Raw genomic sequence first — 72,089 nt, 5'->3', positions numbered from 1 at the left:
TGTGTGTGCGTCAAGTTCATTTAAATTCAGCAGTGGGAGGGGAAACGCATGACAGGGCCACCCACCTTCTCTGTTGCTTGATGGGCCCTCTGCATGACAGATAACTGAGACATGAAATGCATCTGAATAATGTAAGCCAGCTCTGGCCTCCATCTCTCAGTCATACCCACACACACGCATAGATGCACAGATGCACACACACACGCACGCGCGCACACACCCATTGTCAAACCCGCAGATGCTGAGGAGAGGAGGATGGATACATCCTATCACAGGTTCTAAAGCCTTTTCAATAGAATCAGGATATCCAGCACTCTAAATATATCAACTGCTTCTTGTTTGGGGCTGGCTCATGGATTTAACATTACATTACAATAGGGATCACCCATTCACTGGTCGCGTTCCAAATGGCACCCTGTTCTCTATATAGTGCATTACGCCCTATGGTCCCTGGTCAAAAGTAGTGCACTATATAGGGAATAGGGTGCCATTTGGAACGTATCTACTCTCTCTAGCTACAGTGCCTTCAGAAAGTATTTTTAAAAACCTTTACTTATTCCGCATTTTGTTGTGTTGATGCCAGAATTCAAAATAGATTCAACAGATTTCCTCACCAATCTACACACAATACACCATAATGAAGTGAAAACATGTTTTTAGAAATGTAAGCAAATTTGTTGAAAATGAAATACAGAAATATCTAATTTACATAAGTATTCACACCCGAGTCAATACTTTGTAGAAGCACCTTTGGCAGCGATATAACTGAGTGTATTTCTGGGTAAGTCTCTAAGAGCTTTCCACACCTGGATTATTCAACATATACCCATTATTATTTTCAAAATTCTTCAAGCTCTGTCAAATTGGTTGTTGATCATTGCTAGACAACAATTTTCAGGTCTTGCCATAGATTTTAAAGTAGATTTAAGTCAAAACTGTAACTCGGCTAATCGGGAATATGCACCGTCTTCTTGATAAGCAACTCCAGTGAAGATTTGGCATTGTGTTTTAGGTTATTGTCCTGCTGAAAGGTGAATTAATCTCCCAGTGTCTGGTGGAAAGCAGATTGAACCAGGTTTTCCTGTAGGATTTTGCCTGTTTTTAGCTCCATTCCGTTTCTTTTGTATCCTGAAAAACTCCCCAGTCCTTAATGATTAAAAGCGTACAAGCAGACCCATAACATGATGCAGCCACCACTATGCTTGAAAATATGGAAAGTGGTGCTATGTAACTCAGATTCAGAGTGTTTAATAGTCACATGTACAGGGTTGCAGGTGTGATTGCAGGGTACAGTGGAAATCTTAGGCTCCGAGCTCCAACATGCAGGACTAAGTTAAATATAATAATGAAAATTATAATAAATAAAAACAACAACAATAGCAATAAAAGGTTGCTTTTGCAAATACGGGCACTTTTGGATGTTAAATGTTTTGGAAAATGAAAACCTCTTGAAACTGCTTTTTATCTATCTGAATATTTTCTTCACTCTATCTGGAAACAAGATCTAATAGTGGCTGAGACCATACTATTTAAGAATATAAAAGATTTTTATCGATTTCCCCAAATAGCGGAAATGTCATTACCACCACGTCATAAAATTAGCTATTTTAGTTGAAAAGGAAATTACAGAAATTGTGCTTAAGGTATTTGATATGTATTCATCATTGTCATGTCTAAATGTCCATATGTGCCTTGATGATACTCAGAAACATGTATTTTTCTGAAACATGTATTCAAAATCGTAATATTTTACATTACTTTAGAAATTATCTTAAGAACAGGCATATATGGTTCACATATGGGAAAAAATCATCAATATCAATTGTAATTTAATACACCTTTGCCTCAGAAATATGTACCGTGATGGTAATGACTTAGCGTTGTGGTTAATGACTTAGTGTTGCGGTAATGACTTAGTGTGATGGTAATGACAGCGTTGTGGTAATGACTTAGCGTTGTGGTAATGACTAAGTGTTGTTGTAATGGCTTAGCGTTGCAGTAATGAATTAGCATTGTGGTAATGACTTAGCATTGCGGTAATGACTTAGCGTTGCGGTAATGGCTTAGCATTGCGGTAATGAATTAGCTTTGCGGTAATGACTTAGCATTGTGGTAATGACTTGGCGTGGTGGTAATGACTTTGCGTTGTGGTAATGACAGTGTGGTGGAAATCACATTTCATATAAAACAACTGATTAAAAATACCATTAAACATTTTAATGTCACAGTTGTACATGTTTAATTGTATCGAAGATATAGAACAGACCATTCGTTCCAATTCATCCCAAAGGTGTTCGATGGAGTTGAAGTCAGGGCTCTGTGCAGGCCAGTCAAGTTCTTCCACACCGATCTCAACAAATGTTTCTGTATGGACCTCGCTTTCTGCACGGGGGCATTGTCATGCTGAAACTGGAAAGGGCCTACCCCAAAACTGTTGCCACAAAGTTGGAAACACAGAATCATCTAGAATGTCATTGTATGCTGTAACGTTAAGATTTCACTTCACTGGAACTAAGGGGCCTAGCCCAAACCATGAAAAACAGCCCAGGAACATCCACCAAACTTTACAGTTGGCATTCTGCATTGGGGCAGTTAGCGTTCTCCTGGCATCTCCAAACCCAGATTCATCGAACACCTTTGGGATGAATTGGAACAAATGGTCTGTTCTATATCTTCGATAAAATTAGACATGTACAACTATGACATTAAAATGTTTAATGGTATTTTTAATGGTATTATGTATGCACATATGACTGTAAGTCGCTTTGGATAAAAGCGTCTGCTAAATGGCACATTATAAATGGTATATTATTCGTCCGTCGGACTGCCAGATGGTGAAGCGTGATTCATCACTCCAGAGAACGCGTTTCCACTGCTCCAGAGTCCAATGATGGCTAGCTTTACACCACTGCAGTCAACGCTTGGCATTGTGCATGGTGATCTTATGCTTGTGTGCGGCTGCTCGGCCATGGAAACCCATTTCATGAAGCTCCAGACGAACAGTTATTTTGTTGACGTTGCTTCCAGAGGCAGTTGGAACTCGGTAGTGAGTGTTACAACGTAGGACAGACGATTATTAGGCACTACGCGCTGCAGCACTCAGCGGTTCCGTTCTGCGAGCTTGTGTGGCCTACCACTTCGCGGATGAGCCGTTGTTGCTCCTAGACGTTTCCACTTCACAATAACAGCACTTACAGTTGACCGGGGCAGCTCTAGCAGGGCAGAAATTTGATGAACTGACTTGTTGGAAAAGTTGGCATCCTATGACGGTACCACGTTGAAGGTCACTGAGCTCTTCAGTATGGATCATTCTACTGCCAATGTTTGTCTATGGAGATTGCATGGCTGTGTGCTCGATTTTATACACCTTTCAGCAACGGGTGTGGCTGAACTAGCCAAATCCACTCATTTGATCCACTAATTTGAAGGGGTGTCCACATACTTTTGTATATATAGTGTATGTCCTTGTCCTCTCCTTGGTTGATTTAGGGGGCATCTTATAGAAACATTTAAAATAAATAATTAAAGTCAGTAATAACCATAGTAAGTCACATAAATAGACATCAAAATTACTCAATCATCATAACATAATACAACATGTAATGGTCTTATTTAGCAAATAAGTGTTCAATTTCAACTTAACCATGATCATCTATATCATTTGTTTGTCTTTCCGGGTCTTAAGGTCAGTAAAAATGTATGAATTAATACATTTAGTCTTTACCACCACATTCTGTCCTTACCATCACAGTTCAGTATGTGGTGGTAATGACGTGTGCTGGGATGACATTTTTACAGTATTTGGTCATAAACAGCAGGGATTCTCCTCCTGAGTGGCGCAGTGGTCTAAGGCACTGCATCGCAGTGCTAACTGTGCCACTAGAGATCCTGGTTCGAATCCAGGCTCTGTCGCAGCCGGCCGCGACCAGGAGACTCATGGGCGGCGCACAATTGGCCCAGCGTCGTCCAGGGTAGGGGAGGGAATGGCCGGCAGGGATGTAGCTCAGTTGATAGAGCATGGCGTTTGCAACGCCAGGGTTGTGGGTTCAATTCCCACGGGGGGCCAGTATAAAAAAATATGTATTCACTAACTGTAAGTCGCTCTGGATAAGAGCGTCTGCTAAATGACTTAAATGTAAATGATTCTAGCATGCTAACTCCATTTGAACAGCTAGCATACACTGTATCCTAAATACACATAATTAAAACATAATTTCAAAAATCTAACATAATTTGATGAAATTATAGCCTATTTGGTAATGACGTACTGTACAATAAAAATATTATCTTCTCGAGTCATATTTACCTTTTTTTTCTATAATTTCATGGCATCAATATTGGAATTCCCCTCCATGACATCGCTCCACTGTCACTATTCATATCCACGGTTACCAAGTACAGAACATTTTGTAATTTGCTTGTCGGGGTGGTAATGACACAGTACTTTGAGACGACTGTATTTTGTGTAAAAAAAAAGTATCAAATGGCTTATGCACATCTAATATGTATATAGGTTCAATTCATTTCACTCTTTTTTTAAACAGGTGCATTAAATATTTTGTAATTATCAAGTTTTTTGTAAGTGTAATACATAGAAGAATGTCAAAAGTCCGGGTGTGAGACAGGACAAAAACAGTGCAAAACAGTGAAATCCAGACATGAAATGCTTTAGAAAATAAAAAAATAAAAACATATTGAAAGCTAAAAAATATATATATTTTAGTCTCTACTTAATGAATGTAAAAAAAATATATATCTAACCCTGAGACACAAAAAGGCCCGTATTAGCAAAATCACCCATAAATAGCACTATGTTCATCATAACAACTGTAGCAGTGATAATACATAAATGTAATGTGTTGTGTTGGATTTGCCCCAAACATAACACTTTGTATTCAGGACAAAAAGTGAATTGCTTTGCCACAACAGGATTCATGTTTTGGAATATTTTTATTCTATACAGGCTTCCTTCTTTTCACTCTGTCAATTAGGTTAGTACAGTGCCTCGCAAGAGTATTCATCCCCCTTGGCGTTTTTCCTATTTTGTTGCATTACAACCTGTAATTGAAATTGATTTTTATTTGGATTTCATGTAATGGACATACACAAAATAGTCAAAATTTGTGAAGTGAAAAAAAAGAATAACTGGTTTAAAGAAATTCAACAAAATAAATAACGGAAAAGTGGTGCGTGCGTATGGTGGTGCGTGCCTTTGCTATGAAGCCCTAAATAAGATCTGGTGCAACCAATTACCTTCAGAAGTCACTCAGTTAGTTAAATAAAGTCCACCTGTGTGCAATCTAAGTGTCACATGATCTGTCACATGATCTCAGTATATATACACCTGTTCTGAAAGGCCCCAGAGTCTGCAACACCACTAAGCAAGGGGCATCACCAAGCAAGCGGCACCATGAAGACCAAGGAACTCTCCAAACAGGTCAGGGACAAAGTTGTGGAGAAGTACAGATCAGGGTTGGGTTATAAGAAAATATCAGAAACTTTGAACATCCCACGGAGCACCATTAAATCCATTATTAAAAAATGGAAAGAATATGGCACCACAACAAACCTGCCAAGAGAGGGCCGCCCACCAAAACTCATGGACCAGGCAAGGAGGGCATTAATCAGAAAGGCAACAAAGAGACCAAAGATAACCCTGAAGGAGCTGCAAAGCTCCACAGCGGAGATTGGATTATCTGTCCATAGGACCACTTTAAGCCGTACACTCCACAGAGCTGGGCTTTACAGAAGAGTGGCCAGAAAAAAGCCATTGCTTAAAGAAAAAAATGAGCAAACATGTTTGGTGTTCGCCAAAACTGGGAAACTGGTCATAATTGAAGGAATGATGGATGGAGCTACATACAGGGAAATTCTTGAGGGAAACGCACGACCCACGTGGAGTTCCAGGTCTCCGGCAGCCTCTGGAACTGCAGTTCTGCGGCCAACAAGGCAGAGTTCATCTCAGCCTATGCTACCCTCCAGTCCCTCGACTTCTTGGCACTGACGGAAACATGGATTACCACTGAAAACACTACTACTCCTATTGCTCTCTCCTCGTCTGACCATGTGTTCTCGCATACCCCGAGAGCATCTGGTCAGCGGGGTGGTGGCACAGGAATCCTCATCTCTCCCAAGTGGACATTCTCTCTTTTTCCCCTGACCCATCTGTCTATCTCCTCACTTGAATTCCATGCTGTCACAGTCACTAGCCCATTCAAGCTTAACATCCTTGTCATTTATCGCCCTCCAGGTTCCCTTGGAGAGTTCATCAATGAGCTTGACGCCTTGATAAGTTCCTTTCCTGAGGATGGCTCACCCCTCACAGTTCTGGGTGACTTTAACCTCCCTACGTCTACCTTTGACTCATTTCTCTCTGCCTCCTTCTCTAGGAAGCTCTTTGCCACCTTCTCCTCCCTTGGCTCTGTCATATCCTCACATGGCCTCTCCTATCATTGCTACGCAGATGACACACAACTAATCTTCTCCTTTCCCCCTTCTGATAACCAGGTGGCGAATCGCATCTCTGCATGTCTGGCAGACATATCAGTGTGGATGACGGATCACCACCTCAAGCTGAACCTTGGCAAGACAGAGCTGCTCTTCCTCCCGGGGAAGGACTGCCCGTTCCATGATCTCGCCATCACGGTTGACGACTCCGTTGTGTCCTCCTCCCAGAGTGCAAAGAGCCTTGGTGTGACCCTGGACAACACCCTGTCGTTCTCTGCTAACATCAAGGTGGTGACCCGATCCTGTAGGTTCATGCTCTACAACATTCGGAGAGTACGACCCTGCCTTACACAAGAAGCGGCACAGGTCCTAATCCAGGCACTTGTCATCTCCCGTCTGGATTACTGCAACTCGCTGTTGGCTGGGCTCCCTGCCTGTGCCATTAAACCCCTACAACTCATCCAGAATGCCGCAGCCTGTCTGGTGTTCAACCTTCCCAAGTTCTCTCACGTCACCCCGCTCCTCCGCACACTCCACTGGCTTCCAGTTGAAGCTCGCATCTGCTATAAGACCTTGCCTATGGAGCTGTGAGGGGAACGGCACCTCCATACCTTCAGGCTCTCATCAGTCCCTACACCCAAACGAGGGCATTGTGTTCATCCACCTCTGGCCAGCTGGCCCCCCTACCTCTGCGGAAGCACAGTTCCCGCTCAGCCCAGTCAAAACTTTTCGCTGCTCTGTCACCCCAATGGTGGAACAAGCTCCCTCACGACGCCAGGAGAGCGGAGTCACTCACCACCTTCCGGAGACACTTGAAACCCCACCTCTTTAAGGAATACCTGGGATAGGATAAAGTAATCCTTCTACCCCCCCTTACCCCACCCCAAAGAGAAAAATTAATAAAAATAAGAAAAATAAATATAAAAAATAAAATAATAATAATAACATTGTAAAGTGGTTATCCCACTGGCTATAAGGTGAATGCACCAATTTGTATGTCGCTCTGTCAGGGTTGAGTGTAGAGGTAGCGTAGAATCACACGCAGGACACACAGAGGTATCGAACAGACGTCTTTAGTGAAGTCCAAAGAACAAGTCAACCACGGCAACAGTTAACAGGCGAACTTTACGCACAATGGTAAAGTACAAATAAAGGCGCACAAAGTGCGGGACTCTCTCTAACAAAAATATATAGAGAGAACAGAACAACGAACTAACACAACAAGTGACATCGAACAATTACACACAACACCTGACCAAACTCAAGAGAACTAAATAGGACGCATAATGAACACTAACAAGGAACAGGTGTAACAAAACAGACAAAACCAATCAAACATAGAAACATAGAACGGTGGCAGCTAGTACTCCGGAGACGACGACCGCCAAAGCCTGCCCGAACAAGGAGAAGGAGCAGCCTCGGCCGAAACCGTGACACGCTCTGGATAAGAGCATCTGCTAAATGACGTAAATGGAAATGGAAAATGGAAACCTATTTCAGTCTTCCAGAGATTTGAGACTGGGATGGAGGTTCACCTTCCAGCAGGAGAATGACCCTAATCATACTGCTAAAGCAACACTTGAGTGGTTTAAGGGGAAACATTTAAATGTCTTGGAATGGCCTAGTCAAAGCCCAGACCTCAATCCAATTGAGAATCTGTGGTATGACTTAAAGATTGCTGCACACCAGCAGAACCCTTCCAACTTGAAGGAGCTGGAGCAGTTCTGCCTTGAAGAATGGGTAAAAATCCCAGTGGCTAAATGTGCCAAGCTTATAGAGACATACCCCAAGAGACTTGCAGCTGTAATTGCTGCAAAAGGTGGCTCTACAAAGTATTGACTTTGGGGGGGGGTGAATAGTTATGCATGCTCAAGTGTTCAGTTTTTGTGTCTTATTTCTTGTTTGTTTCACAATAAAAAATATTTTGCAGCTTCAAAATGGAAGGCATATTGTGTAAATGAAATGATACAACCCCCCCCAAAATCCATTTTAATTCCAGGTTGTAAGGCAAAAAAATAGTAAAAATGCCAAGGGGGGTGAATACCACTGTATTGTGGAGTAACTATAATGTTGTTGATCCATCCTCAGTTTTCTCCTATCACAGCCATTAAACTCTGTAACTGTTATAAAGTCACCATTGTCCTCATGGTGAAATCCCTGAGCTGGTTTCTTCCTCTCCAGCAACTGAGTCAGGAAGGACGCCAGTATCTTTGTAGTGACTGGGTGTATTGATACACTATCCAAACTGTAATTAATAACTTCACCATGTTCAAAGGAATATTCAATGTCATCTACAAATAGGTGCACTTCTTTGCGAGGCATTGGAAAACCTCCCTGGTCTTTGTGGTTAAATCTGAGTTTGAAATTCACTGCTCGACTGAGAGACCTTACAGATAATTGTATGTGTTGAGTACAGAGATGAGGTAGTCCTTCAAAAATCATGTTAACCTCTATTATTGCACACAAAGTCCATGCAACTTATTATGTGACTTGTTAAGCAAATATTTACTCCTGAACTTATTTATGCTTGCCATAACAAAGGGGTTGAATACTTATTGACTCAAGACATTTCAGCATTTCATTTTTAATGAATTTGTTAAAATAAAAAATAAAAAACATAATTCCACTTTGACATTACAGGGTATTGTGTGCAGGCTAGTGACAAAAATCTCAATTTAATCTATTTTAAATTCAAGCTGTAACACAACAAAATGTCGAAAAAGTCAAGATGTGTGAATACTTTCTGAAGGCACTGTACGTGACATTCAGCTCATGACGTGACAAACGTCTAGCTTAGCTGAACTGTCAACGTCTCTCTGGACTCGGCAGATCCACTCAAACCTCTCCCTCGCATTCATCTAAATGAACACTGTGACAATATATCAGAACACTCAGGGTGAAATATGATAAATGCCTCGCCCCAACCCATCCAGAACGTGCTGTCTGTCCCTGTATTAATGGTGATGGTAGTGAGCCAAAGGGAAGTCACATGTTTCCTGCGTATGGAAACAAGGAGACACTGAAGAGGATGATCAGAGAACACAAAGGTGACCTAGAAGGTTTGAAAGAGAAGAAACACACACAGAGGGATGGTCAGACGGACGGACGGACGGACGGACGGACGGACGGACGCACACACACACACACACAAACACACACGCAAATACAAATTGGAGTCAAGAGTGAATTTTAACATAAGAGTCAAACAAATTGAAGGACATGGACATGAATTAGGACATAAAAGATCAGGGAGAATCTAAGATGACCTTGAGACATCAGATACTGTTTGCTGTCTGGCAACAGATTCCTGCATTCTCTCACTCCGCTTCTCTATCACTACTTCTTTCACTCTTTCTATCACTGATTCTATCTACGACTTATCCTGTATCATAGTATCACTCAAGAGTCTCTCTGGACCATGGTTTTAAAATGTATCATAGTATCACTCAAGAGTCTCTCTGGACCATGGTTTTAAAATGTATCATAGTATCACTCAAGAGTCTCTCTGGACCAGGTTTTAAAATGTATCATAGTATCACTCAAGAGTCTCTCTGGACCAGGTTTTAAATGTATCATAGTATCACTCAAGAGTTTCTCTGGACCAGGTTTTAAAATGTATCATAGTATCACTCAAGAGTTTCTCTGGACCATGGTTTTAAAATGTATCATAGTATCACTCAAGAGTTTCTCTGGACCAGGTTTTAAAATGTATCATAGTATCACTCAAGTGTTTCTCTGGACCAGATTTTAAAATGTATTATAGTATCACTCAAGAGTCTCTCTGGACCAGGTTTTAAATGTATCATAGTATCACTCAAGAGTTTCTCTGGACCAGGTTTTAAATGTATCATAGTATCACTCAAGAGTTTCTCTGGACCAGGTTTTAAATGTATCATAGTAATTGTTATGAAGTCTACTGTATCCCTGGGCTCTTTCAAGACAAGGTTGAAACAACAGATTATTTTTGTTTTGAAAAGCTATGACTGTCTAACTAGAATGACCGTTTCTTCCTGCAAAGCTTTTTAGCAGTAATACAATATCATTAAATAGGAAGACACAAAAGGAATATGAAATCTGTGATTAACAGACCTAACCACGGGAGAAAGGAGGGAGAGATAGCATATGGACTGAGTTCCAAATGGCACCCTATTCCCTAAATAGTGCACTACTTTTTACCAGGACCCATAGAACCCACAGGGCTCTGGTCAAAAGAAGAGCACTTTGTAGAGAATAGGATGCCATTTGAGATGCAGACATATAGTGGGATCCTTTGTTTTCCATTTAAACAGAATTAATTAAGGTTTTTAAATATTGAACTGCCTTTATAATTAGAACGGCTGGCAGACTCTTTGAAGTGAGGAGATAAAAGTTATGGGGTCATGCCGGCCCATATTATGTTGCTAACAAATCCCAACCGAGTTGCAGGGTGAATGTTGGAGGATTTTACACAGTGTTTATAAGATGTTTGAGCAATGTACTTTAGCTACAATTCTCTTTAAATAATGGTAATAAATTGAGGGTGAATGTTTGGATGATTTTACACAGTGTTTATAAGAAGTTTAAACAATGAACATGTAGCCTAACGCAAGTATAATCCTCTTTAAATAATGGTACATTTGGATACTAATATGGACATTCATCCACACTGACATGGGATGAATTGGCTTATAGTTGGAGAACAACAGCTGGGTGGCCTAGATTGTAATGTATTCCATATCTGTAGACTCCAATACAAACTCTAAGTCTGATTCAGCCCAAACATCCTATGAATAAAGAATGGAATATTTTTAGAATGTTTATGCTGCTATGGGCAAAACCAAAACATCAAACTCACTCAGTTCCTTGCTGATACAGCGTCATAATAATCATATTCCACATTTGCCAGTTGCTTCTTTGCAAGGTACAAAAGCAAGTGACAGAGGCTACATAGGGCCACTGTCCTCTTTCAGGACAAGGTGGCTCTTTCCTAATTCATCTTTCCTCGATTGCTTGCGTCCTTTCCTCGCCTTCTTCTCAAACAGCATTTAAGGAGAAGATCCTGTGTGTGTGTGTGTGTGTGTGTAAATGTGCGTGTGTATCCGTGTGTTTGTGCGTGCCTGTGTGTGTGTGTGTGTGTGTGTGTGTGCGTGCAAGCTTGCATGTGGGTTTGTGCGCGTGTGTGTGTGTGTTGCTCCTTCCGCAGCCTCAGTCTATGCTAATCATGTGTAAGCCTGTGGCCGTATGGGAGGCAGAACAGAACTCCCAGATGACTCAGGTGTACGGTGGTGATGAGAGTCACAGTAGAGAGATGAAGACTGTTGCTGCCTCTGATGCTGCTGCTACTGCAGTCACCATGACGTCACCAGAGCTGGGGAAAGGCTATTAATAGAACGATAGGAGATCCAAAACAAGGTTCCATATAGAAATAGAAAAATGTCTTGAGTGTTGCATAATTACACAGAAAATAGGGAACAGACGAGACAACATTTTCGGTGAAGAACTTGTTTTAGTTCATTAGTTAACTTCCATCAAAGCAGATTGTTGGACCTATATTTAGCTACCTGTTGAAACTCCATGTTGAGACTAGTATGTGCGATTGTGCAGTTTGCCTTACAATCTATTGCACATACAAGTTAATGTTGTTGAATTAAGGAACTCATTTTGAAATAAGATGCTACTGTCCAAGGCATGTACTGGCACATCAAGCTGCCTCACGTTACAGAAACAGGAGAGGACACTCTACTGGCCCCAGTCCATGTCCTTAATGCTGAGCGCCAAACAGAGAGGCACCGGGTCCCATTTATGAGTCTTTGGTATGACTCTAATGGGGATTAAACCCCAAACCGTTCAATCTCAGGGCGGATACTCTAACCAAAAGGCCACTGAGTTGTAACGGTTCTAATAATGATGTAATTTCATCCAGTTTTGCCTGCTGGGATAGTGGTTCTACAATAAGCTATGGTTTACCATGTTTATATCTAGTAAAAACTCCCATATGAATATTTCATTACACAGTGGTGTTTTTAGTGGCAGAGTGTTGCCATAAATGTCAGTATAGAAGCAGGTGAGAAAAGGACTGTCAAAATCAGTTGCCTCAGATGGACAGACAGGGCGGCCCTCTCATCATTTCCATCTGCCTACACATTGTGATTCATAATTCATTGACTGATATCAAAAGGAACGAAACAGAGTGTCCTAACCAGCCAAGCAGCGCCAAGGCTAAGAATAACGTGTAAAAAAAGGTTGATTAGGTCATTCATTAGTTACTAGATGTTACTATGTGTACTTAAATGGTAGTTATTTGGGGATAATTGGTAGTTAATGGTGATCAACTAGAATGTCACATTTTCCCCAAACTCTACTGCCCACTTTAATTTCTTTAATCAGATTTTGTTAATTCAATCCCAACCAATATCTTTAGCAGGAGAGTTTCCTGAACTAACTTTGTGTTTTAAGGTGGCATTTATTATGTGTTGTTATTCATCTATGACCGTGTTGGGACTGGTGATTGGTAAAGGTATATGTTTTTATTTGTAGCTAGTCATTTCTTATTTAACATCACACGTGTCAGGTCTGGCAGGTCCAAGCACAACAGCTCACAATACAACGAATCAGACAAACTCAAACTCCGTTTAAAAGGACTCCAATGTCTCCTTAGCACAAAGGTACTAAGCAACCCCAGGTCACCCTGAAGAAGGAGCTGAGCAACCCCAGGTCACCCTGAAGAAGGAGCTGAGCAACCCCAGGTCACCCTGAAGAAGGAGCTGCGTTGCCGAGACGTTGGTTAGGGCGTTGCCGAGACGTTGGTTAGGCGTACCCATTAAATTGTTGGGAGCATATTTAGAGTGTGCAACTTTGTTTATTTTTATATAGTTTACCCTCCCGTTAGTCAGCACCTAAACCATTTTTTGGGGTACGCGTCAGCTTGTGCTTTTTAATTTGCAGTTCAAAATAGTTCTTTGCAGTTCTCTAATGGGACAAAGGGACTGCACTCTAAGGAGTTGCTAGACAGGTCAAAGTGAGATGTGCTTTTGAAACAAAATGTCTATAAGTAACGCAGTAAACCAATTAAAATAATTTTATTCCTCCCAGCTAACACATCTTTCTATCTGTGTTCTATCTGTGTTGTGAAGCATTCTTTTGAGAAGTACTTGCTTGTTACCCTAAAAATATTATAAATATTTTGAATAGTATTTGAATCCAGGTCTGGCTGTTGGAGGCTGATTCATCCATAGCGTGTTGAATGTTTGAACGTTTACTCTCGGCATAGTGAAGAAGCAAGCCGACGCTGACATCAGCGGATGGGTGGGGATTTGCTTCCCTAGCTGGTACTAGCTGTTGAATAATTAAATGGGTTCGGCAAAGCTTGGCTCGCTCTCTTTCAGAAGGAAGACGAAGACAGGAGATATTCTGACAGTCTTCTGCTGCTTGACAGGCTTCACGGCTTCGCCCTACCCCAGAACGTGAGGGGCCTCCTGAACAGAGGCAGAAGTGTCTCAAATGGCACCCTATTCCGTATAATACACTACTTTTGACCAGAGCCCACATAGTAATCTGGTCAAAGGTAGTTCACTATGCAGGTAATAGGGTGCCATTTGGATGCAGCCAAAGAAAGCTCTTGCTTTGTACATTAAGGACAAAAACAGAAACTGTCTGGAGCAAAATAGTGATGCCATATGGGACACAGACGTAGTCCTTGCCTCCATGTATTTCTCCGTTCCTCTCCTCTATTCTCTCCATCCCCTGCAGCGATGCTGTGGTGAAAGAGCCAGACGCCAATGAGCTGTAATTCATTAACCCCTCTCATCCACACTGTACCGCTGTGCCAGAGAATATGTCATAGCCAATGTAGCTCAAAGAAAAGGCACTAGCTAGCGTCCAAACAGCCCTCAAGCCATGCAAATGATAGCAAGGTGTAAGATAACATCCTGTAGTACTGCTGGCAAGGAGGTTGGCTTGTTGGGAGGCTGGCTGGCTGGCTGGGAGGCTGGCTGGCTGGGAGGCTGGCTGGCTGGGATGCTGGCTGGCTGGGAGGCTGGGAGGATGGCTGGCTGGTTGGGAGGCTGGCTGGCTGGGAGGCTGGTTGGCTGGTTGGGAGGCTGGCTGGCTGGTTGGGAGGCTGACTGGCTGGGAGGCTGGCTGGCTGGGAGGCTGGAAGGCTGGCTGACTGGTTGGGAGGATGGCTGGCTGGCTGGGAGGCTGGCTGGCTGGCTGGGAGGCTGGCTATCTGGCTGGGAGGCTGGCTGGATGGGAGGGTGGCTGGGAGGCTGGGAGGCTGGCTGGCTGGTTGGCTGGCTGGCTGGCTGGGAGGCTGGCTGGCTGGGAGGCTGGGAGGCTGGCTGGCTGGCTGGGAGGCTGGATGGGAGGCTGGCTGTCTGGCTGGGAGGCTGGCTGGCTGGGAGGCTGGCTGGCTAGGAGGCTGGCTGGTTGGGAGGCTGGCTGTGAGGCTGGCTGGCTGGGAGGCTGGCTGGTTGGCTGGGAGGCTGGCTGGCTGGCTGGGAGGCTGGCTGGCTGGCTGGGAGGCTGGCTAGCTGGCTGGGATGCTGGCTGGCTGGATGGGAGGCTGGCTGGCTGGCTGGCTGGCTGGCTGGCTGGCTGGTTGGCTGGCTGGCTGGCTGGGAGGCTGGCTGGCTGGCTGGATGGGAGGCTGGCTGGGAGGCTGGCTGGCTGGCTGGATGGGAGGCTGGCTGGCTGGCTGGGAGTCTGGCTGACTGGGAGGCTGGCTGGGAGGCTGGCTGGGAGGCTGGCTGGCTGGGAGGCTAGCTGGCTGGCTGGGAGGCTGGCTGGGAGGCTGGGAGGCTGGCTGGCTGGCTGGCTGGCTGGCTGGCTGGCTGGCTGGTTGGCTGGCTGGTTGGCTGGCTGGCTAGCTGGCTGGGAGGCTGGCTGGCTGGATGGGAGGCTGGCTGGGAGGCTGGGAGGCTGGCTGGCTGGCTGGTTGGGAGGCTGGCTGGGGGGCTGGCTGGCTGGCTGGGAGGCTGGCTGGCTGGGAGGTTGGCTGGGAGGCTGGCTGGCTGGATAGGAGGCTGGATGGGAGGCTGGCTGGGAGGCTGGCTGGCTTGGAGGCTAGCTGGCTTGAAGGCTGGCTGGCTGGCTGGAGGCTGGCTGGCTGGGAAGCTGGGTGGCTGGAGGCTGGCTGGCTGGGAGGCTGGCTGGGAGGCTGGCTGGGAGGCTGGCTGGCGGTACAATGTAATGGTAAATGTAGGGTGACATGCACCTTAAGGACTTCTACAGTGAGGGGTAGTGTGTGTGGGGGGGAGTCTGTGTGTGAGTGTGTGTGAGTGTGTGAGTGTGTGTGTGTGTGTGTGTGTGTGTGTGTGTGTGTGTGTGTGTGTGTGTGTGTGTGTGTGTGTGTGTGTGTGTGTGTGTGTGTGTGTGTGTGTGTGTGTGTGTGTGTGTGTGTGTGTGTGTGTGTGAGTGTGAGTGTGTGTGGATAGAGTCTTAGTATAACAGGGTCCAGTGAGGCATGTACAGTTTAGAATGACCAGCTGTGATAAGCTTTGACATGAGGGTGAGCAACCGTTGATTAAATCATTGATTTGGTGCCTCCCTGCAACTCACACACACACTGAAACAGAGACCCTGAAACTCTGACCTCCAGGCCATATTATAATAACAACACCATTCTACCCAGCAAGGAAATAAATAATTAAAATAACTTGGTTCATCCTGTTTGTCATTTGTCAGTGAGGTCAAAGGTGGGATGATGTCGTGTCCACGTTGACCTCAGGGGGCTGTTTCAATTGCCAGCTCACAGGCTAAGGCTAATGCCATAAATTATACAGACAAACTGGTGGTGATGGAAACTCACTGTTCAGTACTCAGGCGGTCAACCTTTAACACTTTGAGATGATTCATGCGGTTGACGATCAGTAAAACAAAAACACAGTCTGGTTGAGTAAGGAAGTGAACAGTCATTGGGACCTCTCTTCTGAAAATGAGGCTAGAACAGAACAGAAGGAACAACATTTGGAAGACTAGCTTCACCCCTCCTCTTTAATTCCATCCAGTGTGTGTGTGTGTGTGTGTGTGTGTGTGTGTGTGTGTGTGTGTGTGTTTTTGTGTGCTTGTGCTTGTGTGTGTGTGTGTGTGCATGAATGTGTGTGTTAACTCACCCTGCCAAATGGCAGTGCTTCCTCTCACTCTCCCTGCTCTAGTCTGCTCTATTCGTTCCCCTTCCCCTTGTCACCATCACACAAGAAAGCTGCAATTATTGCACTTCACTAACTGTTGTGACAACACCACAACAGCCAAGCTCTCCCTTCCTCCACTCCCTCCTTCTTTCTCGCTCTCTTTCTCTCCTGGGGGTGAGTGAAGATGGTCAAAGTTTCTTAAAGGAGGAGCACAGTGCTTTGACTTGAGGGCCAACTGTGTCCCACAGCAGGTGAGAACTCCTTGAGGGCCAACTGAGTCCCACAGCAGGTGAGAACTCCTTCCTGTGGTAATCACCTGCTACATGGCAGCTTTGGCATCACTGAGTGAGAGAACACGGGTACGAGGGTACAGCGGGCCACAGCGGGCACAAACCCTCTAGGGCACTTCAGCTGTCACTCATACGATAAACGGCCCCAAATGTGGGCCAACTCATTAAACATCAACGTGGTGGGAAAAAAAGAGTTCCAGAGTTTCCTCCCAAAGATTCAAATTCTAGTTCCAAATTTTAGTCATCTGGGTCCTTGTTAATGTTGGCTTTCAAAATAATTTTTAATCAACAACTATTAGTCAAGGAGGTAGGATGGTGGTGTACTTAATTGCGTACTAAACGAGATCAGTTAAGATGGAATGAAATCAACATTGTGGTAATTAGTCTTTACTTATTCTACAAATGTTTTCATACTGTACTTCCTGAAGTCTTACTCATAAATCCTTCCTTATGTAATGAATACTCAGGGAGAAAAAGGTGTAGATTCACGCGCAGAGTGTGGCAGGTGTTTATTACGTCTTCACAGAAGGCAGGAATCGTGGTCACAGGCAGGCAATGGTCATACACAGGTAGGTAAACATGCAGGTGAAACAAAACTAGGACTGAAGGCTAAAACTGGTTCTCACAAACGAGCTAGGAAAAGGCTTAGAGTATACCTCACAAAGCACAAAAAAGAAAGAACTGAACTAAATAAGGAGCTGATGAGACCAGGTGAGTAACTAACACAGGTGAAATCAATTAACAAAAATGAAAGACAGGGCTACGTTCAAGAACACAAAGAAACAGGGCTACGTTCAAGAACACAAAGAAACAGCGCCACGTTCAAGAGCACAAAGAAACAGCGCCACGTTCAAGAGCACAAAGAAACAGCGCCACGTTCAAGAACACAAGGTGAACTAAGAAAATAAATACAGAACCTTACAGTCTACTATGACAAGGATGGTGGTGTTACCAGAGGATTCCGGAAGGTATGTGATGAAGTCAACAGCTATGTGGGACCAGGGTCTGTGAGGGATTGGCAAAGGTTGAAGCTTACCGGAAGGGAGATGACGAGGGCTTTTGGTTTGGGCACACTGGACAGGAGAGTACGTAATCCTTGAAGTCAGATGCCAGTTAGGACCACCAGAACTTACGGGCTAGAAGTTCGGTGGTTCGTGTAATGCCTGGATGTCCTGACCCCAAGGACGTGTGACACCATTGCATCAGTTGGGGTCTAACAGCTGCTGGTACGTAACTCTTCCCAGCTGGTGTCTCAGGAGGAGTCGAGTCTGAGGTTAGGGCTTCTTGTATGGCAGAGTGAACCTCCCACTGTACCAGTCCCATAATGCAAGAGGAAGGAAGAATGGGTGTAGGGTCTGAGTTACTGGTCGGAAGGTCAAACTGGCGGGAGAGAGCATCAGCTTTTACGTTTTTCTTTCCAGGGATGTAAGTAACATGAAAATGGAAGCGTGTGAAGAAGAGTGCCCAGCGGGCTTGTCTGGAGTTTAACGTCTTGGCCCCTCTGATATATTCTAGATTACAATGATCTGTTAGGACGAGAAAGGGATGTTGTGCGCCCTCCAACCAGTGGCGCCACTCCTCGACTGCCAGCTTGATGGCAAGGAGTTCTCTGTTCCCCACATCGTAATTCCTCTCAGCGGGGGATAACTTCCTTGAGAAGAAGGCACAAAGATGTGATTTTGGAGGTGTTCCCACCCGCTGAGAGAGTATGGCTCCTACTCCTACTTCGGAGGCATCCACCTCCAGGGTGAAAGGAAGGGTCGGATCAGGTTGGCGAAGGACAGGAACTGAGGTGAAGAGGCGTTTCAAGGTGTTGAAAGCAGTCAGTGCGGTATCAGTCCATTGAAGGGTCCGGGTCTTTTGGCTGGTAAGGCCAGTGAGGGGAGCGGCAGTAGAACTGAAGTTCCGAATGAACCGGCGATAGAAGTTGGAGAACCCAATGAAACGTTGGTTCCTTCACAGGGGTGGGTTTGGGCCAGCTACTGATGGCGGTGACTTTGTTCTCATCCATGCTGACCCCTCCAGGTGTCAGTACGAAACCGAGGAAGTTTACTGAGGTTACATGGAAGGTGCTCTTTTCAGTCTTCACATGAAGGTTATGGTCAAGGAGCCGTTGAATAATTTGTACATGCTGTATGTGTTCCTTCAGGGAGTAAATCAGGATGTCATCAATGTAGACGATGAGAAAGCGGTTGATCATATCCTGGGAAACCTCGTTCATAAAGGATTGGAAGACGGCGGGGGGTGTTAGTAAGGCCGTAGGGCATGACCAGGTATTCGTAGTGCCCTCGTGCGGTGATAAAGGCCGTCTTCCATTCATTGCCTTCATGTATACGGACAAGGTTATAAGCACTCCGCAGGTCGAGTTTTGTATAGATGTTGGCGTGGCCCACTTGTTCAAGGGTCGCTGGGATCAGAGGAAGAGGACGAAGACCACCGCCCTTTTTTCCAACGAAGAAGAAGCTGGACGCAGCCGGGGAAGAAGAAGGACGAATGAAACCGTTTGAGTGCTTCATCAATGTAGTTCATCAATGCCTCAATTTCCGGGATAGATAGGGGGTAAACACGGCCCTTCGGTGGGGACACTCCAGGGAGTAAGTCAATAGCACAGTCCCCTGGGCGATGTGGAGGCCTTGATTTTGCTGAAGACATTGCTGTACTGGGCGTATTCAGATGGTATGGTGGGTGGCACTGCAGAGGCAGAGTCTTCAATGGTGGTGGCTCTGCAGGGTAGGCTGAGACAACTGGTGAAGCAGGTAGAAGACCAGGACAGTAGTTCACCTTGTCGCCACCAGATGGCAGGGTCGTGACGACAAAGCCAGGGGTGTCCGAGGATGAGTGGCTGTTTGGGGGATGAGAGTTCCATAAATTGAATGGTTTCGGTGTGGAAGACTCCAATCTGGAAGACTCCAATCTGGAGGGTAACGCTCTGTGTCAGGTGCCCGTGCCCAATGGCTGCCCGTCTAGGGTGTTAATCCTTAAGGGAGGGGTGACAGGTGTAAGATCAATGTCAAGCTCTTGTACTAGTTGGTGATCGATAAAACTACCTGCTGCTCCCGAATCTATCAAGCCCTCTACGTACTTTGTAACCCCCTTCATGGTTATCGATACTGGGATGGAGAATTGCTTCTGGGAGATATTTAGAAATATGTCCCCGCCTACCTGCATGGCAGCGGAGGGACCCTTCTCATCTCTCCGTGGGGGGCGAACAGGGCAATGGCTGAGTAAATGATCTTTCCCTCCACAGTATAGGCACAGCCCTTCTTGGATCCGCCTTTGACGTTCGATACACGAGAGAGGAGCATGACCCAGCTTCACTCCATCCACTCCCTGCAGCCATGGTGCGGAACTCGAGGGCATATTCGGCAGCTGAATTGCGTCCTTGTTGAAGGTCTATGAGGAGGTCCCCTATAGGACGACCGGAAGGAGAGTGATCGAATACCTCTTTGAAGAGGGTGTGGAAATGGGTCTCGGATCCGAGTTCTGTGCTGTTGGCAGTCCATATGGCGGTGGCCCAATCCAGGGCTTTGCCTGTGAGTAGAGACACAACAAAATCCACCCTGCTCTTGTCGGTGCGAAGTTAGTGGGGTTGTTCTGCATTGCATCAGAAATCCCTGACATTTCCCAGGTGAACCGTCATATTTTCCAGGCATGGATATGAATGAAGGAGGGCTATGGGTTACGATACCTGCCATCGGAGGAGTAGGGATAGGCTGGCGGAGAAGATGGCCGATTACATCCATACGCTCCTCTTGCCTTGTTAGGCGCCACTGTAGCTCCGCTGAATCCATTCAGTTTTTGTTGAGGTATTCTGTAATGAATACTCAGGGTGAAAAAGGTGTAGATTCACGCGCAGAGTGTGGCAGGTGTTTATTACGTCTTCACAGAAGGCAGGAATCGTGGTCACAGGCAGGCAATGGTCATACACAGGTAGGCAAACATGCAGGTGAAACAAAACTAGGACTGAAGGCTAAAACTGGTTCTCACAAACGAGCTAGGAAAAGGCTTAGTAGAGTAAAAAACGAACAATACCTCACAAGGCACAAACAGAAAGAACTGAACTAAATAAGGAGCTGATGAGACCAGGTGAGTAACTAACACAGGTGAAATCAATGAACAAAAATGAAAGACAGGGCTACGTTCAAGAACACAAAGTGAACTAAGAAAATAAATACAGACGTTATGGTTCTTAATGTGTTGAAGTGTTTTGTATATCTGGACGTAGGCAAACTAGTTCCTGATCATGTTCTTGAAAGTGCATTTTGTGCTCTTGAGATTTCTATCTGTGTTTGCTACAAACAAGCTTCTTTTCATAAAATTAATAGCTAGATATCCAGTCCACATAACATCCTGCATACGTCACATAACATGAATTTCACAATACTGGCACATACTGTGATATTTTCCTCACAGCTCTTTTCTGATTGATAGGCTGTAATGGAAACAGTGCATTACCTGCAGGAGAAAGATTATTTATATGATATGATCTGTTGATGGATGTACTTCAACTTGTTTGCTGACATAAGACAGAAAGCAGAATGCAACATAATGATCCAATTACACTGAAGAATATTACTTATTTTCTCTGGGTATCTCATCATCTGTGGACAGGTGTATGATCTTCATTTGAGCCAGTTTGCTACGGCAGGAAAATAATCCCGCAACAGGAAATGTGAATTATTATGTGGATTATAATTATTGAAAATATTTTGTAGGGGTTGATTAAAAAAAATGTGTTATGGCAAATCAAGTCTGAAATGTTAAAGTGGAAATGACAAACTTTAGAAGCATTTCAAAACCTTGAATACACTACACGTTTGCATTTCCTGCTGTGCAAGAAAATTCTCAGCAACAAAACAGATCCTTCATCTGTAGACTATAATAACATACAATCTGCTACAAAACTTCAATTATCTGAACAGCCTTTCAGTTGAGAACATGTAATGTAATGTTTCGTCAGTACTGGTGCTTTTCTCCCAATGCATGTCTGATCCATTTTGAAGCAATGGTTTCCATGGCAACCAACATTTTCTATATTACCCGAGAAATCGTGGGCGGTTGCATACTTGAATCTAACATTGTCTCAGACATAAAAATGAACAAAGATTGAGTTGAGTTGAGTTTATTTAAATTTTTACAGAGACAGTGGTCCTCTGTAGGTCAATTGGTAGAACATGGCGCTTGTAACGCCAGGGTAGTGGGTTCGATCCCCGGGACCACCCATACGTAAAAATTTATGCACACATGACTGTAAGTCGCTTAGGATAAAAGCGTCTGCTAAATGGCATATTATTTATTAATCAACGTTTCAGTAAAAGTGCTGGTTTTATCCAGCCGGCTAAATTTCAACCGCAGTCCCTGGGCAGGTTATTAAAAACTATTCCAATAACAATACAGACAAACAATGAGCAGTGAGCAACATGCAGAGCAACATATAACTAGCACGTAGCACGCAGACAGACAGAGAAACATAGGACAAGCAACACGTAGCACGCAGACAGACAGAGAAACATAGGACAAGCAACAAGTAGCACGCAGACAGCGCAGCATAGGACAAGCAACATGTAGCATGCAGACAGAGAAACATAGGACAAGCAACACGTAGCACGCAGACAGACAGAGAAACATAGGACAAGCAACACGTAGCCCGCAGACAGACAGAGAAACATAGGACAAGCAACACGTAGCACGCAGACAGATAAACATAGGACAAGCAACACGTAGCACGCAGGCAGACAGAGAAACATAGGACAAGCAACACGTAGCACGCAGACAGATAAACATAGCACAAGCAACACGTAGCATGCAGACAGAGAAACATAGGACAAGCAACACGTAGCACGCAGACAGAGCAACATAGAACAAGCAACACGTAGCACGCAGACAGACAGAGCAACATAGGACAAGCAACACGTAGCACGCAGACAGAGCAACATAGGTCAAGCAACACGTAGCACGCAGACAGAGAAATAGCACAAAAAGCAACAAAACAAAATCCATAAAAGCAACAAAGTGTGTCCACACCTCACCAGCTTCAGACAACAGATAACATAGAAAGCTGCAATACACAGCTAGGGGTTGTGTTCACAAATCTGATTGGCCTTTAGACACGTCTTTGTGTTTTTTTGTAAAGGTGTTTACAAAGTTACTATCAACTATATTTCTATAATTTCACCTTCTCCTAAATACAAATGTTCATCTTGGTCTTGTGTGACTGAGATAGCAGAGTGGGCTATAGACTGAAATCATTTATAACATTTCATATTGCCAGTTGGTAGGAATATTGCCAAGACAACTGAGCAAAACCCTCTAGTCTAGTCCGTCAATACAGCTGCTCTGGGAATTGGTTGAATCATGAACAAATGGAAACTGTTTGTCCCCCAAAAATGTTTTACAGCAACAGAGAGAAACATTGCTATACGACTTGAGGTTGTGGTTTAGTTTTGACTCTGACATGCAGCACAGATGTCGCCTAGAGGGGGGGAGACATCATATCAGAATAGAATGATATGATGTTTCATCACAACTGAAGGTGTGGTCATGCGTCACCGGCAGTGCCCTGAAATTAGACTGTTATAACGGACACAGATACACACACACACACACACACACACAAAAAAACTGGATAGATGTTTGTTATAACTAAGCCTATTAAAGGGTTACTATATACTGTATAATAAACTATGTTAAACAGATAGGAAGGACAGCCATACCCTCCTGCCCAGTTGGATTTTATGATGACGGAACATCAAACACCGTAAATACAATCCTGAATTTAACCACATAAACTGCTTCAGAACAGATTTTCATGACATGACTGACCTTTTGTGGTGGAAAACTGCACATTTCAAAGCCACAAAATAAAAGCCTTTTGCAAAATGATTCATCCATTCAAATAATGTACTAATGCTGCTGTCAGACAGGGGCCAGAGAACAAAGCAGACTGCTAATACACTGAATATATCAAACCACTGATCAGACTAAAAGCAAGGACACATGAATTAACTATTTAAAAATGTAAAACAAAGATTACAATTCAGGACATTTTTGCTACATTTCAGCCAATATGATATCATGTCCATTATGTCTAGATGTTATTGAGGATTGCTACAGTAAATAACGGTTTTCTGAATTAAAGCTCCTAATATTCAAGGAATAATATTGCTGAAACCTCGACGTCAACAATGTAAATCTGAAGTGGAATTTGCTAGCAGGGAAGAAATTACTTCTGTAAGGAATAAGATTTACTGATGCTGGGTAGTAATAATGTGATACAAGGTTACTTATGTAGGTGATGTCATACGGCGTCCATATTAGGACAGCCTCATAGAAGACGGTGTCCATATTAGGACATCCTCAGATCATACGGTGTCCATATTAGGACAGCCTCATAGAATACAGTGTCCATATTAGGACATCCTCAGATCATACGGTGTCCATATTAGGACAGCCTCAGATCATACGGTGTCCATATTAGGACAGTCTCAGAGTCTGACACTGGATACTAAAGCTATGACACATTGACAAACAGTAAAACTGCTATATTCTCTGTGGTGTACCAAGATGGAGCATGTGTTCTCTTTTTCTGACCATTGTTATCTGTCCTGTGAGGTTCTGTAGGCTTTCTCTGTCTTTCTCTGTCTCTCTCTGACCCTTTTATACAAATCTGATAAGCAACGGGAGATAAATTGATCAGCTAAACAGCTCAGGAGCAGGAACTCAAAACGGAGGGACTCCAAGATTTACCAACTGCTGGGGAAATGCACCACAGTACACCAGGACTCAGTGCTATAAAACAAACCTGAAACCCAGACAGCTGTGACAAATGTCATTATGATCACATTGAATGCTGCCTGGAAATCCCTGAGGGAACAGATTAAACAACAATCCTATAGTGGCATGGACCGCATCCCAAATGGCACCCTATTCCCTATACAGTGTAACTTCTGGCCAGGGCCCTATAGGAAATAGGGTGCCATTTGGGACGTGCCCATATCAACATCCTATAGTGACATGGTGGAAGAAGGCAAAAAGCTGGAACAGAAATACATTGTTAGAATCCCAAAAAGCACCCTATTCCCTACATAGTGCACTAATTTTTGACCAGAGACATATGGGAGTAGTGCACTAGAAAGGGAATAGGGTGACATTTGGAACACACATATTGTAAAAAGGGAAAAAAAATGTGTCAACCTTAGAGAGCAGATATCTTTCTCTGGCAAAGTTATATTTTTTTCCTCTTTTTGGGGGGTTTCATCACCTGTCACTTATAATGCTTCTAATCCTCCTGTGGTCTTTGTGCTTTTCTGAAGTGATTTTCAAATGGTGCAGTGGGCTCCTGAGAAGGCACCTCATCCACTAAGAGAGGGGGATCATTACCGCTAAGCCAAGCAAAGAGAAAGGCAGGGAAAGGAAGGGAACAACGCAATATTCAAAGCAGGAAGAAGTCAAATGCAGACACCCTTGACAGAAAACTCCTTCAGCGCTAAAACAACATGACATAATGTCTATACTGTTATTATTTCTGTTTTCTACATGGAAGGGTTATGCCCATTACATGGACTGCAGAACTATCTGTATCATGGAAGGGTTATGCCCATTACATGGACTGCAGAACTATCTGTATCATGGAAGGGTTATGCCCATTACATGGACTGCAGAACTATCTGTATCATGGAAGGGTTATGACCATTACATGGACTGCAGAACTATCTGTATCATGGAAGGGTTATGTCCATTACATGGACTGCAGAACTATCTGTATCAGGGAGGGGTTATGACCATTACATGGACTGCAGAACTATCTGTATCATGGAAGGGTTATGCCCATTACATGGACTGCAGAACTATCTGCATCATGGAAGGGTTATGCCCATTACATGGACTGCAGAACTATCTGCATCATGGAAGGGTTATGCCCATTACATGGACTGCAGAACTATCTGTATCATGGAAGGGTTATGACCATTACATGGACTGCAGAACTATCTGTATCAGGGAAGGGTTATGCCCATTAAATGGACTGCAGAACTATCTGTATCATGGAAGGGTTATGACCATTACATGGACTGCAGAACTATCTGTATCAGGGAAGGGTTATGACCATTACATGGACTGCAGAACTATCTGTATCATGGAAGGGTTATGACCATTAAATGGAACGCAGAACTATCTGTATCATGGAAGGGTTATGACCATTACATGGACTGCAGAACTATCTGTCTCATGGAAGGCTTATGACCATTACATGGACTGCAGAACTATCTGTATCATGGAAGGGTTATGACCATTACATGGACTGCAGAACTATCTGTATCATGGAAGGGTTATGACCATTACATGGACTGCAGAACTATCTGTATCATGGAAGGGTTATGACCATTACATGGACTGCAGAACTATCTGTATCATGGAAGGGTTATGACCATTACATGGACTGCAGAACTATCTGTATCATGGAAGGGTTATGCCCATTAAATGGACTGCAGAACTATCTGTATCATGGAAGGGTTATGACCATTACATGGACTGCAGAACTATCTGTATCAGGGAAGGGTTATGCCCATTAAATGGACTGCAGAACTATCTGTATCATGGAAGGGTTATGACCATTACATGGACTGCAGAACTATCTGTATCATGGAAGGGTTATGCCCATTACATGGACTGCAGAACTACCTGTATCATGGAAGGGTTATGACCATTACATGGACTGCAGAACTATCTGTATCATGGAAGGGTTATGACCATTACATGGACTGCAGAACTATATGTATCAGGGAAGGGTTATGACCATTACATGGACTGCAGAACTATCTGTATCATGGAAGGGTTATGACCATTACATGGACTGCAGAACTATCTGTATCAGGGAAGGGTTATGACCATTACATGGACTGCAGAACTATCTGTATCATGGAAGGGTTATGACCATTACATGGACTGCAGAACTATCTGTATCAGGGAAGGGTTATGACCATTACATGGACTGCAGAACTATCTGTATCATGGAAGGGTTATGACCATTACATGGACTGCAGAACAATCTGTATCATGGAAGGGTTATGACCATTACATGGACTGCAGAACTATCTGTATCATGGAAGGGTTATGACCATTACATGGACTGCAGAACTATCTGTATCAGGGAAGGGTTATGCCCATTACATGGACTGCAGAACTATCTGTATCATGGAAGGGTTATGACCATTACATGGACTGCAGAACTATCTGTATCATGGAAGGGTTATGACCATTAAATGGACTGCAGAACTATCTGTATCATGGAAGGGTTATGACCATTACATGGACTGCAGAACTATCTGTATCATGGAAGGGTTATGCCCATTACATGGACTGCAGAACTATCTGTATCATGGAAGGGTTATGACCATTACATGGACTGCAGAACTATCTGTATCAGGGAAGGGTTATGACCATTACATGGACCGCAGAACTATCTGTATCAGGGAAGGGTTATGACCATTACATGGACTGCAGAACTATCTGTATCATGGAAGGGTTATGACCATTACATGGACTGCAGAACTATCTGTATCATGGAAGGGTTATGACCATTACATGGACTGCAGAACTATCTGTATCATGGAAGGGTTATGACCATTACATGGACTGCAGAACTATCTGTATCAGGGAAGGGTTATGACCATTACATGGACTGCAGAACTATCTGTATCATGGAAGGGTTATGACCATTACATGGACTGCAGAACTATCTGTATCATGGAAGGGTTATGACCATTACATGGACTGCAGAACTATCTGTATCATGGAAGGGTTATGACCATTACATGGACTGCAGAACTATCTGTATCATGGAAGGGTTATGACCATTACATGGACTGCAGAACTATCTGTATCAGGGAAGGGTTATGACCATTACATGGACTGCAGAACTATCTGTATCATGTATGTTTAGTCAATAGTTCTGGGATGAACATTCTCCTTCCTGGTGCTTCCTCCCTGGTGTGCCCTTCCTATTTCTGTGGTTGTGTTTAGTGTTTTCTATATTGCGGTGGGGTCCACAAATACAATGGCAAACACACAAGGAGAAGCATGAGTTGTTTCCATAGAAATAGAACGTGTTCAATTTGATTCTATTTATATGGCTGTTTCCTTTTCTCCACTGCTATGAAAAAAACCCAGGAGGTCAGAAGGAACAGAAATGTGCTTTTTCCTTTTCTCCACTGATATGAAAACCCAGGAGGTCAGAATGAACAGAAAGGTAAGGCAGTATTTGCCAGGGTGCTATACTAATGATTCTGTGTGTGTGTGTGTGTGTGTGTGTGTGTATGCAGGGACCGAATCCCAAGCTCTTCTGATTTGTCTGTCACATCCCATTATGGTTTATGTGCTCTGAACCTCTTTCTCTCTCTCTCTCTCTCTCTCTCTCTCTCTCTCTCTCTCTCTCTCTCTCTCTTTTCATCTTTCTCTCTCTCTCCACCACAATACTGCAGAGAGGATCTGTTTGATCTACCTTCTGTATTGGCAGAATGAAGTGAATTCTCCACAGTACTCTTTTATAGTTTTGTGGTGAACTAGATGTTCCCATTAGTTTCAGAGATGAAACTCTACTGGTGTCTACCTACCATATGCAAAGCAAAGCATATACCTTCATAATGCCTAATAAGGTTTATAATGTATTAATTCATGCTTGACAAGTCTTACCATGCATTATAACTGGATCACAATGCATTATACACTATATATACAGAAGTATGTGGACACCCCTTCAAATTAGTGGATTGGGCTATTTCAGCCACACCCGTTAGTGACAGGTGTATAAAATCGAGCACACAGCCAGGCAATCTCCATAGACAAAAATTGGCAGTAGAATGGCCTTACTGAAGAGCTCAGTGAATTTCAACGTGGTACCGTCATAGGATGTTCCTCAAATTTCCTCAAATTTCTTCCCTGCTAGAGCTGCCCAGGTCAACTGTAAGTGCTGTTATTGTGAAGTGGAAACATCTAGGAGCAACAACGGCTCAGCCACTAAGTGGTAGGCCACACAAGCTCACAGAACGGGAGTGCTGAAGCGCGTAGCGCGTAAAAATCATCTTTCCTCGGTTGCAACACTCACTAACGAGTTCTGAACTGCCTCTGGAAGCAACGTCAGCACAAGAACTGTTCGTCGGGAGCGTCATGAAATGGGTTTCCATGGCCGAGCAGCCGCACACAAGCCTAAGATCACCATACAAAATGCCAAGCGTCGGCTGGAGTGGTGTAAAGCTCGCCGCCATTGGACTCTGGAGCAGTGGAAACGCGTTCTCTGGAGTGATGAATCACGCTTCACCATCAGGCTTCACCATTCGCTTCCTGCCCGAATGCATAGTACAAACTGTAAAGTTTGGTGGAGGAGGAATAATGGTCTGGGGCTGTTTTTCATGGTTCAGGCTAGACACCTTAGTTCCAGTGAAGGGAAATCTTAACGCTACAGCATACAATGACATTCTAGACGATTCTGTGCTTCCAACTTTGTGGCAAAAGTTTGGGGAAGGCCCTTTCCTGTTTCAGCATGACAATGCCCCCGTGCAGAAAGCAAGGTCCATACAGAAATGTTTTGTTGAGATCGGTGTGGAAGAACTTGACTGGCCTGCACAGAGCCCTGACCTTAACCCCTTTGAACACCTTTGGGATGAATTGGAACGCCGACTGCGAGCCAGGCCTAATCGTCCAACATCACTGCCCAACCTCACTAATGCTTTTGTGGCTGAATGGAAGCAAGTCCCCGCAGCAATGTTCCAACATCTAGTGGAAAGCCTTCCCAGAAGAGTGGAGGCTGTTATAGCAGCAAAGGGGGACCAACTCCATATTAATGCCCATGATTTTGGAATGAGATGTTCACATACTTTTTGTCATGTAGTGTACCTGCATACTTTAAGTTCCTGGTCATGCCTATAGAGGGTGTCCACACTACAGGTTAAGTGCCCTGCTCCCAGTATGGTATTGTAATAGAGGGTGTCCACACTACAGGTTAAGTGCCCTGCTCCCAGTGTGGTATTGTAATAGAGGGTGTCCACCCTACAGGTTAAGTGCCCTGCTCCCAGTGTGGTATTGTATTAGAGGGTGTCCACCCTACAGGTTAAGTGCCCTGCTCCCAGTCTGGTATTGTATTAGAGGGTGTCCACCCTACAGGTTAAGTGCCCTGCTCCCAGTCTGGTATTGTAATAGAAGGTGTCCACACTACAGGTTAAGCGCCCTGCTCCCAGTGTGGTATTGTAATAGAGGGTGTCCACACTACAGGTTAAGCGCCCTGCTCCCAGTCTGGTATTGTAATAGAGGGTGTCCACACTACAGGTTAAGTGCCCTGCTCCCAGTCTGGTATTGTAATAGAGGGTGTCCACACTACAGGTTAAGCGCCCTGCTCCCAGTGTGGTATTGTAATAGAGGGTGTCCACACTACAGGTTAAGCGCCCTGCTCCCAGTCTGGTATTGTAATAGAGGGTGTCCACACTACAGGTTAAGTGCCCTGCTCCCAGTCTGGTATTGTAATAGAGGGTGTCCACACTACAGGTTAAGCGCCCTGCTCCCAGTGTGGTATTGTAAAAGAGAGTGTCCACACTACAGGTTAAGTGCCCTGCTCCCAGTCTGGTATTGTAATAGAGGGTGTCCACACTACAGGTTAAGTGCCCTGCTCCCAGTCTGGTATTGTAATAGAGAGTGTCCACACTACAGGTTAAGTGCCCTGCTCCCAGTCTGGTATTGTACTAGAGGGTGTCCACACTACAGGTTAAGTGCCCTGCTCCCAGTCTGGTATTGTACTAGAGGGTGTCCACACTACAGGTTAAGCGCCCTGCTCCCAGTGTGGTATTGTAATAGAGAGTGTCCACACTACAGGTTAAGCGCCCTGCTCCCAGTGTGGTATTGTAATAGAGGGTGTCCACACTACAGGTAAAGTGCCCTGCTCCCAGTGTGGTATTGTACTAGAGGGTGTCCACACTACAGGTTAAGTGCCCTGCTCCCAGTCTGGTATTGTACTAGAGGGTGTCCACACTACAGGTTAAGTGCCCTGCTCCCAGTCTGGTATTGTAATAGAGGGTGTCCACACTACAGGTTAAGTGCCCTGCTCCCAGTCTGGTATTGTACTAGAGGGTGTCCACACTACAGGTTAAACGCCCTGCTCCCAGTCTGGTATTGTAATAGAGGGTGTCCACACTACAGGTTAAGTGCCCTGCTCCCAGTCTGGTATTGTAATAGAGGGTGTCCACACTACAGGTAAAGTGCCCTGCTCCCAGTCTGGTATTGTAATAGAGGGTGTCCACACTACAGGTTAAGCGCCCTGCTCCCAGTCTGGTATTGTAATAGAGAGTGTCCACACTACAGGTTAAGCGCCCTGCTCCCAGTCTGGTATTGTAATAGAGAGTGTCCACACTACAGGTTAAGTGCCCTGCTCCCAGTCTGGTATTGTAATAGAGGGTGTCCACACTACAGGTAAAGTGCCCTGCTCCCAGTCTGGTATTGTAATAGAAGGTGTCCACACTACAGGTAAAGTGCCCTGCTCCCAGTCTGGTATTGTAATAGAAGGTGTCCACACTACAGGTTAAGTGCCCTGCTCCCAGTGTGGTATTGTAATAGAGGGTGTCCACACTACAGGTTAAGCGCCCTGCTCCCAGTCTGGTATTGTATTCAAACCCTATCATGGATTGTAAGTAATGGTAGTTATTTGTGTTGTATGTTATAGCTGGCCTTTCCATAATAACATAAATCTGTACGTCACACAATGACCTGTTGGTAACTATGTATTTCTATAGACCATGTTGATGGCTTACATAACATGCTCTTCTGCACACAGCGCTACAAATATGAGTTGTGCACATGTATATAACATAATTATACAGGTAAGAACATTTCTCTGATTAGCAGTTTATTTTGCATTGACCTTTTAGTGGTTGTGATTATCACTGATTGTCCCATTTAACCTATTCACAACTGTGAATATTATGGATTACCCCTTTAACCTCTGTAGATAGTTTGGATGAGCAAATAACATCCTCCAAGATCACTAGCTTGTCAGAGTACTAGCATAAATGTATCCATTTACCTGTGCCAGGAACTTATTAAATGAGATGATAAATCAGCAATACTTTTCACAGTACAACACCAGTGCCAATATATATACTATGAGCCACAGCTTCTCAGACTGTGATCACTTAATGAAGGCAGTTTGGATGATCATCCACAGACAGTCTGTTCATAACAAGACTGGTAGATTTAGGATTACCATAAATGCTACAAACTCCATTGGCCCCGTGCGAGTCACTTATCAAATGAGATGGTAAATCTGAACAAAATATATCATTTATCTGATTTGCAGTACTTTTCACATGAACCTCTTTAGGTAGTTTGTCCGAGCACCCACTATTCACAACAACCTCAATTTACTCAGATTGTTAGTATTAGCTTAAATGTACAAAACCCCATTGACCCGCGACAGTCACTTATCAAATGAGCTGGTAAATCTATCAGAATGAGATTTATTTTAGAAGGAAAAGATCCGACGACATATCTCAGATAACAGCATGGCTCACAGGCAGGGAGCCAGCAACAATATAAAACACCAAATGCTTTTATCTCGACTACGCCAACGAGCTTGGATTTCATAGGGCAGCAGCAGCAGCACATCAAATTAAATGTTATTCTGCTATTCATATGGAAGATTTCATCTCTGGGGCTAAATAACACACCATCCACCGAGTCGCACACAAGGGATAACCGTTCCCTAGAGACATGCACTAACAACACATCTCGCTGCTTGAGCATCACTTAAATTGACATGAATTTACCTCAAAGGGAACGCTAAATAGTGCAACTCATCAAGACGTTCCTCTATGATAAGGAGGAATGCATAATACACATACATCATTCATGTAAATCTTTTCATTTGGTAGGCCAATTTATTTATTTTTCAGGTTGCTTCCCAAATGGCACTCTATTCCCTACATAGTGCACTACTTTCGACCAGGGCTCATAGGGAAGAGGGCGCCATTTGGGATGCACCCCCACAGTTTAAGATGACCAATCTTGATGTGATTTAGGTGGCAGAAGCGGTTTCTCATTTCTCACAGCACAGAGTGCTTATGACAAGCCGACAATTTGGCACAACAGTGTCACCACAGCAACATTTTACATGATGTATTTGTTACGTAACTCACAATAAGGCCATCCCCTAACACACGCACTAGAAGGAGGGAGCTGGGTGGAGATGTGAATTAACTGGTAAAGCTCAAAGAGTGTTAGTGTGGTTGACTGAGATTTCAAACCTGGGTTTCCTGTGTGCGGTGAGACTTTGTTAGCCTGCTAAGCTAAAGCATTAGCTTGGGGAGTTTGCGGAATGGAAGTCTTCATGTCTCAGGCATGTAAAATTAAATAAAAAATTAAATAAAATAAGTAAACTAAATTTACAACAATGTCAATTTAATAGAGGCCTGGCGAAATACTTGTTATTAGAAATGACGTAAATGTAAATGTAAAATTAGAAACAAAGATATTCATGAATATTCCAAGGTCTCCCTTGTAGGCATTTCATTATCAGAGACAAATAACAGTGTGGGACATTAACTACCTATATGCACTTAAGGAGACAAAATTACCATTTGTTTACATTAGAAGATGCAAACTAGCTAGAGCGGCCTTCATATTTTCCATTTCCTTTCAATAATAGGCATACAGAACGTTATATGAATATAATAATGACTTCAGTGAAGAACATTTGTTTACAAAACAACACTACTCTTAAATAACAGCTGTTTATAAATAGTAAATATTAACTATGATAGCTTCATACATTGCCCACTTGAAAATGGTAGACTAAATAAACTATTAAAGTACAAACACTAATAAACGCTTTGTTATTACTGATAATAAAGTAAAATCATACCAAATACTAATGTGTCTATGTCAGGTATTCATAAAAATTTCAGAATAAATCAATTTTAATTTATGCCTGTCAATAAGAATTGTTGGTTCTAACTCATTAGAGGAAAACACCTCTGATTTAAATTGTTTTATGTATTCAATATATTGAAGGGAATTTAGGCTATATCAAAACATAATGTATTCAGTATATTGAAGGGAATTTAGGCTATATCAAAACATCATGTATTCAGTATATTGAAGGGAATTTAGGCTATATCAAAACATCATGTGTTCAGTAAATTGAAGGGAATTTAGGCTATATCAAAACATCATGTATTCAGTATATTGAAGGGAATTTAGGCTATATCAAAACATAATGTATTCAGTATATTGAAGGGAATTTAGGCTATATCAAAACATCATGTATTCAGTATATTGAAGGGAATTTAGGCTATATCAAAACATCGTGTATTCAGTATATTGAAGGGAATTTAGGCTATATCAAAACATCAGAATGTAATTCATGACAAAACAAGATAACCTATTCATAGTACCACTGAAGTCTCTTTATAACATGTAAGGCTTAGGTTTAATTCATAGTGCAAATAAATCCCCCTGGGTTTTAATCCAGATAAATAAAAGGTCTCGATGCAGACCCAGAACCTAAGATTAAGATTAATCCTAGTTTCATACTGCTTGTTTACCAGATACTAGATACACAAACCCCTTCCAGTGTTGGTGAGAGGACATCTTGCTGAAGTCACAGTTTTGTCATTATAAATATTTGCTGTTGACTACGTCCTTATCAACCTAATGTTAGGTAAACGGTTAATTCAAGTTGAGACATGATTGGTAAAAGCATCTGATGGTTTCTCTGTGAAAGGAGGGTTGATGTTTTATCACTTAAAAAGGGCCAATCTGCAGTTAAAACAATAACAACGTTTTGGTAAAAACGCTGAAGGATGGGGCTGGAGAAATGAAACCACTCTCAAATTCATAGACAGAGCTATGGATGCAAGGACTGACCATCCATGATATCAAATATATAGTTCTAACCTTGTTTTCAGGTTACAAAGTGTTACATTTGCAAAGTTGACAAACATTGTAGTAAAACAAACTTATATATTGGGTTCTGACGGGGTCTGACAGCTGAACTAAGCTCATGAAGCTTTTATAAGTTATAGTTTTCAAGAATCAATCGGTATACACTACCAGTCAAAGGTTTGGACACACATACTCATTCAAGGGTTTTTCTATATTATTACTATTTTATACATTGTAGAATAATAGTGAAGACATCAAAACTATGAAATAACACATATGGAATCATGTAGCAACCAAAAAAGTGTTAAACAAATCAAAATATATTTTAGATTTTAGATTCTTCAAAAAATCTTGATGCCTTGATGACAGCTTTGCACACTCTTGGCATTCTCTCAACCAGCTTCAAATGGAATGCTTTTCCGACAGTCTTGAAGGAGTTCCCACATATGCTGAGCACTTGTTGGCTGCTTTTTCATCACTCTGCGGTCCAACTCATCCCAAACCATCTCAATTGGGTTGAGGTCTGGTGATTGTGGAGGCCAGGTCATCTGATGCAGCACTCCATCACTCTCCTTCTTGGTCAAATAGCCCTTACACAGCCTGGAGGTGTGTTGGGTCATTGTCGTGTTGAAAAACAAATGATAGTCACACTACGCCCAAACCAGATGGGATGGCGTATCGCTGCTGAATGCTGTGGTAAACATGCTGGTTAAGTGTGCCTTGAATTCTAAATAAATCACAGACACTGTCACCAGCAAAGCACCCCTACACCATCACACCTCCTCCTCCATGCTTCACAGTGGAAACTACAAATGCGGAGATCATCAGTTCACCAACTCTGCGTCTCACAAAGATATGGCGGTTGAAACCAAAAATCTCAAATTTGGACTCATCAAATTTGGACTCATTAGACAGATTTCCACCTGTCTAATGTCCATTGCTCGTGTTTCTTGGCCCAAGCAAGTCTCTTCTTATTATTGGTGTCCTTTAGTAGTCGTTTCTTTGCAGCAATTCGACCATGAAGGCCTGATTCACACAGTCTCCTCTGAACAGTTGATGTTGAGATGTGTCTGTTACTTGAACTCTGTGAAGTATTTATTTGGGCTGCAATTTCTGAGGCTGGTAACTCTAATGAACTTATCCTCTGCAGCAGAGGTAACTCTGGGTCTTCCATTCCTGTGGCGGTCCTCATGAGAGCTAGCTTCATCATAGTGCTTGATGTTTTTTGCGACTGCACTTGAAGAAACTTTAAAAGTTCTTGAAATGTTCCGTATTGACTGACCTTCATGTCTTAAAGTAATGATGGACTGTTGTTTCTCTTTGCTTATTTGAGCTGTTCTTGCCATAATATGGACTTGGTCTTTTACCAAATAGGGCTATCTTCTGTATACCACCCCTACCTTGTCACAACACAACTGATTGGCTCAAACAAATTAAGAAGGAAATAAATTCCACAAATTAACTTTTAACAAGGCACACCTGTTAATTGAAGCTGGTTGAGCGAAATTCAAGAGTGTGCAAAGCTGTTATCAAGGCAAAGGGTGGCTACTTTGAAGAATCTAAAATCTAAAATATATTTTGATTTGTTTAACAGTTTTTTAGTTACTACGTGATTTCATATGTGTTATTTCATAGTTTTGATGTCTTCACTATTATTCTACAATGTAGAAAATAGTAAAAATAAAGAAAAACCCTTGAATGAGTAGGTGAGCCCAAACCTTTGACTGGTACTGCATGTCATTATTTATAAGTCCAACAATTGATGTAGCAACTGCAGATTGTTGCTTTAAAAGTCCTCATTTTACAGTCAAATGTACTGTATGTTTGTGTTGTATGGCGTTGTGTACAATGTACACTGAGTTTTGATAGACAGCTAATTCTGAAACACCTTTGGGTCAAATTAACCCAAAATATGTATTGTAGTGTAAACGTATATCATCGTAGCAGAATATTTGCCATCTTTTACTTTGGAGAGGGCAGCCATTTTGTTTCATGGCTTATTGTTTCCCCTCACGTCAAACATCAACTGTTTTTGGAGGGCACAAACAAGAAAGGCAACGGAACATAATTGGGCCAATTTACTAGCTCATTAACCTGGCTGCATGAGTGCCTTTTGTCAACAGTATTCACGTTCTAAAACAGGGGGAGGAAGGTAGGGGGTGGGGGGGGGGGGGGGGGGGGGGGGGGGGGGCAACAACTGAAGGAAAGACAATGAATAATTTGTCCTTACACATCATTTGTCCTTGCATTTCACCTTGACTAACTATGAACTGGCAAAGCCAGGGTCTATATTCAGAAAGAGTCTCTGATCTAGGATCAGTTAACCCATGTCCATATAATGTTATACCTTCTGATATCAAGGGCAAAACTGATTCTATATCAGCACTTCTATTGTGAATAATTTGTCCCTGCACGTTCAATTGAGAAGTGACATTTCACCTGAAGACTGTGAACTGGCAAAATTCTGATCTAGGATCAGGTCCCCCCTGTCTATGTAATCCTATTCATTATGATCTAAAGAGCAAAACTGATCCTAGATCAGCACTTCTATTCCAAATCTCAGCCTGTGAGGTGAGTGTATTGCAGTGGAGGAGAGTGTTGTGGCAGAGCAGAGCAGTCAGCCATACACCCTGCCTGGCCACCCGTGAGTTGACCCCTAGAGAAAGCAGACGTTGGACGGGGCAAGGACAGGGACAATACCGAATCATTACAAAATAATTACTTCTGGAAGGAGTGTAGCCACTTGGACCTGGCTGAACCTGTCTGACGGCTGCTGCCGGTGCTGTCCCTGAATGATTTGTGGCCGACCCGGCTCTGTGTGTGGTACCCAGGTGGATTAACATTTAGTGGTCCTTTGTGACTCAGTTGGTAAAAGGTTGCGGGTTCAATTTCCGCAGGGATCAGGCACACATACTATAGATGAATGTACTCACTGTACTGTAAGCAGCTTTGGAGGATAAAAGAGTCTGAAGAAGCGTATTGGAAACGCTGAGATCCAGCCATCGCCTGCTGTTTCTGAGTAGGATAGTAGGATGGTATCTGTATGGGAAGGGAATAATCCCTGGATGCAGCCTTACTGAAGGAAAGATCCATGGCTGGTGAAAGACCAAATGGATTCTGGGTGTTGAAGCCAAAAGAAAGGTGAGAACTCAAACGTCTGAGAGAAAGTACATGACTTACTCTTGAAATGTCTCAGCCATTGAAGTAGGTTTTGGTATTTCTATAGACATGGGCACGTGTACACTGAGGTGTTCAAACAACCCATATCAGGACTAACACTCTAATGGAGACTGCTAGTAACCAAATGGACAATTCCTGTAAAATAATATCATAATATATACCACTTACACTACATGATCAAAAGTATGTGGACACCTGCTCATCAAAAATCTCATTCCAAAATCATGGGCATTAATATGGAGTTGGTCCCCCCTTTGCTGCTATAACAGCCTCCACTCTTCTGGGAAGGCTTTCCACTAGACGATGGAACATTGCTGCGGGGACTTGCTTCCATTCAGCCACAAGAGCATTAGTGATGTTGGGCGATTAGGCCTGGCACACAGTCGGCGTTCAAATTCATCCCAAAGGTGTTCGATGGGGTTAAGGTCAGGGCTCTGTGCAGGCCAGTCAAGTTCTTCCACACCGCTCTCGACAAACCATTTCTGTATGGACCTTGCTTTGTGCATGGGGACATTGTCATGCTGAAACAGGAAAGGGGCCTTCACCAAACTGTTGCCACAAAGTTGGAAGTACAGAATGATCCAGAATGTTATTGTATGCTGTAATGTTAAGATTTCCCTTAACTGGAACTAAGGGGCCTTGTAATGTGTGTATAGATATTCTTTGATGTGTTTCTTTATTTTTCTTTATTTGTTATGTTTACGTCTTAAGTCAAGTTCAGTATATGAACAACTTTTAATCTAAATGCCTTTGTGGTCCTAATGAATAAAACATACAACACAATGTTATTTTTGTGTGTGTCACCAACGGTTTTCATATCACAGTGAATGCTTGTGTTCAAATATTAATTATTCATATCCTCATTACTCCTAATGTAACTGCTTTCTGAATGAATTACTTTTCTCTGTACTTTTTAAACTAGGGCTTCTTTGTTTGTTTCCTGATCATTTCTGTGATAATATTCATAATCACATTCGATAACACTGCTTAGTGTTTTAACCCTTACAGTAACACTGCTTAGTGTTTTAACCCTTACAGTAACACTGCTTAGTGTTTTAACCCTTACAGTAACACTGGTTAGTGTGTTAACCCTTACAGTAACACTGCTTAGTGTTTTAACCCTTACAGTAACACTGGTTAGTGTTTTAACCCTTACATTAACACTGCTTAGTGTTTTAACCCTTACAGTAACACTGGTTAGTGTTTTAACCCTTACAGTAACACTGGTTAGTGTTTTAACCCTTGCAGTAACACTGCTTAGTGTTTTAACCCTTACAGTAACACTGCTTAGTGTTTTAACCCTTACAGTAACACTGCTTAGTGTTTTAACCCTTACATTAACACTGCTTAGTGTTTTAACCCTTACAGTAACACTGGTTAGTGTTTTAACCCTTACAGTAACACTGCTTAGTGTTTTAACCCTTACATTAACACTGCTTAGTGTTTTAACCCTTACAGTAACACTGCTTAGTGTTTTAACCCTTACAGTAACACTGGTTAGTGTTTTAACCCTTACAGTAACACTGATTAGTGTTTTAACCCTTACAGTAACACTGATTAGTGTTTTAACCCTTACAGTAACACTGGTTAGTGTTTTAACCCTTACAGTAACACTGATTAGTGTTTTAACCCTTACAGTAACACTGCTTAGTGTTTTAACCCTTGCAGTAAAACTGCTTAGTGTTTTAACCCTTACAGTAACACTGATTAGTGTTTTAACCCTTACAGTAACACTGGTTAGTGTTTTAACCCTTACAGTAACACTGATTAGTGTTTTAACCCTTACAGTAACACTGATTAGTGTTTTAACCCTTACATTAACACTGCTTAGTGTTTTAACCCTTACAGTAACACTGCTTAGTGTTTTAACCCTTACAGTAACACTGCTTAGTGTTTTAACCCTTACAGTAACACTGATTAGTGTTTTAACCCTTACAGTAACACTGGTTAGTGTTTTAACCCTTACATTAACACTGGTTAGTGTTTTAACCCTTACAGTAACACTGCTTAGTGTTTTAACCCTTACATTAACACTGCTTAGTGTTTTAACCCTTACAGTAACACTGCTTAGTGTTTTAACCCTTACAGTAACACTGATTAGTGTTTTAACCCTTACAGTAACACTGATTAGTGTTTTAACCCTTACAGTAACACTGGTTAGTGTTTTAACCCTTACAGTAACACTGATTAGTGTTTTAACCCTTACATTAACACTGGTTAGTGTTTTAACCCTTACATTAACACTGATTAGTGTTTTAACCCTTACAGTAACACTGGTTAGTGTTTTAACCCTTACAGTAACACTGATTAGTGTTTTAACCCTTACATTAACACTGGTTAGTGTTTTAACCCTTACATTAACACTGATTAGTGTTTTAACCCTTACATTAACACTGATTAGTGTTTTAACCCTTACATTAACACTGCTTTGTGTTTTAACCCTTACAGTAGCACTGGTTAGTGTTTTAACCCTTACAGTAACACTGGTTAAGGTAGCACTTCTTCTTTCCACCCAAAAATAAAAGCTTGAGGATGCTAGAGCATTACGGTCAGTAACCTCCAATCAAATAATATAATGGTGATAGTCTAGAATGATAGTCCAGATAGTATAGACTGTATTTAGCCTTCATAGAACTCCTGGGCATCTCATAAGTGGAAGAAGCTACATTGAACAGACATACAGATGTAGGATCTTAATTTGATCACTCTTTTGTTGCTGAGGATTTTCCTGAACAGCAAGAAATGCAAACGTGTAGTGTATTCAAGGTTTGAAAAAGGATTCTAAAGTTTCTAATTTTCACTTTAAAATGCCAGACAAAAAATGTATTAATTATAACCCACATAAAAATTCACATTTCCTGTTGCTGCAGGATTCTTTTCCTGCTGTATCATACTTGCTCAAATTAAGATACTACATCTGCAATGACAAACTACCTCAAGGCCTGCATCGTCCTCCTAGCCTAGCTACCTCAGAACTGCAAGTGTGTGATACTTCCATTACACTGTCTGGCCTAGATCGTAAAATGAACCTAGCATGATCGCTGATGTCTGGATGATGGTGCTGGCCGCTCATACCCTACAGAGCCAAAGAGAGATACAGAGGAGGTATCAATAAGAACCGTTTCACAACCCAAGGCCCCTTGAGAACAGATTGGATTTGACGTGACATAAACAGTCTCTGAGTGACAGTCTCATTTGCCTGGTTTTCTGCTAGTGGATGTTCATGCAAATGTGTCGACTGACTTCTGTGCTGTGGACTGTAATTGCCGTCCGCTGACAGCGGTGCAGAAACTGTCTACGTCCCAAATGGCTCCCTATTTCCTATATAGTGCACTACTTTTGACCAGAGCCCCATGAGCCCTGGTCAAAGGTAGTGCACTAAATAGGGAATAGGGTGACATTTGGGACGCAAGCACTGACTCAGCCGAAATGCAGGAACAGGGGCAGACAGTTACGTAGATTGTGGGGCAGTAAAAAGCCGTAATGGTTGGTTATCGACTCAAGCACAATTTATTTTCACCTGTTTAAGGAGAATGCAGAATCTGGCCTTCTCAACTATTATGAAATACAGTGCTATAATAAACTCATAATAGGAGAGTTATTGTATGGTTTTGGACAAGGTTGGTGCTTTCCAGGAGGACAGATTTGTTCCAGGGTTGTCTGAGATATACTTTTATAGGACTAGGTATTATCCAAACAAGTGGGACATGGATGCATGGCTCAGAGAATATACTGTATATACAGTGCCTTCAGAAAGTATTCCACATGTTGTTGTGTTACAGCCTGAAATTAAAATGGATTACATTTAGATTTTTTTTGTCACTGGCCTACACAAAATACCCCATAATGTCAAACAGGAATTACGCTTTTAGACATTTTAACAAATTAATTAAAAATCAAAAGCTGAAATGTTTTGAGTCAATAAGTATTCAACCCTTTTGTAACAGCAAGCCTAAATATGTTCAGGAGTAAACGTTTGCTTAACAAGTCACATAATACACTGAACAAAAATATAAACGCAACATGTAGAGTGTTGGTTTCATGAGTTGAAATAAAATATCCCAGAAATGTTCCATATGCACAAAAATATTATTTATCTCAAATTTTGTGCACAAATGTGTTTACCTACCAGGCCCACCCATCGCTGTGTCCCTGCCCAGTCATGTGAAATCCATAGATTAGGGCCTAATGAATTTATTTAAATTGACAGATTTTCTTATATGAACTGTAACTCAGCAAAATCTTTGAAATTGATGCATATTGCGTTTATATTTTTGTTCAGTTTAAGATGCCTTGACTCATTATTTTATTTGATTTTTTATCTTACGGCACCTGGTATTCCCAGGCGGTCTCCCGTCCCAGTACTAACCAGGCCCTAACAGGTGTGTTCAGGTTAGTACGGCCACAAGCGTATCTTTTTACCCCGTTTTCTCCTTGAATTAGGTCCCTTGGCTCATCTCTGCAACTCCTCAATGGGCTCGGGAGAGGCGAAGGTCGGGTCCTGCGTCCTCCGAAACATGACCCGCCTGGCCACCTACTTCTTATTAACAACCCGGATGTCAGCCGCACCAACGTGTCGGAGGAAACACTGTTCGACTGACGACCGGAGTCACAAAGAGTCGCTAGAACACAATGAGCCATGGAAAGCCCCACCGGCCAAACCCTCCCCTACCCCGGACGGCACTGGGCCAATTGTGTGCCGTCCTATTGGGCTCCCAGTCACGGCCGGTTGTGACACAGTTATTAATTACACTTTGGACAGTGTATCAACACACACAGTCACTACAAAGATACAGGCGTCCTTCCTAACTCAGTTACCGGAAAGGAAGGAAACCGTTCAGGTATTTCACCATGAGGCCAACGGTGACTTTAAAACAGCTACAGAGTTTAATGGCTGTGATAGGAGCAAACAGGATGGACCAACAACATTGTAGTTACTCCACAATACTAACCTAATTGAAAGAGTGAAAAGAAGGAAGCCTGTACGGAATAAAAAATATTCCAAAACATGAATCCTGTTTGCAATAAGGCACTATAGGAAAACTGCAAAAAATGTAGCAAAGAAATTAACTTTATGTCCTGAATACAAAGCGTTATGTTTGAGGCAAATCCAACACAACACATCACTGAGTACCACGCTATTTTCAAACATGGTGGTGGCTGCATCATGTTATCGGCATGCTTGTCATCGACAAGGACTAGGGAGTTTTCAGGATAAAAATAAACGGAATAGAGCTAAGCACAGGAAAAATCCTAGAGGAAAACCTGGTTCAGTCTGCTTTCTAGCAGACACTGGGAGACAAATTCAACTTTCAGCAGGACAATAACCTAAAACACAAGGCCAAATCTACCTGGAGTTGCTTACCAAGACGACAGTGAATGTTCCTAAATGTCCTATTTACAATTTTGACTTAAATCAGCTTGAAAATCTATGGCAATATTTGAAAAATGTCTGTCTAGCAAATATCAACAACCAACTTGACAGAGCTAGAAGAAAATAATAATGTGTAAATATTGTCCAGGTGTGAGACTTACACAGAAAGACTCACAGCTGTAATCACTGCCAAAGGTATTGCCAAAGGTATTGACTGTGAATACTTATGTAAATGATATATTTCTTTATTTTATTTTCAATAAATTTGCAAACATTTCTAAAAATATGTTTTTCCTTTGTCATTATGGGGTATTGTGTGGAGATGGGTGAGAAAAACCCCCGGATGTAATCAATTTTGAATTCAGGCTGTAATACAAAATGTGGAATAAGTGAAGGGGTATGAATACTTTCTGAAGGCTCTGTAGTGTATGTTAAGGCCAATACACTAAAGCTGGCTCGAGGTTTAATGTATTTTACTAAACCTATTCATACTGCAGAACAAACTATATCCATCCAATGGAATACACTACTAAGGAACCATACTGACACCAAAACCCTACCATAACTCCACTTTACTATGACAACTAAAATATTAAGACAATTCCCATTGTGAATAATGAGGGGGGAATAGTTTCTACTCATTGTTCCTTTTTTTCCAGGACGGGGTGTACTGTATGTCTTTATAAACAACAGCAGGACGGGGTGTACTGTACGTCTTTATAAACAACAGCAAGACGGGGTGTACTGTACGTCTTTATAAACAACAGCTGGACGGGGTGTACTGTAAGTCTTTATAAACAACAGCAGGACGGGGTGTACTGTACGTCTTTATAAACAACAGCAGGACCGGGTGTACTGTACGTCTTTATAAACAACAGCAGGACGGGGTGTACTGTACGTCTTTATAAACAACAGCAGGACGGGGTGTACTGTACGTCTTTATAAACAACAGCAGGACGGGGTGTACTGTACGTCTTTATAAACAACAGCAGGACGGGGTGTACTGTACGTCTTTATAAACAACAGCAGGACGGGGTGTACTGTACGTCTTTATAAACAACAGCAGCAGCAGGGAAGCTGAAATTACGGAAGTATTGCATTATGCATATGCTGGCAATAATAAACAAATGTAATTTGTACATAAAAGGAGATGGAAACTTCTTCTTCATCTACAGAGACTCATTACTGTCGACGTCCGTATTCATATCACAACCTTTTTAAAGTCAAAGAAAACAAGAGCAACCACAGCAGTGGTCCTTCCTTTGATTTAGGAGGTCTGCTTAGTGCTTCTCCTCAACTCAGAGAAGAAAGAGACTGATTTAGTTTAGGAGGTCTGCTTAGTGCTTCTCCTCAACTCAGAGAAGAAAGAGACTGATTTAGTTTAGGAGGTCTGCTTAGTGCTTTTACTCAACTCAGAGAAGAAAGAGACTGATTTAGTTTAGGAGGTCTGCTTAGTGCTTTTACTCAACTCAGAGAAAAAAGAGACTGGAAACTGTGACATCACAGATATAGAGACAAATACATGAATACATACACACTCACGCGCACACACACACACACACACACACACACACACACACACACACAGACGCGCACGCACATGCACACACACACACACACACACACGAAAACAGATCATCCACAAGCATAGTTGTTATGCTGATGACACACTGCAACAACAGTAGCTAGAATCACTGGGTAATGACTCTGTCAGTAGGTGTTACATCCTACTCACACTCACAGGGATGTTCATGGAATAAGATATCAACAAGCAGGGCCAAAAATACGAACTGTACTTTCTACTGTTAGCAAAGGAAGAGAATGTACAATGTTACAAATTATCTAGAAATGTCAAACTCCACAATACACCCTCCGATGAAGGTGCTGACCCTCCTTTTTGAGTGCGGCATTGTTGGTAAACCAAGGCTATACGCTCTTATTTCAGAGTTGAAATAGCAGCCCCGTTGGGTGGCTGTCTGCACTCTTTTACAGTCCTTAATACAAAAGGTTGTCAGTTACAGGTGCGAAGGTTTAAAACCACGATCATGAAAAAGATGAGACACGTGCACGCTGTTGAAAAGTAGCCAATTAGCCAAATAGAAGCTAATGCAATATGGAATTGCGAAGGCTGTATAATGGACTGCTAATGGAGCCCTAAGTGAGTCTAGTTGATTCAGTGGCTACCCAAGAGAGACCTTGGCATTAAGGACTTCAGTGAATGTAAAAGGACCTCATTACTTGTATTTCATATAAATAATGGTATATTAATATTAATGCTGAATTTATCATTATATCTTAAATAATGCAGAGTTTGTTTCCAATTGGCGCAATGGAAAACCTCTCCCTCTCCATTTAGAATTAAGAACATGAATAAGATTGCAAGGAATGAGACTCTGCGCATAGAAATTCATATTAGAACTCGATCTGTGGGTTAACTTCAGAGGAGCTAGTACTTCAAACTGATTAGAAAATTCAACTTTCACTGTAGATAGGCTTTAGTCAATGAAAGCAGATTTGTATAGCTGTATTCAAATTATTTCCCCCCATTATATGTCGATGAGGATTCCTGTTATTGTAGACCTATTATATTGCTATGTAGGATAGAGCTAACAGTAGATATCTCACAGAGGCCACGGGTTTGACAGAATAATATTGTTTTCTTTATGTTTTTCAGTCACAAGACAATTACAGAACCACAGTATAATTATTTTAAGCATATTAGCTGAGTTTACACAGCAATAACAGCAAGGTTGGCGGTCTATTTATTTTTAATTTGGGTAGTTAAACTCCAATTTAAGATGAGGAAAAATCCTTATTGAAAAAAAGCCTAAGAAGCTACACGTGGAAGTGTTTTCCTAAGAACTATGTACTGTCTGGATATAATCCAATCTACAATCAAATCCTATAGAAACAAAAACAAATGGTATCTGGCGGCGGTGCCAAAACATGTTTACCAAAGTGCCCATGCACCATGAGCAGTTTTAGTCATAAGTACTACTTTATATTAAAGAAAACATCACAAAAGGTCATTTCATTAATAAATCCCATGGAATGTTTTTTTAGGCATTGTCTGGTAGGAGAGGAGGGGGAGGTGCATCATAATCCCGGTAGAGGATTAACTGTGAAACATGACCTACACATTCATTCAGATAACATAATGCAAGGTCATTTACAGCACGTACAGTGCAGCATTCCGTGTTCACGTCATACAGGACTGTATGTGAGAGAACCATCTTTCAGGCAGACAGGGCTATTCCCAGAGACACAAAAGGTATTCTTTAAAAGTTAGCGTTCTTACAACTGGTGTTTACAAATATACAGTTGAAGTCAGAGGTTTACATACACTTAGGTTGGAGTCATTAAAACTCGTTTTTCAACCACTCCACACATTTCTTGTTAACAAGCTATAGTTTTGAAAAGTCGGTTAGGACATCTAATTTGTGCATGACACACGTAATTTTTCCAACAATTGTTTACAGACAGATTATTTCACTTATTATTCACTGTATCACAATTCCAGTGGGTCAGAAGTTTACATACACTAAGTTGACTGTGCCTTTAAACAGCTTGGAAAATTCCAGAAAATGATGTCATGGCTTTAGAAGCTTCTGATAGGCTATTTGACATCATTTGAGTCAATTGGAGGTGTACCTGTGGATGTATTTCAAGGCCTATCTTTAAACTCAGTGCCTCTTTGCTTGACATCATGGGAAAATCAAAATAAATCAGCCAAGACCTCAGAAAACAAATTGTAGACCTCCACAAGTCTGGTTCATCCTTGGGAGCAATTTCCAAACGACTGAAGGTACCACGTTCATCTGTACAAACAATAGTACACAAGTATAAACACAATGGGACCATGCAGCCGTCATACCGCTCAAGAAGGAGACACGTTCTGTCTCCTAGAGATGAACGTACTTTGGTGCGAAAAGTGCAAATCAATCCCAGAACAACAGCAAAGGAACTTGTGAAGATACAAAAGTATCTATATCCATAGTAAAACGAGTCCTATATCTACATAACCTGAAAGGCCGCTCAGCAAGGAAGAAGCCACTGCTCCAAAACCGCCATAACAAAGCCAGACTACGGTTTGCAACTGCACATGGGGACAAAGATCGTACTTTTTGGAGAAATGTCCTCTGGTCTGATTGAACAAAAATAGAACTGTTTGGCCATAATGACCATAGTTATGTTTGGAGAAAAAAGGGAGTGAGGCTTGCAAGCCGATGAACACCATCCCAACCGTGATGCACGGGGGTGGCAGCATGATGCTGTGGGGGTGCTTTGCTGCAGGAGGGACTGGTGCACTTCACAAAATAGATGGCATCATGAGGAGGGAAAATGATGTGGATATATTGAAGCAACATCTCAAGACATCAGTCAGGAAGTTAAAGCTTGGTCGCAAATGGGTCTTCCAAATGGACAATGACCCCAAGCACACTTCCAAAGTTGTGGCAAAATGCCTTAAGAACAACAAAGTCAAGGTATTGGAATGGCCATCACAAAGCCCTGACCTCAATCCTATAGAAAATGTGTGGGCAGAACTGAAAAAGCGTGTGCGAGCAAGGAGGCCTACAAACCTGACTCAGTTACACCAGCTCTGTCAGGAGGAATGGGCCATAATTCACCCAACTTATTGTGGGAAACTTATGGAAGGCTACCCAAAATGTTTGACCCAAGTTAAACAATTTAAAGGCAATGCTACCAAATACTAATTGAGTGTATATAAACTTCTGACCCACTGGGAATGTGATGAAAGAAATAAAAGCTGAAATAAATAATTCTCTCTACTATTATTCTGACATTTCACATTCTTAAAATAAAGTGGTGATCCTAACTGACCTAAGACAGATACTTTTTACTAGGATTAAATGTCAGGAATTGTGAAAAACAGAGTTTAAATGTATTTGGCTAAGGTGTATGTAAACTTCAGACTTTAACTGTACATGGCAAACTGTCATAAACCTTACTATTATCTTATCACAGGATGTATGAGAGAACCAGTTTACAGGCAGATATGAACACTCCCACAAACATAAAGGTTTTTAACTAGTACGTCAGTGTTTGTCCAACTCACATTACAACATTTGTGAACTGTGCGGTCATCATGCATCAATCATAAATGGAAAAATACCACAACATATCCTAACACTTTCCCAGTTACGTTATTATCTCATTCACAATGTAATGGTAATGTAGAAACTCCAGCTCTTAATAACATGACAATGACATTTACTGAGTGTGACAGGGTCAGCAAGGTCTGCCATAATGAGCACCTGGTCTTGACAGCTCGCTGCCTCGCTCTCAACGTACGTAAACCGTACATAATAACTGAAATGACTAATATAGTGATACTGCATAAAGGAATACCTCATGTAGATATGCCTAACATGTTGTATATAGTAAAGTCCAACGAGATCACAGGTAGCCATGGCTGAATGTACATAAACCATACACAATAGCTGAAATAAATCCCATCTGCAAAGATATGCCTGCCATGCTGCATAATGGAACACCTATACAGATCTGCTAGATTCATTTGATCACTCTATGCAGCAGGAAATACATTGAAATTGTAGTGTATTCAAGGTTTACAAAAGCCTTTTAAAGTTTGTAATTTCCACTTTTAAAATGTCAGCTACTGTATGAAACAAAGTCCAAAGACATGCCAGTCGTCCATGGTTGTTCTAAACAAAATGGAAGAATGCTCAAAATTAAATCATTCAAAATAGCCGAGTTTTCTCACATTTGAAAGAATATGCTTTTTCTAGAACTTCAAGTCCAAAGAGATGCCAGTTACCATTAATCCTCGTTTGTAACAAAATTGAGGAAAACTGTACAACTATGAACCGAATTCACTCACTAATTTAACCTCATTAGCTGAAAGACATGGATCTGAGAGGCAATGAGTGACTATTAGCAGCCATGTTAATATTGCAGATGACAGACATTATTACTCTTTACAATGCAAGGGCTCACATATGGCAAGGATTAATTACTGTTTAAACTTAATAGGTCCTGTTAAATGATGCTGCCTGCTAAAGTTAAAGGAAAATTCCACTCATAAACTATCTTTTGGTATTTGTTTCATTAGTCCCAAAATGTTTTTCATATCATTAATCAGGTTTTGAAGATACAGGACTTTCTAAATCCAGATCTACAGCCGGTATGATGCGTTTTGCTTCATATGATGCGTTTGGAGTCATACCGGCTCTAGATCTGCCCAATGTGAACGACAAGAGCTCAGATACACATGAAAACATGAAATGACCCGGGGAATCGATGGAACATCGCTCAGAGATACCCAAAAACAATAGAACATTCAAAATGGGTGAATCTTTCCTTTAATCAGGAAGCACAGATGAGCCACATGGCATGAATGGAATTCTATCATTCCATCTTCCACCCCTTTAGGAATGTGGAAGGATCGGGCGACACTGAGCATGCTATGGAGAAGGTCACGTTTTAAAGAGCTCCTGCTGAAATCATATTTGAATGCCGCATTTCCAGTCAAAAAGAGCACAAAACATTTTATTACAATGTGGAAGGTTCCATCTCGCCCCTGTTTAGAATATGGAAGATTCCATCTCCCGCCTTTAGAATGTGGGAGGTTTGCCTGTAAGCCTTTTGTGACTGCCTGAACTGTTGCTTAGCTATCAAGCATTGAACAACTGTCTCACGCCTCAGAGAGTATTCACTCACGTTTGTCATGTGGAAACCTTATCGCACGGTCACATTAGCATAATGACAGTGCAAATCAGAACAAATAATGGGTATAGTGTGTCAACTTTGACACGTCTGATACAATAAGATCTATGGATCTTGCCACAACCAGCACCGTGGAGCAGTGGTGTAATGTAACTAAGTCGTTTTTGGGGGTATCTGTACTTTACTTTACTATTTATATTTTTGACTACTTTTACTTTTACTTCTTCCTAAAGAAAATTATGTACTTTTTACTCCATATATTTTCCCTGACACCCAAAAGCACTCGTTACATTTTGAATGCTTAGCAGGACAGGAAAATGGTCCAATTCATGCACTTATCAAGAGAACATCCCTGGTCATCCCTACTGCCTCTGATCTGGCGGACTCACTAAACACAAATGCTTCATTTGTAAATGACGTCTGAATGTTGGAGTGTGCCCCTGGCTATCTGTAAATATGAGAAACAAGTTTGCTTAATATAAGGAATTTTAAATGATTTATACTTTACTTTTACTTTTGATACTTAAGTATATTTAAAACCAAATACTTTTAGACTTTTACTCAAGTAGTATTTTACTGGGTGACTTTCACTTTTACTTGAGTCATTTTCTATTAAGGTGTCTTTACTTTTATTCAAGTATGACAATTGGGTACTTTTTCCACCACTACCGTGGAGAGTGAAACTGACTAGATAGAATTATCTTCTGTCTAGAATATAAGTGATTATGTGAACATGTACATTGACAAGTGAAAGACATACCGTACACCAGTCAACCTATCCTCAAAATTGACATTATGAGGCAAAAACAAATGAATTCAGGTACTGTTGAGCAGTCTGACCTTCCTCTTCCTCTTCCTCCCTCTTCTGGTGAATTGAAACTAAAATGGCCTCCACGTGTACTGAACAATAGTGGTGAGCATAATGCAGTGAGACTACTGAGTGACTTGACTGAGATCCAAAGTGAATAAAATGACTCACTATGCGCTGCTCAGACGGAGGCTGAGGGAGACTGCTGCGGTGCTCAGCTCACTGAATGTATCCCAAATAGCACCCTATTGCCTATATAGTGTACTACTTTTGACCATAGCCCTATGGGCCTGGTCTATGGGCCCTGGTCAATAGCAGTGCACTATAAAGGGAACAGGGTGCCATTTGGGACGCATACAGCCCAGGATTTTGGCAGGTGACAGTGCATTACAGCGCTGCCTGCCTCCCTCACACACTTCATTTGCCAATAAAACTCCCCACTGCCATTTTCCACACGCCGCTGTACAGTAGCTCAGCTTAGTCAGAAACCATAAAAGATAACTATCTGGCAATGGATTTATAGGGTTCTCTCTGTACAGTCTAGTGTTATAAACTGGATTTCACATTGTGGTGGAATTAATGAGAATGGTAGTACACAACCAATCACCAGTCCTTTAATTCAAACTAGGAGTGATATGAAGTCACAACAAAGATGTACAGCTGCACTCTCCTTCAAAAGCTGCACTTTGTTTTTAAAGCTGCAATGTGTTTTCACTTTTAGTGACAGAGGTGTGGTGGAAGGAAACCTCTGGATATTCCAGACGTCTCTTTACCTGGTTGTAACAGATATTGTTTGGTTGTTCCTCCTTCCCTCTCTCTCCCTCCTTCTCTCTCCCTCCCTTCTCCCTCTCTCTCCCTCCTTCCCTCTCCTCTCCTCTCCCTCCCCTCTCTCTCTCTCTCCCTCATTCCCTCCTTCCTTCCTTCCTTCCTTCCTTCCTTCCTTCCTTCCTTCCTTCCTTCCTTCCTTCCTTCCTTCCTTCCTTCCTTCCTTCCTTCCTTCCTTCCTTCCTTCCTTCCTTCCTTCCTTCCTTCCTTCCTTCCTTCCTTCCTTCCTTCCTTCCTTCCTCTCTCTCCATCCCTCCTTCCCTCACTCTCACTCCTTCCCTCTCTCTCCCTCCTTCCCTCTCCCTCCCTCCTTCCCTCTCCCTCCCTCCCTCCTTCCCGCTCTCCCTCCTTCCCTCTCCCTCCCTCCTTCCCTCTCCCTCCCTCCCTTTCTCCTTCCCTCTCTCTCTCCCTCCCTCCTTCCATCTCCCTCCCTCCTTCCCTCTCCCTCCCTCCCTCATCCCCCCTCCCTCTCCCTCCCTCCCTCCTTCCTACTCTCTCCCTCCTTCCCTCTCCCTCCCTCCCTCATTCCCCCCCTTCCCTCTCCCTCCCTCCCTCCCTCCTTCCCTCTCTCCCTCCTTCCCTCCCTCCTTCCTTCCTTCTCCTCTCTCCCTCCTTCCCTCTCCCTCCCTCCTTTCATCCCTCTCCTTCCTTCTCCCTCTCTCCCTCCTTCCCTCTCCCTCCCTCCCTCCTTCCCTCTCCCTCCCTCCTTCCCTCTCCCTCCTTCCTTCCCTCCCTCTCTCTTTCCTTCCTTCTCCCTCTCTCCCTCTCTCCTTCCCTCCCTCTCTCCTTCCCTCTCCCTCCCTCCTTCCCTCCCTCTCTACTTCCCTCTCCTTCCCTCTCCCTCCCTCCCTCCCTCCCTCCTTCCCTCCCTCTCTCCTTCCCTCTCCCTCCCTCCTTCCCTCCCTCTCTCCTTCCCTCTCCCTCTCTCCTTCCCTCTCCCTCCTTTCTTCCCTCTCCCTCCCTCCTTCCCTCTCCCTCTCTCCTTCCCTCTCCCTCCTTTCTTCCCTCTCCCTCCCTCCTTCCCTCTCCCTCTCTCCTTCCCTCTCTCCTTCCCTCCCTCTCTCCCTCTTATCTTAAAACACTGGTTATTATAAATCATAATTATGTTGTCACATGCTAAAATGTTTATTGCTGTATCAGAAGCCTCTTGGTTTGCTGGTGTTGGGGAGCCCTTCTACTGTACCTCATTAGCATTGAACCCCCCTGCCATTCAGCCTTCCATCTGCCCTCCGAGTACCGACACAATGAGAAAATGGTCATACAGAACGACATGTCAATTCTCTCCCACAATGGGGCACTTAAGACGCCCATTCCTGAAGTAGAAAGCAGCATGGAATCCTGCTGAAATGGGACAAGCTGTCTGTCCCAAATGGAACCCTATGGGGCTCCCTATGGTCAAAGTAGTGCACTTCTTTGGGAATAGGGGTGCCATTTGCGACGCAGACAATAACGTCTCATGGCCAACGGTGGCAATGCTAGTTAAGTGAGCCCAGCCATGTAATAATGAGACAATGCCTCAATATGTTGTTCCTCTGGTGCAGTTGCAGCAGCCAGCCCATTTCTGAGCAACTTAAGTGGCACAATTTGGACTCCGGGCCTGAATTAGAGCTTTTTATTTGAGCAACGTGTTAAACACGCCTGCATTGGAAGAAGTGACAGAGACTGAAGAGTGAAGGCAGACAGCGGGACCTGGTTGATATCCTGGAGAGATCAAACCCTGGGTTGCATCCCAAATGGCACCCAATTCCCTATATAGTGCACTACTTTTACCCCATGGGGCCTGGTCAAAAGTAGTGCACTAGATAGGGAATAGGGTGCCAAGTTGTTTGTCTAACTCCAGAGATGGCTGGCTCCAGCCACTAATACACTTTCCAGAATAGTGTGTGAAACACAAATGTACTGGCTGGCATATCTTATTTCACGTTGTCCTTTTCAGCAGGATTCCAGAAACGATGGTGTAACCAAGCCAGCTCAGTACAGTCCGGTTTGGCTCGGCTTGGTTCGGCTCAGTAGTGTGAAAAGCCCTTAACCCTACTGACATGAGGCCTATGCAGAAGACATGGATACTATGCCGTAGCTACAGCAGATTCTCAGTGAGACAAAAAGAGAAAAGGCTGAGTCCGTCTAACGCCATGGGCTCGCCATCGACAGGCTGCACAGTACAACACAGCTGCTGTCCTGGACAACATGCCAGAAAACACATGACAGGCTGCACAGGACACGCTTTACTACACATCTACACCCAAAATGATCCATATTAGCAGAGAAATAAGAAAATAATGTACATCTTATAATTACAATTATCTGAACTTTGTCAAAAGTCCAACTTCGACCACATTATCGTTTAATATAATTTAAGTTGGTTTCTTATTTCCTGAAGATTTATTCAGGAATATACAGTATATTTTGTTATATTTTTTATGTGTACAGATGTAGATCTTAATTTGATCACCCTGTTGCAGGATAACTTTCCTGCAATGCAGTATTTTAGGTTTAAAAAGGCTTCTGAGGTTGTAATTTCCACTTTGACATTTCAGACTTGATTTTCCCTAACGAAAAATGTATCAACCTACAAAAATATCAATTGATTATAATCCACATAATAATTCACATTTCTTGTTGCTGCAGGATTATGTACCTGCTGTAGCAAACTGGCTCAAATTAAGATCCTACATCTGTATATAGCCATAATTGTTGTCAATAGTGTGTAGTATTATCACCATTAAAGCATTCTGCTTGGATAATTAATGTTATAAGAGCATCTACCATCCAAAAAACAGGTACACTCATAGTTAATAATAAACATCCTTATCTGTTGTGGACAGACAGCAATCTCATGCAATAACATTTTCCTCCAGAACTGATTCTGCTATACAAACAACAATCATTCACCATCAATGTGGAAAGATTAGATATTAATCAACAAATGAACACTGCAGTAATGTTTTAATCAACTAATGTACGTATATAATATGTTCTTCTTGCCTTCAGCACCATCACGATTAACATCCCCAAAGCATTAGGTAATTCTGCAGGAATTGGATTAATCTTGGGCCTAAACTAACAACCTTCAACATTGATTTCCATCTGACTGGTTAAGACATTGAAGGACAGTTTAGCCAGACAGGGTTTACGTCCCAAATGGCACCCCTATTCACTATATACTGTAGTGCACTCCTTTTGACCAGTGCCCATAGGGATTCCCATAGCACTCTGGTCAAAAGTAGTGTACTACATAGGGGATATCGTGCGGATGTCAAAGTAACAGGGTATTTATGGCGAGACCTTGGCGACGGTTTAGTAACGGACTTGATTCCTCATCAGGAGCAGGAAAGAACCCCCACTCTGTGTTGCTGCACACACACACACATGCACGCACGCACGCACATACACGCACGCACACACGCGCACACACACACAAACACACACACACACACACACACACACACACTACTAAACACTGTTTTGCTGCCACAGGAGACTCGGGTTGTGTCCCAAATGGCACCCTATTTCCTATGGGATACCCTATGGGCCCTGGTCAAAAGTAGTGCACTATATAGGGAAAGGGGTGCCATTTGGGACACATATTCTGCACTCTTTTAAACCCGGTGTTGATCTGCCACCTTATCCAGATGAAAACGGAATTAAATTAAACCTCTCTCTGCCACACACACACACACACACACACATAAACACACACACACAAACACACACGCACACACACACGGAAACACACACACACACACCAACCCTGCTGAACTATAAATAGATGCTAGATGAAAATCTTCATAAAAAAATTAACTGTTGCTTTTAAGCTGTTATTAACATGTTGATAGAAAAATTTCAAATGCTGCATTTGGAGAAGAGATCTCACTACATGGACACATCAGGGTGATGTGGGATGATGTCGTCCACAGTCGTCCACAGATGCTCTTCTCAATATTTTTGTCACTCTTGAAATACACATAATCACATTTTTCACATACATCCACTGTTACCAACAACACAGGATAACGATTGAAGTTATAGCATAGACATATTATAAACACCATTTGGCACTCGATGTTTTAGAAAGCTGTGCTCAATCTAGTATTTATTTGAGATGTTTAATATGGTGCACAGCTAACGATGGACGGCAATGAATGTGGCTATAATATATATCATGACCTAATCCCTTATGATATCCCTACCACCATCTAATATATATCATGACCTAATCCCCTATGATATCCCTACGACCATCTAATATATATCATGACCTAATCCCCTATGATATCTCTACCACCATCTAATATATATCATGACCTAATCCCCTATGATATCCCTACCACCATCTAATATATATCATGACCTAATCCCCTATGATATCCCTACCACCATCTAATATATATCATGACCTAATCCCCTATGATATCCCTACCACCATCTAATATATATCATGACCTAATCCCCTATGATAACCCTACCACCATCTAATATATATCATGACCTAATCTCCTATGATATCCCTACCACCATCTAATATATATCATGACCTAATCCCCTATGATATCCCTACCACCATCTACACACAAATACAGTCTTCTACTCCAACAACAATACCCAGTTCCTACAAGGTCACGTGCTCCCATGGTCAATGACAAGGACATCTATACTCCCTAATTTTTTTACAAACAGAGAAAAACGAACCAGCTCATTTGCATACACTCAAAGTAATCATTTCTGCCAGCCAGGTGGCACAAAATGCTCTGTTTTCTATTTGTATGGGAGCAAAGGCCAAAGGGGAGAATCAGAGAGACCGGCTCAACTCAACTAAACTCCATGCAGTCGTTTTATGTGAGGTTCTAAGTTCTATGTTCCGTTTGATCAGGAGTGGAGAACCAGGAAGAACCAGAGAGAGACCAGCTAGACTCAACTGAACTCCATGCAGTCATTCTATGTAAGGTTCTACGGTTCTACTTTCTGTTTGATCAGAAATCTGCTAATTGTTCCCCCGGGGTGCTATTATTCAAAGCGTGGTTCCATCTGTGAATGGAAACACTGTTGCCAAAGGGGGATTGCTCCTATAACATTGGTTCATTCTTTTCTGTAGTGTGTTTTTTCAAAGTGTAATGTGTGATTCATTATGCTTGGATCACTGTGCCGGAATGACTCCTTCTTTGCTGTGGCTCACTGTTAATCTGCCACCACACCTCAGACACACACACACACACACACACACACACACACACACACACACACACACACACACACACACACACACACACACACACACACACACACACACACATTGTGAATCTACTACCACACCTCAGGACACACACACACACACACACACACACACACACACACACATTGTGAATCTACTACCACACCTCAGACACACACACACACACACACACACACACACACACACACACACACATTGTGAATCTACTACCACACCTCAGACACACACATACACACACACACATTGTGAATCTACTACCACACCTCAGAAACACACACACACACACACACACATTGTGAATCTACTACCACACCTCAGACACACACACACACACACACACACACATTGTGAATCTACTACCACACCTCAGACACACACACACATACACACACACACATTGTGAATCTACTACCACACCTCAGACACACACACACATACACACACACTGTGAATCTGCCACCACACCTCTGTGCTCTTATCGCTCATCTCCACACACAGGGTTTGGTTGAGTCATCACAACACTCTTTTGAAGTGTCTCCTAAACATTCAGGCTGTTTACACGCATTTATTATGTAACAGATACTCAAAAATACATCTCTGTGTGTGGGGGGGACAGGGATATGTGTTTGTGTGTGTGTGTGTGTGTGTGTGCGTGTGTGTGTGTGTGTGTGTGTGCATGTGTGCGTGTGTGCATGTGTGCGTGTGTGTGTGTGTGTGTGTGTGTGTGTGTGTGTGTGTGTGTGTGTGTGTGTGTGTGTGTGTGTGTGTGTGTGTGTGTGTGTGTGTGTGTGTGTGCGTGCGTGTGAGTGCAGGTGTGTGCCTGGTGTGTGTCTTTATTCTGTGTCTATCTGTCTTTCTGTGTGTCTGAGTGTGAGTTACTAAGACGATGTAGAATTAAACAAGCAAACATAGCGAGTGTGTGTGATTTCGCTGCATGGTGACAGTTTCATGGGGTATTTGAAGAAAAAGGATGGATTCCTCCGGAAGCAATTAAGGGCATTTGTCACACTTGCCAGCGTAAGCTGAAATGGTGACAGGCTGATGCAGATAGATACTGTGTGGTTGTGGGAGAAGGAACAGCAAAAAATACCACTTCTGAGTTTTCTGTCTAACCCTTGACAATCAATGAAAAGCTTAAGAAATCTGGTCATCTGCAGCCCAGGTATCTGGGGGAGAGATTATTAATAATTTACAAATCAATGAATGAAAGCTTGGTATTACGTTAGCTATATTCCAAAACAAAGGCCTAGTCAAGCATGGGCGGGTGGGCAATACATTTGGAGTAATGTTGAAAGTCCTGTATAAACAGGACCAAGAACAGACTAGAATCTGAGATAAGGGTTTTGGGAGCATAGAAATAAGATTGAATAGAAATGGTGTCTCCATTCAAGTCAATGATGGCATAATGGGTGGACTGGCAGCCATTTTGAGTGTACCCATGCCAAGAAGTAAAAGCAGGAAGTGTACCCTTCAATCTGTGCTGTGATTTGTTGAGTCAACTCAACTGACATTACAAAAATACATTCCATTGCAAAAGCCACATCAGTTAGCATTATTTGAATGAGCATTCTACATTACAATGGCAATCCAGCATCAGTTGATAGAATATTCCAAAATACAATACCAGGCAGCCATTGTGAGTGTTGTCATGAGATTACCAGTCAATTGCCAGGGTTAGAGCTTCCAAGCCTGTTCTATTCATTCTTATTTCTATGTTTGGGAGTTTCAGATGCAGTGTTATGCATTCTAGACCAGTCTTCTAGTATGCACTCACTAACTGTAAGTCGCTCTGGATAAGAGCGTCTGCTAAATTACTAAAATGTAAATGTAAATATCCAGTATTCCAATATTCACTATTCTAGACTATAGTATTCTGTTGTGTCTAGACTATGTGTCAACTCTGTAGTCTTTCTTCTGTTCTAATTGAAAGGCATATTCCAGTCATCCCTTTAATAAGTATTGTGGAGGTCTGTAAACACCAAACAGACTAATTTGAATGGATAACTGCTAAACCAAACGTTGGATTGGTTTTGAGTGCTTCAGTGTTGCTGTAGTCCTATCCTAATGAGAGATGTCATTTACAATGGTGTTAATAGTCTAGATATTTATGGATGTCTCTCTTATTTCCTTCAGTGTGAATGTGTAGTCACTACACCATCACAGTGCCTCTCTCCATGGTCCTGGGAATGAGAAAACACTACTATAGTCATTGATGATGATACACATTGAATACCTGAAAACCACTGGTCGTTATCAACCAATAATTGCAATATAATTGTATATTAGAGATGAGCAGCATACATTTTGGTGGGCTGGGCTGTGGAGGAATATGGACCTGTGGTATGTCATGTACAACACCCTCTCCTCTTGTAGCTTTGGTCTAAGGGATGCATTACATTGTGAGGTCAGCTGTGTGTATTCATTGTTTCATGGCTTACAACCCAGCTCTGTAGACAGACATGCACTATACAGGTAGAAGGGTAGAGGGGGGGTTAAAAGAGGCTATTGACGTGCACAGTTGACTTTAGCTCTGGTCCAGGTCGTTGTTGTGCGTTCCACTACCAAGGTTAGTAGAAGAATGTGCACTAACGCCCTGGACCAGGTTGACTCAAACTACCAGTTGGCTAATCTATATATGCATACATACAAATAATGCTAATTGAACTGTAGTATAACTGCAGTACGTTAGACATACAGCATGTTCAGGGCTGGTTACTCACCCTCCTTTGCTGGTCGTTTGACCTCCGCACTGATGTTGCACACCTGCCCAGCACGGATTTGCGGAGTCAGGCATCCCTCCGTTTGGGGATTTAAAGGCAAAACCACGTTGTTAAGCACGAGCATACTCTCTGATTCTCTGTCGCCTAGGTGCTGGGGACAGGTGCATTTCGAATACACTATTCCACATGATTCCACCGTTCCTTTCTCCGATTTCAGGCAGTTCTCCAGCCACGTGCACAGCACCTGACACCCGAATTGACTGGGGCTCGCCTTGTTCAAGACCAAGAATTCCACCACAGACTTCTCCTCTTCGTCCGTCTTCTGCAATCCGTTATAATCGTGAGGGAAAACCCTCCGTAGCTGCACGAAATTCTTGTCATACTGCAAAAATGTATACATATTCTTGGAATCACACAGGTACACTATAGACTCGTTGTTTTTCAGCAATTCATTGATCTTCTCATGCGAGTAGTGATCGAATTGATAAGCAAGCAGAGAGAACTCGGAGCAGCTCATGTCTCGTTTGTATAGTTTAAGGTAGATGCTGTATTTGGTAGGGTCAGGGTTCTCCAACGTCCATGTGCAGTTCGTGTAGTTCTTGGGAAACATCTCAGTCACCGAGTAAGATCCATATATGACCCCCTTGACCAAAGTGGAACACCAGTAGTCTTGTGCACCAGTTAATCCAAACATAACCAGGAGATAGGTGGAAAATATATAAATCAACTGGTTACGAATAGCCTTCATCCTATGTCATTTGGCCTGCAAGGGGGAGAGATGTAAAAATGACACCAAGGACTCTAAAGACACAATTAGTAACAGTAAATAACTTTAACCTGTGTAGGCCTAATACAGGGTGATCTGATTATACCAAAGTTTGGTTCGTGGTGAGGCCTCAACCTTTCTGCCTTGGTAAACACCTGTCCAACCGTCATCATTCTTGTTCCACCGTTACATTATGGCGGGCAGTCTCCTGCTCCTCTCCCTAGATGCCTTTTGCAAGAAAAATAAAACTTTGGACAAACACTGCCACCTTGTGGTTCATATGGTTGCTGGATTTGGGGAAGTCCGCATAAGGGATCAATGAATCTCGTGTCAGTCGTTATTGAGTTGTAATTAATTAATTAACCGATTGGCAGAACTAGGGAACCGTCAATCTTTGGAGTATTTCGAATGTGGTGGGGCTCGCTTGTTCATTATATTTGTGTCCATCACCAAGAAAGAGAGATGTGTGATTGTGAACAGATAGGGACAGATAGGCTGCATGTGGTATTTTATTGGATGTGAGTTCATTTTGCGCAACTGTGCTCTCCATTACGCATCGTGGAGCGGTGCTTTAAACCATCGATGTTCATTTCGATGAGAATAATGAACTGGATTATGTCTCTCAGTGTATTCCAAGTCCCTGCCAAAAAGGGTTCTGATTCTGTGTCAATTTTTTATCAACCTTGGATTTCCGATTCCGAGTCCACACTGCGTGATAGGCTGTAGGCTATGCTACACGCCCATCCATCCAACCTGTATCTTTCCTCAATTATAGTGGGCTAAGAACTGGTTTGGAATGCCATTATACACTAATTTCATATAAAGACTCAGTGGGAGGTGAACCAACCCACACATTGACACAAAAACAGCATCGTGTACCCAGTACCGATTTCCTTAACATAACTAACATGAGCTTTCTTCTCCTCCCTTACAGGCAGCTAATGATACCTGTAACGTTCTTCCATCTACTAATAGACAGAGCTAGATCACGTATCGAGTCACGAGAGAGAGAGAGAGAGAGAGAGAGAGAGAGAGAGAGAGAGAGAGAGAGAGAGAGAGAGAGAGAGAGAGAGAGAGAGAGAGAGAGAATGCAATGCATGAGATGTCCTGATTGTATTAATCCTGCAGGCATTGCAGCTGTGAGCAGAGCCAAGGTGGTGTGTGTGTAGGCGGTGGATTAAGTCTATAGAATATTCTTCTGAGAATATGAGAATAGTCAGATTTCGAACATTGAGGACTATAAGCTTAATTTGAGGACATTAGTATAGGTTATGCATGATAAAATGACAAGGAATGCGATATAATATAATGGCATATTATACTGCCATATGGACTGAACGTTGTCTTTTGGTATGGGACCTGTTCATATAGTAACTAAATACTATTTTTCTGCAAATATTCTCACTAATGGATAGATAATTATTGCATTATCACTGTCTATAAGATTCAGAGGGTACATGCCGTTCTCTGAAAACAGAAGTCATATTGCTGAACGGACATGGTTTGAGCGCTTATCGAGGATTACAATTTGGTAGAGGACGCAGAAAACATCCGTTTATTTTACTCTAAAATTAAAGTTGTTTTTCCTCCAGTTTTGCAAAAGGATATGAATACGATGAAATATCAGCTCAATCCCATTTCACTGATACTGATTTTTGCCCAATTTTGATAAAAGGCGCACAGAAATACATCTGTTAACTTATTCCAACCCTGTGTAGTCTATGTGTGTCCGTTCCATGGTTGGAATGCCTCGACGCATGTTAGAGTTTATTAATTCGAAACAGAGATACAATGCTGCAGCCACAGAAATGTTGATCGAGATGGAATATTTGAACTTTCAGACTAGGCTATATCCGTAAAACTGAGAGCGTTGCAGTAGCCTAGCTGGCTTGGAATCTGTTGGTATTATCTGAATGCCAGGCTGCTTTAGCTGCCTACAGCCATAATATTATAATTATAATTATTATAATTATAATAATAATGATAATATTGATAATAAAAGTAATTTTATCCCAAAATTACCTTACACTCCGGAAGCTATGGCTATTTTTCCAAAATACTTGACCACATCCTTTATGAAGAGCAAAATGTGCTGTCTCCTTGCGAATCGAGACTTCCCATAGCCCACAATAGAAGTCCAATGCAACAAGATGATAGTCAATGGACAAAAAAATGCGTTAGACTCCGGTCTGGCTCATCTCCTCCGCGTCGCTTTTTTCCATCAAAACGGACCCAGTGTGAAGCGAAACAACTCGCGACAGCCCGATAGAGAAATAGTATAATGATGAGGGGGGAGAAAAATCTACAAAATTACCGTGAAGGTATATCTCTATGGATCATCGGCGGGGCCCCGCGTTTCTTTTCTCCAGAGATATTAGCCTATAGAGACGAGGCAGCAGGTAGTCCACAAAAATCCTTAGCGGACGGATGTTTGAATACTGAGTAAGTATAGAGGAGAGATAGAAACCGCTTTGCTCGCTCGCCCTGCTTAGGACTGGGGCTGCAATATCACGTCACAGCCACTAAGATAAAGCACGTACGGACGTTTTCTTGCTGCGTCTGGTATACCGCTTTCCCACCCCCACCCTCTGACACTCTTACATAGCCTTCCCTTAATTCAAGGCACAGGGATGTTCCCTTGGACTTGGACCCGAGGTTTTGTGCCCACTGCCCAGACAGACAGGCCACTGCTCCTGACGAACCGGCACATTAGGTTTGGTTTTACCATTCGTTGTTGGAATATTGGAGTCTTTTGGCTGCAAAGACGCATGAGCTGGCGCGCGCAGGACAATAAAACTCATTCTATTCTATCATCATGGGACTTTATAAGCGGATAGTGGAATTACCCTCCTTATGATTTTGAAACAAGGATATTTTCATTATATATTTTTGAATAGATTTCTTCTACATTTTTGCTGATGTGGCAGGTGTTTTGTGTTCCATTTTGCGACAGTGTCTGAAATGTGCCTCCGTCTGTACTAGTTACACTGTCTTCTTCTGTTCTTATGCAAAGTAGCCTACAGAACATATCCTCCCTCTTCTTCATGCCTGTGTATGTAGTTGTTCTTGTATTTAGGTCAATACAGTATTAGGTATGCATGTTTATGTTCATCGAAGGATTTGGGGGGGTATTGTTGATCAGTTTTGTCAAGCTATACCTCTATCCATTCCAAATGTTGTACGGCGGTGACATCAGAAAGTAGTTTTTTCGACGTTGACCTAAAAAGTTTTCACTCAAGTTAATATTTTGGTAATATGCTTCGAGGTAAGAATATATGTAATTGAGTCAACTAAGTTAATGGTATAAATTTGTTTTCTTAAAATTTTAACTTTTGTTCAACCATAACAAGAGTCCATTGCGCATTGCCAAATAAACCGAATTGATTGTAACAGAGACAATATCAGCTCGCTTTGTTTAAGCACACGTATAAATACAATATATCTGCCAATTCTGCAACTCTTAGTTCTTAGTCCTAATTGAACAAGAGGAAATTGGATAATAATTACCAAAAATACACCAAACGCGGACATTATTTTGCTCTAGTTCATGGAAATTATTACACTACATTTACTGTTTCTTCAGAGTATAACCATACAAAGGGTGAGAATTGGTTCAATGGTTATTACTGTGGAAGTTATACCCAAACATCTGAATAGTTAAACACAGGCATTAGAGCGGATGTGGTTGGTTGGTTGCACAGTTCGCTGAACCTTCGTTTCGAAAAGCGCCGGAGACTGGAAAAGGCAAGTGGAGACTGGAAAAGGCAAGTGGAGACTGACTGGAGAGTTTGCTTCAAGGGCGGACATGAAGGTTGACTGAGCTTAAGAGTGAAACGCTCATGGAGGGCATTCCCCACACACATTCAAAGGGTTCTGTTACTGTTTGGCATGTCAATGGGTTTGGCACCATACTCCTTGTCGGCAGGCAGTGTAGGTTGAGTGAGGAGTGAGTTAGGGTACCTAAAGGTCGGTTGCCTGCGTGCGTATTCAATTCAATAGACCCACTGACTTCAGCTAAGTGGACTAACTTGGGGAGCGTTGTGCGTGTTTAGGCGCAGTTAGTGCCCGTAATGTTCCTGGGCAAAATGCAATTTATCGAAATATTGCGCACGCAGTTAAGCGACATCTGGTAGGTTACTCCTTGCTGCTTGCTAAAGCGCTCGATGGTTTTCGAATCCATCATTGCCCGCGGGCGGTGACTGGAGAGGCTACAGATATTCTAGATATTCTTACCATACGAGGTCCGGAGCCTGCTGGTTTTCCTACCTGATAATTAATTGCACACACCTGGTGGCCAGGTCTAAATCTATCCCTGATTAGAAGGGAACAATAAATAAATAAATGCAGTGGAACTGGCTTCGAGGTCCAGAGATGAGTTTGAGGGTTCAAGATTATATGAAGTTGCTTGACAGTTGAGATGGCAGCTATCTTTAGGCAGATGCGTCCACTACAAGATTATGACCGGGCGCCGGCGCGGGTATGACACAGTGTGTCTGTTAGGGGGTTGAGGAGCAATGAACCGTCTCTAAGATGGTTTGTGATGCATATTTGCGCTGCCTGCCTGCTGGGAGCCGAGAGGGTGGACACTGTGTGGTCTGGTCGAAGCTATCTCTCTCAGTGCATTGTGAGTTCATTCATATGAGCCGATCCTCATGACAGGCTACAGTAGATGCAAAATGCAAGGCCATGGATGATATATACATAGATAAAATATATGGATAATATGTAATGGATGAATGCTAAGCCAGGGGTCCCCTATGTCCATGTGTTTATGAGCTATACTGCGCTTGTCTCTGTGCTCTCAATATAGAATCATATCCCTAGATCTATTTAGCAATAACCAAAAAACGGCATGATGATTTAGTGACTGTGGTGCCTTGAGAGTGTATGCCCGCCTGCAGAGACACAGCTGGGAGCTGTCCCTTCAGCACCATCCTGGACACCATCCCCTGGGCGAATCAGCACCACAACACCATGGACAGCGACCTCTGTCAAGGCACCAGTATAGACTACCTGCTGTGCAAGAGCATGGACAGCGACCTCTGACAAGGCAATACCTGCTGTGCAAGAGCATGGACAGTGACCTCTGACAAGGCAATACCTGCTGTGCAAGAGCATGGACAGCGACCTCTGACAAGGCAATACCTGCTGTGCAAGAGCATGGACAGTGACCTCTGACAAGGCACCAGTATAGACTACCTGCTGTGCAAGAGCATGGACAGCGACCCCCATACAAGCCACAGCTGTGGCAGCATCCCCAGCCTCTTCAGGGACATGGACAGCAGCCCTTGCTACAGCTGCCCCCACAGCTGGGTTCCGAAATGGGCTATATCATAAAAATGTAGGAAAACAAAAATGCGCCTTTTAGTCTTCATTTCAGGTTAGAGGTGTGGGTAAGGTTAGGGTTTGGTTTAAAATCAGATTTTAAGAAGATAAATTATAGAAATAGTTGGGGTTTTGACTTTGCAACTTACCCAGATAGTGACGATCCTACAGCTGCAGCACCACGATCATCTACCTGCTTCAAACCAGCCACAGCTGCAGCATTACGGTCATCTACCTGCTTCATACCAGCCACAGCTGCAGCATTACGATCATCTACCTGCTTCATACCAGCCACAGCAGCAGCATTACGGTCATCTACCTGCTTCATACCAGCCACAGCTGCAGCATTACGGTCATCTACCTGCTTCATACCAGCCACAGCAGCAGCAGCACCCATTAGTACACATTCAGCACCAAGGACAGCAGCCACAGCTGCAGCAATTTCCTTACAACCACAGCTGCAACAACAAAAAACGTGTTCAGAAGCATAGAGATCCTATTACATTTCTCCTAGTATTCTAATAGATAATACTATGTCCAGAACCATGGACAGCTCCTCAACAGGCACGTCAGGAGGTATAGGGACCGTGGACAGCTCCTTAACAGGCGCATCAGGAGGTATGGGGACTGTAAGGAGATTTGTCAAGGTCCAGGTTCTGACAACGATGAATACTTGATGATATCTCACTTTCTTCTCCTGTATAGGAACTCTCATCTACAATATTACACATTCCAATCCATATCCTTAGCTTGTTTACAATCACATGGAAAAAATAATATTGTTGAGAAAGAGTGGAAGGCAGCATTACTTCGAAAGGTATTTTGAGCTATGTTGATATAGCTGTGATATCTGTTGTTCTACTGAAACTGTTTACGTATTGCTGCCAATGAGGGCTTCCAGAGCCAACACAATGAAAGTGCTAATGTTTGTGTCACAATATTGTTAACAGTGCACAATACTCTGTCACAAACCTCCTACACTCTCACATATATAAGTTGCTTAAGTCTGAACATATTTGACTGCTTAATTTGATTTGGATTGTCTGCAAAAGTCTGCCAAATGTGTTGTTGCGCCTACCTCACAATCTTTGTTTTAATATTGTAATGGGAGGCTGATATTTTCTTATAGGCTGTGTCCCAAATTGCACTCTATTCCCTACATAGTGCACTACTTTTGACCAGGGCAGTAGTGCACTATGTAGGGATTAGGGTGCCTTTTGGGACGTAGATATTGATTCAATGATCTCTAGTTGCACAGCTGTTGCGTGTGAGGAACTAATTGTTTATCTCAAGCCATTTTAAATCTGGAAAGATCATCATGCCATATGGCAGCTAACATTTATGTTAAACCTGGCACTGTGGGTTGTGAACACATATTTCAAGGTTTGGGAAGTTTGTCTCTACAGAAATTATTTCAATTTAAAGGATTGAGGATTATTATAGAGACATTTGGATTTAAAATCGTATTGGCTACTGAACATGATATCACACATTATATTGTGCTAAAAATAACATTTTGGATCCTGCTTTTGCAAACTCTCAATATTGTGTTCTTATTATCCCGAAATGACAAAACAAGAGCTGTCAGGCATAGCACAAACTCCACCTTGCCCTCTGATAGGCTGGCCATATTGCTTACACTTATCAAATTCTTTCAGATCTACACAAGTGTTGAGGAGGTAGTGTTTAGGGGCTAGGGGTTGTTTCTGGACAGAGCCTAACCTAACACAATGTCTTGACCACTAAACAACTCCAGTCCCCTCTCCCTGGACAAGTGGCTAGTGCCTAGGGGGTAAGGGGTTATTTCTGGACAGGGCCTAACATCATTGGCTTGACCACAAAACAACTCCAGTTATCTCTCTCTCTCCGTAGAGGTCTAACTGAACATAATGTCCACATTAGAGTAATGTCATGTAGTACTCCAGGGGAACGCTGTGAACTCCATCAAATGGAAATACTGTTCAACTGCCAATTTTGCTTTTGTGTTTGCGTCGGGGGACGAGACAGTCAGGGATTACTAATCAGTCTCAGCACCAGGCTGCCTGACATTGTCATCCATACTAATGTGACGGACTCAGCATGCGTCCCAAAATGGCACCCTATTCCCCTAGGGACCCTGGTCAAAGTAGTGCACTATAAATGGAATAGGGTGCCATTTGGGATGCACTTTTAGTATCTGTCACTTCAATAACAGTGTTGATGTCTAAAGAGAGAATGGCATGTTTTTCATCCCTCCACCAAACCAAGTGCCCAGTCCATATCATTAAAAATAAATCTGATCTCTTGCAGATTGAGGTCCCCTAGCAGAGTTGTTTGGCATGGATGAAGCTGTAACTGCAGTATTAAGGTATTAAAGGGGCAATCCAGTATTCAAAAAACAACAACGTCGTGACCCTGCCACTTTTTTGGATAAACAGCTGAGTGATGGGGCTGGAGAAATGCAACCACTCTCAAAATCATAGACAGAGAGCTATGGAAGTTGCATTCTTCAAGAATCAATGGCTATATATAATTAATTTAAAAGTTCAAAAAATGGATGTACCAATCCCGGATTACCCCTTTAAAGTATTAAAATCTCTCACTTTTTCAGGCAGCCAGTTGGACCATCAGGAGTGACCCGAAACAGGCCCACATGGATATTACACAGTGGTTGTACCATCAGGAGCGACCTGAAACAGGCCCACATGGATATTACACAGGGCCAGAGCCAGAATGAAGACCTGGAGGTGTTGTGGGAGACTCCTGACACACACACACACACACACCAACGCACACACACACTTTGCAAAGCTTTATGAAAAGATTAAAAACACAATTGAGGGTATCTCTCCGGTGACATGCGACGAGGCTGAATGCCAAGTGCCAACTTTCCAGGACAGCTGCCAACTCTCTCTCTCTCTCTCTCTCTCTCTCTCTCTCTCTCTCTCTCTCTCTCTCTCTCTCTCTCTCTCTCTCTCTCCCCCTCTCCCTCTCTCCCCCTCTCCCTCTCTCCCACTCTCTCTTCCTCCCTCCCACTCTCCCTTCCTCTATCCTTTGCTCTCTCTAACCCCAGTCCCCTATCAGTATGGTGGTAGCTAAGTATAGATCCCTTCTAAGCCATGTTTGCCCTATAGGCAGACCTCAGGCTGGCCCAACGCTAACACACCGATGACATGTCTGTCTGAGCAGACCAAGGCTCTGACTCAAGGTTAAAGGTTAAATAAGAGATCTTGACCTCAAAGTGAAACGGTATAGCTAGCTATCCGCAGGTAGACCTTAACTACGTCCCAAGAATGGGTCTGATTTTATATGATAGTGTTTTGTATCTCTGTTCTGCTTTTCATGATGTATTGATGTGTAGATTTCTGTTCGTCTTTCTGAAAAAGAGACCTTGGTCTCAGCATGACTCCCCGTCAAAATAAAGGTCATTTTTGGTTTGTTTTAATGGCACCCTATTCCCTACATAGCGCACTACATTTGACCAGACCCCTATGTGCCTTGGTAAATAGCAGCGCACTACAAAGGGAATAGAGTCCCCTTTGACACACAGCCTTGGTAAGTCGCCTACAGACCTTGCTTAGTAATTAGAAGACTGCAGTGACCTGACTGAGGGGTTAGTTGAGACCAGTCTGTTTATTTGCAGTGCAGCAGTGTGTTTTCATAACATTTTTACATTTAAGTCATTTAGCAGACGCTCTTATCCAGAGCGACTTACAGTTAGTGAGTGCATACATTATTTTTCATACTGGCCCCCTGTGGGAATCAAACCCACAACCCTGGCGTTGCAAACGCCATGCTCTACCAACTGAGCTACATCCCTGCCGGCCATTCCCTCCCCTACCCTGGACGACGCTGAGCCAATTGTGCGCCGCCCCATGGGTCTCCCGGTCGCAGCCGGCTACGACAGAGCCTGGATTCAAACCAGGATCTCTAGTGGCACAGCTAGCACTGCGATGCAGTGCCTTAGACCACTGCGCCACTCGGGTCACTTTCAGATATCCTTCAGGCAGGTTAAAGACATAATAATCCAGTAGATCTTGTGCTAGTCATCATAACTGAAGGATATCTGAAATGACCAAAAAAATGTTTTTTTTTTTTCTCCTCAAATAGTTTGAGAACGTGTTTTGGACATATACAGTATTTTGTTTCCAGGTCGTGACTATTGACAGGGATATTCAACATCCCAAATCGAATTTACCCCCGCTCCCTGCAACTGGTCTCACATCCCCCACTTTCAATATGTAACAATAGGTCTACTGTACTGCATAACATAGCAGGGTTGGGGTCAATTCCATTTCAATTCCAGTCAATTGAGAAAGCAAACCAAATTCCAACTCCACATATTCCGAATTGAAAACAATTGAGGAGAATTGGAATTAGAATAGGAATGTCAGTGTACTTCCTGAATTGAAATGGAATTGAGCCCAACCCTGAGAACATAATACCGAACATACAGCATGCCCAGTATTCTGACTGCAGCGATGTGAGGTTGGCTTCATGTAACACAAAAGTGTTCACCACTGACCATATAGTAATGATAAGCCCTCTGAATCGAAAGCCTTCTTCTCAGGTGCTGTCTTTTGTGTGCGTCCCAAATGGCAGGCTATTCCCTATAAAAGTGCACTACTTTTGACCAAAGCCATATGGGATTCTCTATGGTCAAAATTAGTGCCATTTGGGAGGCTGTCTTTTCCGTTTCACTCTGACAGTGCCGAGAAATAAGCTACCATGATGATCACTGAATAATTCATCGCTAAGTAAATCGCTGTCTTATCACCTGTGTGTGTGTTTGTGCGTGTGTGTGTGTGTGTGTGTGTGTGCGTGTGTGGGTGCGTGCGTGCATGCATGTTTGTGTGGGCATGCCTGTCACTGTTACATTAGCCGACAGCTTTTACACAGTTTGACAGCCTCAGGTTGTGTGACATGGAGACCTATGGTACTATAGTTGTCATAGAACATACTCTAAAAGGTTCTTGAGGGATTCTTTGTCAGGTGTGTGGGTGATATTTTGTTTTGCATATCAAGAAGGGTTCTTTACTGCGGTGATGGTTGTGAAGGAACATCCTGGTCTTTCCCTCTCCTCCACGTTTTCCTTCATGTCATGAAATGCTACACTGCTAAAATGTTCCTGTAATTGTACAGTACACTACAGGCTACTGGTTGAAATGAAAGTAAGGTAAACAACAACAAGTTACTGAATTTTGTGTATTTGTGCCAACCTTCAGTGGAAGGGTTGTACCAGTTTAAGTGGTTGATAGTTATGCTGTCAAAGGTTGAGCACCACTTTTAACACTGTCAGTTCTGCCATCTTTGTAAGAGCATGTGACAAAAAAGAGCTGCACTGTTAAGAGGTAATTGTCCATTTCACAGTAACTTAATAGTTGCCTGAAAGTTGCTGTGAATTTTGTGTTACCTAACTGGCAACAAGCTGTCAGTAAGTTATTGTAAAATTCACAGTAACTCAATAGCCAGTAACTGCTAGTACCTTACTTGCAACTAGCTGCCAGTAACTTACTGTACTTTCATTGAACTTTTGTGATTACAAGATAGCAACTACTAAGCATTCTTTGTGGTGAGCACACTTGGTTGACAGCAAACTGTCCTTCCCACCACACCTTCAGATCAGTGAGCGTGACAGAGATAGCTTCAGTAAGTTACTGTGATTTGTTTCAATAACTAGTTGCAGCATGAACATGAACTTCCTGGTGACCAAAAGTTGTCACAAGAAGTATCGTATAAGTATAACTATAGAACCTGCCATTGGTTCTACCTGGAACCAGAGGGTTCTTCATGAGAGGGTTCTAAATGGCACCCAAAAGGGTTCCCCTATAGCACAGGTCTCAAACTCATTCCACGGAGGGCCGAGTGTCTGCGGGTTTTCGCTTCTCCCTTGTACTTGATTGATGAATTAAGGTCACTAATTAATAAGAAACTCCCTACACCTGGTTGTCTACAACTTAATGGAAAGGAAAAACCAAAAACTTGCAGACACTAGGCCCACCATGGAATGAGTTTGACACCCCTGACCCATAGGGACAGATGACAAAACCCTGGAACCAGAGGGTTCTTCATGAGAGGGTTCTACGTAGAACCCATTTGGGTTCCCCTACAAGGACAAACTAATAACCCACCAGGGTTTCTTGTGAGAGGGTTCTAAAAAATATAAGGTTCTACATGGCACCCAAAAGGGTTCCCCCATAGGGACAAATTACAGAATGTCTATTGATTCTAATATTTTAAAAAGCTCTGTCATTCCCACAGATACAGTGGCGTAGCAGGAAAGTCAGGTTGCTGGCAACCAAGAGGTTGTGTGCAAATCCCAAGTGTGGTTAGAACAGTGTAATGAAGAACCCTCTGGTTAGAACAGTGTAATGAAGAACCCTCTGGTTAGAACAGTGTAATGAAGAAC

The sequence above is a fragment of the Coregonus lavaretus genome (genome assembly GCF_964263955.1).
Source record: "Coregonus lavaretus genome assembly, chromosome: 1".
NCBI classification, from domain to species: Eukaryota; Metazoa; Chordata; class Actinopteri; order Salmoniformes; family Salmonidae; genus Coregonus; species Coregonus lavaretus.
The sequence above is the reverse complement of the archived record's forward strand: the minus strand, read 5'-3'. Positions refer to the sequence as shown.